General features: G+C 30.8%; 7 protein-coding genes and 1 pseudogene across 25 annotated transcripts in view; 4 read left to right on the forward strand and 4 right to left on the reverse strand.

Annotated features, from left to right (window-relative positions):
- Positions 1-526, reverse strand: part of LOC133781473 (receptor-like protein EIX2) — a 4,434-nt gene extending 3,908 nt beyond the window's left edge. For all 4 annotated transcript variants that reach the window (XM_062220466.1, XM_062220467.1, XM_062220464.1 and 1 more), the window contains exon 1: positions 388-526. In XM_062220466.1, coding sequence (XP_062076450.1) covers positions 388-448 — 61 coding nt within the window. In that variant the 5' untranslated portion in view covers positions 449-526. The remainder of the gene's footprint in view (positions 1-387) is intronic.
- Positions 527-14,985: 14,459 nt separating this feature from the next.
- Positions 14,986-22,522, reverse strand: LOC133781488 (pentatricopeptide repeat-containing protein At1g03100, mitochondrial-like). 13 transcript variants are annotated; one of them, XM_062220495.1, is made up of 6 exons: positions 22,228-22,522; positions 21,184-21,220; positions 20,484-20,713; positions 20,297-20,375; positions 19,199-19,303; positions 14,986-18,021 (listed from the first exon to the last, which is right to left on the reverse strand). In XM_062220495.1, exon 6 carries the CDS (start codon positions 17,977-17,979, stop codon positions 15,652-15,654), a length of 2,328 nt encoding a protein of 775 aa, XP_062076479.1. In that variant the 5' UTR covers positions 17,980-18,021; positions 19,199-19,303; positions 20,297-20,375; positions 20,484-20,713; positions 21,184-21,220; positions 22,228-22,522; the 3' UTR covers positions 14,986-15,651. The 13 variants fall into 13 exon arrangements, with proteins under 13 accessions (XP_062076479.1, XP_062076481.1, XP_062076483.1 ...); XM_062220497.1 differs by having other exon boundaries at positions 22,216-22,522; XM_062220499.1 differs by lacking the exon at positions 21,184-21,220 and having other exon boundaries at positions 19,199-19,299.
- Positions 22,523-24,091: 1,569 nt separating this feature from the next.
- LOC133781491 (uncharacterized) lies at positions 24,092-27,129 on the forward strand. 4 transcript variants are annotated; one of them, XM_062220510.1, is made up of 2 exons: positions 24,092-24,524; positions 26,854-27,129. In XM_062220510.1, the coding sequence occupies exon 1, from the start codon at positions 24,229-24,231 to the stop codon at positions 24,508-24,510; it is 282 nt and encodes a 93-aa protein (XP_062076494.1). In that variant the 5' UTR covers positions 24,092-24,228; the 3' UTR covers positions 24,511-24,524; positions 26,854-27,129. The 4 variants fall into 4 exon arrangements, with proteins under 4 accessions (XP_062076494.1, XP_062076497.1, XP_062076493.1 ...); XM_062220513.1 differs by having other exon boundaries at positions 24,092-24,519; XM_062220509.1 differs by lacking the exon at positions 26,854-27,129 and adding an exon at positions 25,320-25,654.
- Positions 27,130-29,302: 2,173 nt separating this feature from the next.
- On the forward strand, positions 29,303-32,150 carry LOC133781490 (protein MET1, chloroplastic). Its single transcript, XM_062220508.1, has 7 exons — positions 29,303-29,842; positions 30,666-30,772; positions 30,870-30,964; positions 31,045-31,121; positions 31,237-31,357; positions 31,626-31,685; positions 31,790-32,150. The coding sequence occupies exons 1-7, from the start codon at positions 29,424-29,426 to the stop codon at positions 31,931-31,933; spliced, it is 1,023 nt and encodes a 340-aa protein (XP_062076492.1). The 5' UTR covers positions 29,303-29,423; the 3' UTR covers positions 31,934-32,150.
- A 10,822-nt stretch (positions 32,151-42,972) lies between these two features.
- LOC133784562 (uncharacterized) lies at positions 42,973-43,428 on the reverse strand. The gene has a single exon (XM_062223857.1). It carries the CDS (start codon positions 43,426-43,428, stop codon positions 42,973-42,975), a length of 456 nt encoding a protein of 151 aa, XP_062079841.1.
- A 1,023-nt stretch (positions 43,429-44,451) lies between these two features.
- Positions 44,452-45,372, forward strand: LOC133783728 (uncharacterized; annotated as a pseudogene).
- Positions 45,373-46,715: 1,343 nt separating this feature from the next.
- Positions 46,716-47,276, forward strand: LOC133784563 (uncharacterized). Its single transcript, XM_062223858.1, has one exon. The coding sequence runs from the start codon at positions 46,716-46,718 to the stop codon at positions 47,274-47,276; it is 561 nt and encodes a 186-aa protein (XP_062079842.1).
- A 749-nt stretch (positions 47,277-48,025) lies between these two features.
- On the reverse strand, positions 48,026-49,612 carry LOC133781492 (hydroquinone glucosyltransferase-like). The gene has a single exon (XM_062220514.1). The coding sequence runs from the start codon at positions 49,560-49,562 to the stop codon at positions 48,147-48,149; it is 1,416 nt and encodes a 471-aa protein (XP_062076498.1). The 5' UTR covers positions 49,563-49,612; the 3' UTR covers positions 48,026-48,146.
- Between the last annotated feature and the right edge of the window lie 20,057 nt (positions 49,613-69,669).

Genomic DNA, 69,669 nt, shown 5'->3' on the forward strand with positions numbered 1-69,669 from the left:
ACCAAGTTGGTTAAAACTCAAGTCTAATCTCTCCAAAGAATTCTTGGTGGAACCTGCCAAGTTTTCTAGAAGATCATGAAATGTTCCACTAAGATTGTTATGAGACAAATCCAAGGTTTTTAATTTGGTAAGGTTGCCTAAGGATTCTGGCACTTCACTTTCAATTTGGTTCCCTGACAAATCAACATTTTCAAGAGATTTCGTGTGTTGAAAGGAATTTGGAAAAGGACCATTTATGATGTTATCTACCATGGAAAGATCTTTAAGAAGAAAACTGGAGTTTAAGAACCAAGTAATTATTGTAGGATGTATAGAATTCCCAATGAGATGAAGTGATTCAAGAAATTTGAAGGAATAATTTGTATGGGAAAGAGAGGAAGTATCTACCTTGGGAAAATGACAATTTGATAGGCGAAAGGTCCTCAAAGAAGTGAGTTGGGAGAGCCATTCAAGATTATCAACGGTCCTTTCAGAAGTGCTTGAAAGACTAAGAAACTCCAATTTGGTGAGATTTCCAAGGTGTGGTGGAATAAGTCCGCTGATTGGATTCCCGCTAAGATCGAGATATGTAAGCTCTTTTAAAGAGAAAACAAACTTTGGAATCCGAATAATGTTCATGCCAACGAGCTGCAAGTGGTTCAAATGCTTCAGTTCAGCCAAAGACGACCCAAACTCACCATGGCCACCGATTCCGTTTAGACTTTGATAAGAAAGATCAATAGCGACGACATGATTGGTCTGGTTGTCACAAGTGATGTAACTCCAAGCACAACAGTTTTGACTTGTGCTGATATCGGTCCAAGAGGAGAGAACATGGTTAGAGTCATTTAGAGTTTGCTTAAAGCTGAGGAGAGCCTCTTTCTCTTTGTGTATGCACTGAGGTTGATTACTCTCTGAACTCGCCACATTTGCAAGGCCAATCAAGAGCATAAGCCCCACTATTTTCATCATTATGATTTAAAGCGTAAAAAGTTGTAAGGAAATTTGTGGTTTGCATATTCTTATAGGCAACACAGTACTCTATTTATGTATCACTTTCTAGGAAATTGTATGAGATTCATTTAGACAAATCTAGGTGTACAAAATAGACTTTTCAATATCATGGACTGATTGTATCTGCAATAACTTGGAATTGGAAAATTAGGCAAAGTGCTGAATTCTGGACCTGACTTGCAAGACCTGAATTCTAGAGTTAAATTTGAGATTCAATTTTATTAGTTCAACACCCCATTTTGTAAGTCACCCAAGCATGGACTCTAGAGTAGCGTGTAGAATCAATCAAATTCAGAAAATAGACTTTTATATTAATAATTATGGTTGAATTAAAATTTTTTTTTTTAAGTCAACTCATTATTCATAACGTGTTGGCTGATTTTATATCACTTTATAAAGTGACATGTGCTAAAGCACATTCAATCCATTGAAAGTATATTTGTAGGAAATTTCATAATTTTAATGTCCTCTTTATATGAACCACATATATATTCCAACCACATATAATTTTAATGTCCTCATTATGGTCTGAAATTTTTTTGTCAAGTTTTTTTATTTATTTATTTTTTGGAAGATTTTTTGTTAGGTTATTATGATGTTGACACTCCAGAAAAATAGTCTCCAATAGAAGAGAAAATAGTGACCACAAAAATTTTCCCAATTATTACTGATTTGTGGCTATTATTAGAAAATAGCTAGAATTTTGTTTACTAATTTATTAGGGCTTTTTCTTTTATGTTTGAGGTCACTAGCTAGCCATTTCATTTTTTTTTAAAATTTATTATTATACTGTTTATATAATTTTCTAAATTAACTTAATTATGTTAAAAAATATTTATAGGAAATTTCTTAATTGTAAAGTTAAAAAAATTAGTCATAACGTGTTGGTTGGTTGATAATTGAATGGAATGGAATAAATAATTTGTTAACAACAGTAAGTTAAATTACATATATTTGACAAAAATTAACACTTTTTTGAATTGGCATTGAAATGATGATGTTATTCCACCCAAATTAGAAAAGAATATCAATTCCTTAAAACTTGCCAATGAATTTTCCATTGGAAAGATTATTCCATTTGTAATTTTGAACAAAACATATAGGAATGACAGTTTTTTTGCTTAAATCAATTATTCTAATATTATCCATTATACCATGAACCAAACATAATATGATGTGTGTTTTCATTTTTTTGTCTTTTTTCTAAGTTTTATTTACATGACAACGATATGTGAAAATAGAAAAGTCTTGATGAGAGCCAAAACAGCTATTAATTTAAAGACGTTAATTTTATTCTTTCATTATTCATTATTAGCGTAATATTAACGTTGGTGAGTCAACTAAGTCAAGTGTGCAAAAGAGACTTTTCTCGTGACTTTTAAAAGATTCTACAAAGTATATTTTTTTTTTAAACCCATAACGTATTATTTGGTACTTATGTCTTTTTCATATGTTCAAATTATTTATTTGATAATTCATATATATTTTTAAATATACATTAGAAAAATCTAATATTGCACTTATATATTAATTAGATTATCATTTTTTTTGTTTATATACTTTAATTTTTACAAGTAAAAAAAAAACAATATTGTGAATTTACTAATTGTTTTAATTCTAATAAGATACTTTTAATCGAAAAATAAAATAAATTTTCCATTTAGTTGCTGTAAAGTATTTTTTTAATTGGTATATAGTGTCAAAAATACTCTAAGTTATTTGAAAATAATTAATTATAAAGGTGGAAAAAAAGTATTAACTAAATTATTTATTAATGGGGAACTATGTACTAAATTTTATTTTTGAAAGTTGTCAAAAGAAATTGTAAATATTTATGAGGGATTTATTTAATAAAAATAATAATAATATGGAGATAAAAAATAGAGGAGAATACAAAATTACATTTATCTTTATTATATATATTAGATACAAGCAAATGTATCACATTTGCTTATTTTTGTTTATAGAATTTATTAATTTTTTATTAAATTTGTATCATTATTATATAAATTTCAAATAAATAAATAATACTATATATTAAAGAATGATATAAACATATTAAATGAAAAATTAAACCAAAATATTATTGGATAATTATATGGTAGGGCCTTCAAAAAGAGCCCTACCGTAGGGCTCTTTTGTGTTCTCAACCCGTGAATAGTTTTCGGCGCGATTTTTTTTATGACCATGTATATTATAGTTATTTAGAGCATCCTGCAAATTTTCAGAAAATTCCGAATAATTTACAATGCCGAAAACAGATTATTGCACGCATGACTAATTTTTTTATGCGCGTGGAAAATAACATATTTGAACTTAGTTTTCGGTACTGTAAATTATTCAGAATTTTCTAAAAATTTACAGGATGCTCTAAATAACTACATTATACACGATCATAAAAAAAATCGTGCCGAAAACTGTTCAAAGGTTGAAAAACACAAAAAAGCCCTACGGTAAGGCTCTTTTTGAAGGCCCTACCAAAGAAATTTCCAATATAATTTATGTTCTTTTAAAATATATATATAATATAATAACTTTTTTAATTATAAATGATAATTTTTTTAATAAAAATAAAAATTATGTATTATATATTATTATAATAATATTTAAATTTATATTAATATAATTATTAATTATTATTATCATAATAATATTTAAATTTAAATTTATATTAATATAATCTTGTATTATATATTATTATAATGATAATATTTTATATCATTTGAATTTGAATTTATATTATAATAATTAAATTTGTATTAATATAATTAATAAATATTTATTTTTAATCAATTTTAAATGTATATTCCATTAAATATTTAGAATATTCTATTAAAATTAACAAAACAAACCGTTAAAATCAAGAATTTCTATTATCTATACTTTTTATATAGAAGTGATGCAATAATAACCATTAAATTTTTGCTAATTATTAATGGTTTGTCGCTATTATTATAATATAGCTAGAATTTTGTTTATTAGTTTATTAGGACTTTTTTTTTCTTTCTTTTGGTCACTAGCTAACCATTTCAATTTGTGTTAAAGAATATTAATAGGAAATTTCTTAATTGTAAAGTTAAAAAAATTAGTTAGAACGTGTTGATTGGTTCTATATCTAGTTTATGATGTGACAAGATGTAGCTTATCAATTTCATAATTTTTTGGAGTAATGAAAATGAAATAGAATAAAAATAATAAAGTGATTATATATGTTGTTTTATTGGAGTTATGAAATCAATAGCTAAATAAGTATTTCTATGTTTGGTTGATATTTGTTGAAAAAAATACTCTTCAGGTTAAATTATATATATATATATTTGACAAAAATTAATTTTTATTTTCTTAACCATGAACCAAACATTTCCTAATGTATTTTTCTTTTTTTTTCTTAACAATTTTATTTTTTTTATATGAAAATGATGTGTGAAAATAAAAAAGTCACGATGATAGAGAAAACATTTATTAATTTGAAAACATCAATTCTACTTTTTCATTTTTTATTATTAGTATAATTTTAACGCTGAAGAATCAACTAAATTAAATATGCAAAATAGATTGTTCTCATGACTTTTAAAAAATTCTATAAACAAAACGTACATTTTACTTCTTTTTTTTAACCCTATTCGTATAGTGTGTTATTTGGTACTTTGGTTTGGTTTGATGTCTTCTTTATATGTTCAAATTCTTTATTTGATAATTCATAAAATAGCTTTGCATTATATCTAAATTAGAAAGAAAAAAAAAATGCTTATTCTTTGGTCTGATGTATCACTTTCTATTACTTATGAAATTTTAATATCTCATTTGAAAAGTCACGATAACATTGACAAGAGCTCCTTTTTTATTAATTATAATTTGAAGATATATATTTTATTTTTATGGCCTTTCATTTTTAATTATGGTCTGGAATTTTTTTGTCAAGTTTTTTTATTTTTTATATTTTTTGGAAGATTTTTTATTAGGTTATTATGATGTTGACACTTCAGAAAAGACAGTCTTCAATAGAAGAGAAAATAGTGACCACAAAAATTTTGCTAATTATTACTGATTTGTGGCTATTATTAGAAAATAGCTAGAATTTTGTTTACTAATTTATTAGGGCTTTTTCTTTTATGTTTGAGGTCACTAGCTAGCCATTTCAATTTTTTTAATTTATTATTATGCTATTTATATAATTTTCTAAATCAACTTAATTATGTTAAAAAATATTTATAGGAAATTTCTTATTTGTAAAGTTAAAAAAATTAGTCATAATTAATGTGTTGGTTGGTTGATAATTGAATGGAATGGAATAAATAATTTGTTAACAAAAGTAAGTTAAATTACATATATTTGACAAAAATTAACACTTTTTATAATTGGCATTGAAATGGTGATGTTATTCCACCCAAATTAGAAAAGAATATCAATTCCTTGAAACTTGTCAATGAATTTTCCATTGGAAAGATTATTTCCATTTGTAATTTTCAACTAAACATACAAGAATGACAGTTTTTTTTTCTTAAATCAATTATTCTAATATTATCCATTATACCATGAACCAAACATAATATAATGTGTGTTTTCATTTTTTTGTCTTTTTTCTAAGTTTTCTTTACATGACAACGATGTGTGAAAATAGAAAAGTCTTGATGAGAGTCAAAACAGCTATTAATTTAAAGGCGTTAATTTTATTATTTCATTATTCATTATTAGCGTAATATTAACGTTGGTGAGTCAACTAAGTCAAGTGTGCAAAAGAGATTTTTCTCGTGACTTTTAAAAGATTCTACAAACAAAGTATATATATTTTTTTAAACCCATAACGTGTTATTTGGAACTTTAGTTTGATGTCTTTTTCATATGTTCAAATTATTTATTTGATAATTCATATATATTTTTAAATATACATTAGAAAAATCTAATATTGCACTTATCATTTTTTTTGTTTATATACTTTAATTTTTACAAGTAAAAAAAAACAATATTGTGAATTTACTAATTGTTTTAATTCTAATAAGATACTTTTATCGAAAAATAAAATAAATTTTCCATTTAGTTGCTGTAAAGTATTTTTTTGTAATTGGTATATAGTGTCAAAAATACTTTAAGTTATTTGAAAATAATTAATTATGAAGGTGGAACAAAATTAAAAACTAAATTATTTATTAATGGGGAATTATGTACTAAATTTTATTTTTGAAAGTAGTCAAAAGAAATTGTAAATATTTATAAGGAATTTATTTAATAAAAATAATAATAATACGGAGATAAAAAAATAGAGGAGAATATAAAATTACATTTATCTTTATTATATATACTAGATACAAGCAAATGTATCACATTTGCTTATTTTTATTTATAGAATTTATTAATTTTTTATTAAATTTGTATCATTATTATATAAAATTATTATATATAAAATAATGATATAAACATATTAAATGAAAAATTAAACCAAAATATTATTTATGTTCTTTTAAAATATATATATAATATAATAACTTTTTTAATTATAAATGATAATTTTTTTAATAAAAATTAAAATTATGTATTATATATTATTATAATAATATTTAAATTTATATTAATATAAGTATTAATTATTATTATCAGAATAATATTTTATAATATTTGAATTTAAATTTATATTAATATAATTAATAAATATAGTCTTGTATTATATATTATTATAATAATAATATTTTATATCATTTGAATTTGAATTTATATTATAATAATTAAATTTGTATTAATATAATTAATAAATATTTATTTTTAATCAATTTTAAATGTATATTTCATTAAATATTTAGAATATTCTATTAAAATTAACAAAACAAACAGTTAAAACTAAGAATTTCTGTTATCTATACTTTTTATATAGAAGTGATGTAATAATGGCCATTAAATTTTTGCTAATTATTACTTGTTTGTCGCTATTATTATAATATAGCTAGAATTTTGTTTTTTAGTTTATTAGGACTTTTTTTTTCTTTCTTTTGGTCACTAGCTACCCATTTCAATTTGTGTTAAAGAATATTAATAGGAAATTTCTTAATTGTAAAGTTAAAAAAATTAGTCATAACGTGTTGATTGGTTCTATATCTACTTTATGATGTGACAAAATGTAGTTTATCAATTTCATAATTTTTTGGAGTAATGAAAATGAAATAGAATAAAAGTAATAAAGTGATTATATATGTTGTTTTATCGGAGTTATGAAATCAATAGCTAAATATGTATTTCTATGTTTGGTTGATAATTGAATAGAATGAATAAACAATTTGTTGAAAAAAATACTCTTCAGGTTAAATTATATATATATATTTGACAAAAATTAATTTTTATTTTCTTAACCATGAACCAAACATATCCTAATGTATTTTTCTATTTTTTTTCTTAACAATTTTAATATTTTTATATGAAAATAATGTGTGAAAATAAAAAAGTCACGATGATAGAGAAAACATCTATTAATTTGAAAATATCAATTCTACTTTTTCATTTTCCATTATTAGCGTAATTTTAACGTTGAATAATCAACTAAGTTAAGTATGCAAAAGAGACTGTTCTCATGACTTTTAAAAAATTCTCTAAACAAAGCGTATATTTTACTTCTTTTTTTTAACCCTATTCATATAGTGTGTTATTTGGAACTTTGGTTTGGTTTGATATCTTCTTTATATGTTCAAATTCTTTATTTGATAATTCATAAAATAGCTTTGCCTGTATTTGTATTTTGTATTTCAAATAAGTGTATTTCAAACATAAGATCTTATTATAATTAAGTAAAGAATATAATAATGATAGTAAGTGAAACAATTTTTGGAACAATACTTATTTAAAAAATATAATTATATGAGAATCAGTGATTAATTATAATCAAGTAAAGAATAATACGAGATTTAAAATATATGATATAAATGATAATTTTCTGTTTGAGAAAAATATCTCACATAGAAAATGTGTGGGTACATTCAACAATACATAAAAACATGGTTACTCTACTCATCACTAATTAATTTTGAAATAAAACCTCATGCTTCTCACCATCAACCCTATTCTACTATACCACTTTCCACGCACTAACATATTTCAATCAATTATTAATTAGTGCACTAGCTTTTTAAGTCAACCAATCAAGTCTTTGTGCATATAGTTTAAACGTGGAAGACACGTGTGGAGAAAAAGACAAATTAATAACTTGTAAAATAATCTCTCAACACATTTTGTGTTTTTGTTTTATCTTCGTACGATTAAATTACCACATTCCTCGTGTACATTAATCAATATTTAAAGTAGAAAGTCTTGAGAAATTTCTTGATATATTAATAGCTTGTTAATTAAACACAATATATGATGAGGGAGGGATATATCTTAATAAACAAAACATATTCCAGCACAAATCATAGATAATAACAAAATACTAGATAATTAATACTTACTAATTATTGAGCATTGCAAAAAAAAAAAAAAACTAACAGTTTCATTTAAAAGAGGGTTGATACCTTTTTAGACCATGTGTTTTGTCTCATTACTTGTTTGGACTCTGTGTTTTGACAAATTATGTTTTGGACCCTGTGTTTTCTAAAATAGTTCAAATAGATTCCTAAAGCCGATTTTGATCAAAGCTTTTTTTTTAACTAAAATCACAAATAATTCATCTAACTAATAACTCAGAACAAAAATACAGTCATTCTGCCTAAGAACTGTGTTGTTATATTAAATTTTTTGTTAATCAAAATCAAATTTAGAGGTCTATTTGAACCATTTTACAAAACACAGGGTCCAAAAAATAATTTGTCAAAGCACAAAATCGAAACAGAGTAATAAAGTAAAATGCATAGTCTAAAAAAGTATAAAGCCTTTAAAAAAAACTGAGCATTAAACAGGAATCAAATTTAAAATAAAAAGTAGAGAATTCCTTGCACATTAAATAATAATTATAGCTAAGGATACATGTGGTAATTATAGCTATTTGAATGTACAAACATAAAATAACTTGTAAATAATGACACACAAACTCAATAAATAAATAATGCTACCAATATATTTATTTGGAGTAGATATATTAATAAATAATAAATATCTCAAGCTCACTCCATTCACTATATAAATAGAAGACTGGAAAAACTATAATTATGTTAAAATATAATATTATATATTATGAATACAAACCCTTATTATATTGTAATGATAGTCCTTAATAAATAATACTTTTCTCTTTTTGTTACAGTAATTAACTCTGAGATTCAATTATCTTCATATTTAATCCAAAAAAAAAACCTTAAGTCAAGGTCAAGCCATTAACTCTAAATTAGAAGAAAAAAAAGACTTGATCTTTGGTATGATATTTATCACTTTTCATTACTGTACTAAATTTTAATGTCTTATTTGAAAAGTCACGATGACATTGACAAGAGCTCCTTTTTTATTAATTATAATTTGAAGATATATATTTTATTTTTATGTGACCTTTCATTTTTAATTATGGTCTGGAATTTTTTTGTCAAGTTTTTTTATTTATTTATTTTTTGGAAGATTTTTTGTTAGGTTATTATGATGTTGACACTCCAGAAAAATAGTCTCCAATAGAAGAGAAAATAGTGACCACAAAAATTTTGCTAATTTGTGGCTATTATTAGAAAATAGCTAGAATTTTGTTTACTAATTTATTAGGGCTTTTTCTTTTATGTTTGAGGTCACTAGCTAGCCATTTCAATTTTTTTTTAATTTATTATTATACTGTTTATATAATTTTCTAAATTAACTTAATTATGTTAAAAAATATTTATAGGAAATTTCTTAATTGTAAAGTTAAAAAAATTAGTCATACCGTGTTGGTTGGTTGATAATTGAATGGAATGGAATAAATAATTTGTTAACAAAAAGTAAGTTAAATTACATATATTTGACAAAAATTAACACTTTTTTGAATTGGCATTGAAATGGTGATGCTATTCCACCCAAATTAGAAAAGAATATCAATTCCTTAAAACTTGCCAATGAATTTTCCATTGGAAAGATTATTCCATTTGTAATTTTGAACAAAACATATAGGAATGACAGTTTTTTTTCTTAAATCAATTATTCTAATATTATCCATTATACTGTTGACGCCGTTTTTCGTCAACAGTGAAAGAAGAGCACGTAAACAATAACTAGTAATGGCCAATCAAAATATGATAATACAAAACACGATTTTTTACGTGGTTCAGCAGTTAAATCTGCCTAGTCCACGAGTCTTTGTTATTAAACTCAAGATGATCTCTGAAAATTCTTCAAGCATGAATTCTTTAGAGATTTCTCCCAAGATTCAGAAATTCGGTCATTTACAATGGTGCATAATCTCTCTATTTATAGAGAAGGATGCAGAATATTATCCCACATATTTTGGGTAGTTACTCTTTTTGTGCAAATAAATTAAATGGCTTTAAATGCCTGTAATCTGATATCAAAGGAAACGTCCCCTGAAGACCAGGGGGCGTATAACTAATCAAATAATATCCCATGATTTTAGGGGATTTACAGTAATAAATGTAGTCCACGTCTTTTATGGGCAACACTTGTAGATGTTCAAGGTTATTGTCATATATCTCCAAGGCCTTATTCTCCCAGGTCTCTCATCAATGTCCGAGCTAGTGACATCTCCCGAGGTCACATGGCTTTCGAGATCGTATGCGCGTCAGGCTCGGAACCCCTGATCCGAGGTCATCCCTGAGGATAGATGTGTCTCGGGAGCTACCCTTCAAGATCGTGTAGATTTCGAGGCCACCATATTCGAAGTCGTCTCAGCCTTGCAGGCTCGATATCTTGTCTTTGGAACATACTTCAGACTTTACGAGTTCATTTGCTGCGAATCCAGCTTTCGAGATCACATTTAACATGGCTCGAAATCTGGGTATAACATATACAATGAACCAAACATAATATGATGTGTGTTTTCATTTTTTTGTCTTTTTTCTAAGTTTTATTTACACGACAACGATATGTGAAAATAGAAAAGTCTTGATGAGAGCCAAAACAGCTATTAATTTAAAGACGTTAAATTTATTCTTTCATTATTCATTATTAGCGTAATATTAACGTTGGTGAGTCAACTAAGTCAAGTGTGCAAAAGAGACTTTTCTCGTGACTTTTAAAAGATTCTCTCGTGACTTTTAAAAGATTCTACAAAGTATATATTTTTTTTAAACGCATGACGTGTTATTTGGTACTTATGTCTTTTTCATATGTTCAAATTATTTATTTGATAATTCATATATATTTTTAAATATACATTAGAAAAATCTAATATTGCACTTATATATTAATTAGATTATCATTTTTTTTGTTTATATACTTTAATTTTTTACAAGTAAAAAAATAATAATATTGTGAATTTACTAATTGTTTTAATTCTAATAAGATACTTTTTATCGAAAAATAAAATAAATTTTCCATTTAGTTGCTGTAAAGTATTTTTGTAATTGGTATATAGTGTCAAAAATACTCTAAGTTATTTGAAAATAATTAATTATAAAGGTGGAAAAAAATTAAAAACTAAATTATTTATTAATGGGGAATTATGTACTAAATTTTATTTTTGAAAGTTGTCAAAAGAAATTGTAAATATTTTTGAGGGATTTATTTAATAAAAATAATAATAATATGGAGATAAAAAATAGAGGAGAATACAAAATTACATTTATCTTTATTATATATACTAGATACAAGCAAATGTATCATATTTGCTTATTTTTATTTATAGAATTTATTAATTTTTTATTAAATTAGTATCATTATTATATAAATTTCAAATAAATAAATAATACTATATATACAAGAATGATATAAACATATTAAATGAAAAATTAAACCAAAATATTATTTATATTCTTTTAAAATATATATATATATAATAATACCTTTTTTAATTATAAATGATAATTTTTGTAATAAAAATTAAAATTATGTATTATATATTATTATAATAATATTTAAATTTATATTAATATAATTAATAAATATAGTCTTGTATTATATATTATTATTATAATAATATTTTTATCATTTGAATTTGAATTTATATTATAATAATTAAATTTGTATTAATATAATTAATAATATTTATTTTTAATCAATTTTAAATGTATATTCTATTAAATATTTTTAGAATATTCTATTAAAATTAACAAAACAAACCGTTAAAATCAAGAATTTCTATTATCTACACTTTTTATATAGAAGTGATGTAATAATGATTATTAAATTTTTACTAATTATTACTGGTTTGTCGCTATTATTATAATATAGCTAGAATTTTGTTTATTAGTTTATTAGGACTTTTTTTTTCTTTCTTTTGGTCACTAGCTACCCATTTCAATTTGTGTTAAAGAATATTAATAGGAAATTTCTTAATTGTAAAGTTAAAAATATTAGTCATAACGCGTTGATTGGTTCTATATCTACTTTATGATGTGACAAGATGTAGTTTATCAATTTCATAATTTTTTGGAGTAATGAAAATGAAATAGAATAGAAATAATAAAGTGATTATATATGTTGTTTTATTGGAGTTATGAAATCAATAGCTAAATAAGTATTTCTATGTTTGGTTGATAATTGAATAGAATGAATAAACAATTTGTTGAAAAAAATACTCTTCAGGTTAAATTATATATATATATTTGACAAAAATTAATTTTTATTTTCTTAACCATGAACCAAATATATCCTAATGTATTTTTCTTAACAATTTTAATTTTTTTTATATGAAAATGATGTGTGAAAATAAAAAAAGTCACGATGATAGAAAAAACATGTATTAATTTGAAAGCATCAATTCTACTTTTTCATTTTTCATTATTAGTGTAATTTTAACGCTGAAGAATCAACTAAGTTAAATATACAAAAGAAACTGTTCTCATGACTTTTAAAAAATTCTATAAACAAAGCGTACATTTTACTTCTTTTTTTAACCCTATTCATATTGCGTGTTATTTTGATACTTTGGTTTGGTTTGATGTCTTCTTTATATGTTCAAATTCTTTATTTGATAATTCATAAAATAGCTTTGCCTGTATTTGTATTTTGTATTTCAAATAAGTGTATTTCAAACATAAGATCTTATTATAATTAAGTAAAGAATATGATAATGATGGTAAGAGAAACAATTTTTGGAACAATACTTACTTAAAGAATATAATTATATGAGAATCAGTAATTAATTATAATCAAGTAAAGAATAATATGAGATTTAAAATATATGATATAAATGATAATATTATGTTAGAGAAAAATATCTCACATAGAAAATATGTGGATGCATTCAACAATTAATTTTGAGATAAAACCTCATGCTTCTCACCATCAACCCTATTCTACTATACCACTTTCCACGCACTAACATATTTCAATCAATTATTAATTAGTGCACCAGTTTTCTAAGTCAACCAATCAAGTCTTCGTGCATATAGTCTAAACGTGGAAGACACGTGTGGAGAAAAAGTCAAATTAATAACTTTTAAAATAATCTCTCAACACATTTTGTGTTTTTGTTTTATCTTCGTACAATTAAATTACCACATTCTTTGTGTACATTAATCAATATTTAAAGTAGAAAGTCTTGAGAAATTTCTTGATATATTAATAGCTTGTTAATTAAACACCATATATGATGAGGGAGGGATATATCTTAATTAAACAAAACATATTCTAGCACAAATCATAGATAATAACAAAATACTAGATAATTAATACTTACTAATTATTGAGCATTGCAAAAAAAAAAAAAAACTAACAGTTTCATTTAAAAAAGGGTTAATACCTTTTTAGACCATGTGTTTTGTCTCATTACCTGTTTGGATTCTGTGTTTTGACAAATTATGTTTTGGACCCTGTGTTTTCTAAAATATAGTTCAAATAAAACCCTAAAGCCAATTTTGACCAAAGTTTTTTTTAACTAAAATGACAAATAATTCATCAAACTAACAACTCTAAATAAAAATACAATCATTCTACCTAAGAATTGTGTTGTTATATTAAATTTTTTGTTCAACAAAATCAGATTTAGGGGACTATTTGAACAATTTTACAAAACACAAGATTCAAAAAATAATTTGTCAAAAACACAGAGTCCAAACAAATAATAAAGTAAAACACATAATCTAAAAATGTATAAACCCTATAAAAAAAAACAGAGCATTAAACAGGAATCAAATTTAAAATGAAAAGTAGAGAATTCCTTGGCACATTAAATAGTAATTATAGCTAAGGATACATGTGGTTATTATAGCTATTTGGATCTTCAATAGATGTCGAGTTTTCATTGCTGCAAATTGTGAATGTTGGATGTGAGTTTCATTTCAAAACCAAAGATGGTAAAAGTTGTGAATACTGGAGCCTCCTGATGACTCATAAATATTTTGATGATTTGCATAGTATCTGTGATTATTACGATGCAACAGGGGCCTCATTTAAGTTTTTCATGACTGTTATTCTGTCAAGAGAGCTTATTTGTGGCTGATTAAAGCCCCTGTGGATTATTTGAGGAACGACATCTTCTATCCATTGAATGCTAGGAATAAGACTTTTCATGATATGGTGCCAAGTCCTCAGGCCATGGCATTCTATATATGAAATGCTAACAATAATGTTTGGTCAGCTATGTGAAAACCTAACATGGTTGTTTTGGGTTCATTCCTTTTTGTATCAACCAAGCTACTTTATGAGTTTTAAACTAAAAAAACAAGACTACTTGTTGTTGGTTAAGCAGTAAGCATTTCTCAAAATTAAATTTATATAATATATTCATAAGGCAAAATACTAATATTGAGAAGTGTGTGTCAGAATAATATTAACAAAGATGTGGTTGTAGTATAAGGTAAGATACATAATGATCATCTCATCTTGTGACCTTTATTACTCTTAGCCAAATATTCTGTGCAAGAATTGAAGCCTTGTGTGATGGAAAAAGAAAGTTCATTAACCAATTGCCAACATCACATTTAGCTCAATCACATAGACAAGTACCAGAAACAGCAAAATATGTATTGATATACTCAGGAATTCGAGAGCCTGGTCACTGCCTAAAGATTACAACCTTATTCAGTCTGGACAACAAGTTCAAAATCTGGATTCTGTAAAACCAATATGCCAATTTTTCAACTTGAAACCATGAGGATTTCGATACAAATCAACTCAAAACTAGACAGCTGATTCAAAATCCTGCAAAACTATTTTCAATCAAAATAGCTTTTAAAGCCCATGTTTATTGCTTGTATAAATTATTTGAAGGCTTGCTTTACATGATTTTTCTTTGTAACAAAGAAATTAAATTAGAAAACAAGAAATTTGAGGGGAAAAAACCAAAAAACAAAACAATGTTCTAAATTCTTAGGCCACGGAAGGCTCTGGAATTGGCCAAGGTGAGATCCAAAAAGAGGTTCATTTTTCTGAAATTCTGGTGGAGACATGTAACAGTCTTCTAGAGAGCAGCCATTCCTCTTGCTCAACTTCAGCCAAAAGCTTAGTCATAGGGTAAGAGTATAAACGAGTCCAATTTGGTCATTTCATTTAATATCTTCCAAGAAGTAATCAATCTTTACAGCCATTTTCTGGACGGACCAAAACATCTTTCTATTGCATGAAGTCGCATTGGACAAGAGCTTATAAGAATTGGGTGCCAAAATATTATCAATTCAACCCCACCCACCTCTTAAAAATTAATGCTTCCTCCCTCTTTCTGTGTTGGCCTTCAGTTTGGAATTTGGGAGTTTTGCCCCTATAAAGTGTTTTGTGGTACTTCAAGAAGAGAGTTCGGTATTTGTACTTGTCCACAAACATTTTACCTCTCTCCATCATCTCCACCACTTCATTTGCTCGGCTGAAAAACCCACCCCTCACAAATGTGTAAAGCACAGAATCCAAGAGTTCCTGATCAAACTTCATTGGGGTTGCAGAAGCAAGAGATTTCATCTCCCCCCACAGTTCTGTCACTTCTATATAGTTTCCCCCAATAGCTGCATACGCAGTTACCATAGAATGGAATGTCTGAGCATTTGGTGTATGACCAAGACTCCTCATTTTCTTCAGAGCTTTCTCGGCATCTTGCATCAATCTTTTCTTAGAGAAAAAGTGGATTACATTGTTCCAATCATGAACTCCAGAATCTACTCTTTGCCCTTCCTTGATTTCGTGCAAAAGTTTTCCCATTAACTTGGCTTCATTTCCCTCTTCACATCCCTTAACCAACTTCTCGAATTCTTGATGACCAGTTTTCGATATCTTTGCTACTTTCATCTCTTTGAATAGATGGAGGGCTCCTTGTGTATCTTCTTGCATCACCTTGGACTGAAGCAATGCCTGATAAGAGCTAGAATCTAGTTGGATTCCTGCCCTACGAGCATCGCGTAGAAGTGCTGCAACATCTCCTACTCGGTTTGCTTGACAATATGCTTTTAAGAGAGAAGAATATACAGAAGAAGCAATGTTGACACCAGCCAATACCATCTCATCTAAAAGGTCATGGGCTTGGTCTAACCAACCAAGCGATATGCATGAACTTATGACATGAACTATCATTGAATCATCATTGGAAACTGGAGAATCTTCTCTCTCTACCTTGATGAGAAACTCCGCCAAATCTTTAATCTTTCCTGCTTCTAGAAATGCTTTCACTAATTTCACCAAAATTTCCTCAGTTGGTTGGATGATACCTCGTTCAGATGTTAAAAATTCAACTTGAGTTTGCAGCTTATCTAACATGGTATTCAGCACCTCCTTTGCTTCAGTATCGAGAGTCACAAAATTCCGATCTCTTAAATACTCCTCATAAGATACCAGGGAGATTTTAATTGGTCTATCATATTCCAAACCTCTAGATTCTTCATGGCTCGAAGTCAACCTGGAACCAAGAACACAAGAGGATTTGCCTTCATTTCCAACAGCATCAATTACTATCGATGCAGCAGCAAAAGAGGACCTAGCTACTTTTGCTTTCCGAAGCATTTCTAAAACCATGTTTGATGCAGAACCAAGATCACCCAATTTCAAATGGCATGTAAGCAAACAATTATAGAACTGCCGCAATTGAACATCACTTAGGTTGTGTGCATCATTTATGTACCGTTGGAGTTTCCTAAGCTCTTCTCTTCGTCCATTTCTCTCATATATATGTGCCATGACTATCAGTAAGTCAGAGTCAAGTTTCACACCAACTCGAGGCATCATGTCAAGGAGCTGCTCTGCTTTCCTATGTGTTCCAAACAAGAGACACCCGGCCAGAGCAATGTTGAAAGCAGTAGTATTAGGCTTCATAGCCAGCAAAGGGGCGTTACTCTTTTTCCGTGGATCAATCCTACTATCTTGAAATAGATAACCAATCTCAAGAATCAACTCAGCTGCAAGATAAGCCCCGGGACCAGTTTGACACATATATGCCAAGGTTGCAGACCAAGCAGAAACGGGAGGAAATTGCTCCATTTCCACCAACTTTCTCAAAATAGTTGATGCAGGAACCGACAATTGGACTTTCGCTAGAGAAATAGAGAGATAAATTAGTGTCTCTTTCTGTAATAAATTATGTTTTCCTTTCTCGAAAATTCCTTCTACCATCCCAAAGGCCTTCTCTAACCACAGAACATCAAGGCTTTCAGCAAAAGCTGCAAGAAGTTTATTCACAACAGACTTTCTAGGGAACCCATCTATCTGCATATGTTGTTTATAAAATTCCCACGTATCTTCAAGTCTATGCTCATCAAGTGCATTCTCTATTTCCACACTTATCCTAGCTGGGTCTCCAGCCTGTACCAATATTGTTCCTGTCATAGTCGAGAAAGACTTCATCTCAAGCGGGAATTCATTATTCCTTCCCAAAAATATAGCCACCTCATTTGGATTGGCTAAACAAGAGCGAGCAAACCCACAAACAGAAATGGAACTTGAATAAGCTTTAAACTTGTGCGCATATGCAGGGAAGAGTGCAGTGATGCGATAACCCATTTGTCTCCTAATTATCATCATCTCTTATTAAGATAAAATCCCCCTCAAAAAACAAGATGAAATCTGCAAAAAAAAAATGAAAACTCTATTTAGGATTTTGAAAAATTATTATGAGATAACCACTTAAAAATGATATTTCAAACCAAACTAGCAAAGTTGTAATTTTGGCAACTTACACACAAGAAAAAGAAACAACACCAACAAGAGCAGTTGAAGAACTAACAGATAGTTCCCTTATAACAAGTGAAAAGAAAATAAGTGAAACCAGTAATGATATGAAAAGCCCCATTATTGCTATGACTACTGAGCTGATCAAACCAAACCGGTAAAGTTGTAAATTTCTCCCTCCCTTCCTTCCTCGAACTATATATTTTATCTCATACTTTCTTATTCCATTATGGTCAAACCAAACAAACCAGTGAAGTTGTAATTTCAGAAAATTCCTTACAAGAAAAAAGAAAGAACCCCAGCAAGAGCAGCTGAAGAACTAACAGACTCTGTTACCTTATATTAAAGCTGAAATTTGTGTAAAGTGCCGTAGCCAAAGCAGCAATGATATGAAAACCAAAAAAATATAAGAGGCGCTACTGTAATGTGTCAAACCAATCCATTCATGAAATAAAAAAATAAAAAATAAAACTGAATTAAAGTGTTAGAGCCCAGTATCTTACTTAACAGACATTTCAGCATATACTTGGTGGACAGCAATGATATCAAGTGAGAAAAAGAAGCATAGATACATACCAAAAGAAGACAACTTTGTTAGCAGTGTGGGATTTATTTCGTAACTGACAAAAATTATAAACTGTAAATTAAATTATAAATTTTGAATATATAATGTAATTTTCTAAACAAAAAGCACAAACAACAGTGTCATAAAACGACACTAATTGTCGGACAAAAAAACCACACCAAAATTACATAAACGACACATTACCAAAAATAGGAAAAATGAGATGGAAAGTATTGATGAAACATTTTCTTGCAATGTGGCATTCAACATGGTTAATGAAAGTGATGATCATGAACCAAAATCTGTATCTGTATCTGAAAGTGATGATCATTAATTTTTATAGGCCAAGAAATATCAGGCAGTGGATATCCATGAACAAAAATTTGGGACCCAATTCTTCTTATTTCCAAAGGAGGAGGCTAATTAAAATTATACTTAATTTTTTATTAACTAAAAAATGGTAGCAATCTCCCAAGGGAAAAAAGGAAATAAGAAAGAGAAACTTACCCTCTAAGACAGTAAGAGGTGGTTGCAGTAAACCCTTCTGATTGTGATGGCAGTGCTCTATGGATCTCTGTTGGGACATCATTTCCAGCAACCTCTCACGACTGCCTGGGATAAGTTGAACACAACTCACAATGTGTAGCAATCCGACTTGAATAAGTTGCTACTGTGGTTATCCACTATTTTCTTAAATTTTTATTTATAGCATGACACACACAAAAGAAGTATTTCAACTTAATTATTAAAAATTATTTTTAACAAACACTATAGAAGTTTTAAAAAAAATTTAAACTTATTTATTTTAAGTGTGTCCCACAAGTTTTAAGCTATTCTAGACACTTTATTTATCACCGAAAATTAAGAGTATACATTTCTAACAGTTAAACTCAACATACCAACTAATAACACTCTTTAAAATAAATCATAAATCATTCTCCAAAACAGAGCTCCTAAATAATAGCGAAATGGGCTCTTAAATAATCCTAAACAAATAAAAGATTAAGAAGAATAGGTCAGCATACAAAGTCCATATAAATTGATTGCATAAAAAACAACTAATGAGATTTCAAAGATTCACAGAAAAAATAGAGCTTAAGCTGTTCTTTGATTGCAATAAAATAAGTTCAAAAAATAAATACATATATTAGACAAGATCCCTAGAACTAAATGCTACATCAGATCAAACACTTGCACAAAAGAAAAAATGTAATCATACAATAGGATCGAATAACAGATCCGAAAAATAATCAGAAACAAAATAAAATCATTGAACAGATTCAAAATGTACTCAACAACATACTTTAAACACTTCCCATTATTACCATTAGTTTGTGTCTAACATATTTTGAGATATATAATATACAGAAATGTAATAAACGGACTAAGAGACTATCACAGACTTAAAAGTGACAAAAAAAGACAGTGAATCAAAGTAATGAATCACAACTCAAAAACTAAGGACAATGCAATATAACAAACGTATTAGAACAAGGAAAACAACTCAAAGCCTCTGATCAAAAACACAACTCCATAACATCTAAGATACATACAACTCAATAACAACTAAGATATGCATTAGGTGCAATGCAAACAAAAATATACCTCAAACAAAAATCTACCAAGCCATTCCAAGCTGCAACCTAGCCACTGCAATCCAAAGCCATGACCCAGCACACTGCTTCTGAAAAGATACAAAACACAAACTAAGCATATTCAGTACACAAAGACATAATCAGATTTAAAAAAACAATACCCACTACAAACAAAGAAATAAAAACTAAATACAAACCACAAACGTATAGAGTAAAAAATCGTTATCAACAAAGACTGAGACAAAGGCGGTTATGGGTGGCTCCGGAGGCAGCTTTAGGCTAGTAAAATGGAGGCAGTGGCGGCGGCTTACAGAGCTCGTCAATGGAAACGGCAGAAGGGGATTGCAAGTGACAAGTTGAACAAACAGAGAGAGACGAAGAAGAAGGGGACTCCAAGGTCGACTGGTATTACTCACGTAAGGGTCAGCTAAAGCATTGTAGAAAGAAGAAGAAGAAAGAGAGATTGTTAGAGAGAATGAGATGTGGCGGCTGATCATATACAAGATAAGTTAATCTTATATATATATATATATATATATATATATATATCAAACTACAATATCAAACATCCCAAACTTAGTTTCATGTTTTGTTGTTTGCTTTTAATTTTATTCTTCAAACTAATTTATCTATTCTCAATATCAAAGAAATAAAAATTCAAAACATAACCAAAATAACATATATATATTTAATATCAAATGAATATGAAATATGAACCAAACAACAGACACATAAATCTTTCACAGTTAAACTCAAAATAAAAATCAGATTTGCCCCTTCCCCTTTAAGGAAATAAAAATTCAGATTCAAAACATACTTGTATATAGATCAAAAATCAAATTCAAACTCAAAATAATAACTAACTAAAAATCAGATTCAAAATTTTTGCTGACATACCAATATGCTAGTCATCTCTCCAAAAACAAAGTTCAGTCTACAATATCAAACATCCCAAACTTAGTTTCATATATACTAATCAAAATGTATATAGATAAAACTTGTACAAATACTTAAGGCATTATAGAAATATACAAATTATAAAGTTGCACATATTATAAAAACTATTCCATATAAGTTTAATATTATTCTTTAAATTTATTTCTCAATTCTCAATATCAAAACCAAAAGCCCAGAATTTATTCACTAAGTTCACAACCATCCCCAACATAACAAATTGATAAAGAACAAGGCAAACCACAATACTCTGATAAAGAATAAGCAGGGAGGAGCATGAAGATCATTTCTCAAACACTTGTAGAATATATTAATCAAAATGTATCGTAGATAAAGCTTGTACAATTAACTAAGACATAATCATGACTTAAATACAAATATACAAATTATAAAGCTGCATATATTAAAAAACTATTCCAAATAAACCATACTCTTAATCAATCTAGCTATTTGCATAGGGAACAAATCAATATGAATCATATAAAAACTTGTAATATAATGATGGCATCGTGATCATGATTTAAATTATCATATTAAAACAAACTAAAAAGAAAATCATTAGATTAAAACATACTAAAAAATGTCTCTGATTCAAATAACCAAGAGGCTCACACACAAATCATCTAAAACAGAGAGCATTATCATCATATTAGAAGGTTTTATTGTTTAACCCTAAGAGACTAGGAGCCCAAAGCCAAAACAGAGAATTGCCCACAGTGCAAAATCGACAGATTCATCATCAACAAACACTAACAACAATTCAGCAATAAAGTACCAAAATATAAAATCTAAAAACAAAACAACATAGACAAATCAACCCCTCAAAGCCACCAAGACCAATCACAAAACCTCAAAGCCACCAATACCAATCCAAAAATCAAACCTTAACAAACAATCCACATAAAATTTACTAACAATAACTAGGTTCTCGATAAAATAATTAGAAAACCAAGTATTTAAAAGAAAAAAAAGTACGCGAAATGTTACAGGTTACAGAGGCTAAACGATTGTCTGAGCTAGGACCGGCGTTGGCTTAAATGTTTCTTCAGAAGGCAGAGACTCAAAGATTTGAAGTAGGAGGCGGCGGCGGCACACACAGAGAAGAGTTCTAATGGTGGCTCAAGTATTCAAAAATGGGAGAATAGAGGGTCGAATGAAGCATTTGTAGAAAGAAGAGCAGAGATGATCGGTGGCTTAGGTTAGAGGGTCGATAGCACAAGGTTAGGGGAAGGCTTCAACCATGGTAGAGAGGAGAGAGTAATATCAGAGATGAAGAAACAAAAAACATATAAAGCCCGTTAACCAAAGCTTTTCTTTTGAATTATTTAAAAAAATATTTTAATGATTTTTATTTTTAAATTGTTTGAATATCAAAAAAAAATTATAAGTAATTAAAATTATTCTTTCAAAAAAAAAAAGTAATTAAAATTATTCTAACTTAGAAATTAACTTATAAAAAATATCTTTTAAAAAAAACTACAAATCCTACTTTGTCAATAAGACCTTTTAAATTAAAAAAGGCTTATATTTTTTACTCGAATACTTCTAAACAGTGACAGAGCCACTCTTGGCTTAGAGTAGGCTCAAGCCTACACTGATTTTTTTTATTTTTTAAAACAAAGTAAATATAACAGATCTTCTACTAAAACGAGACATAGGAGGTGTGTTGAACATATAACAAGTCTGATTTCTCTACTAAAATAAATACATGTATACAAGAGTATCATGTGAACTAGGCCCAAATACTAAAGTTTTGAAAGGCCAAGGAGAGCACTAATTCTGCAATTTTTCTTTCCTACAAAAGTATTATTATTAATATTAAATTATCATTAGAAGTAGTGGTAGACTTCATAGCAATGAAGCATACAAAAATAATTCCAACTTATTCGTGTCATATATAGCTTATTGAATTAGTGTAGCGATTTGTTGAATTTTTATTAAAGTAAAATTATCAAAAAAATAATAGAAAGAATAGGTTCCAACTTGTGTCTCCCACTCTCTAATGGGAGCTAACATTCTCATATCTTAGCTATTAGTTAAAATATTTATTTATTCCGAATAAAAAATAAAAAATAATTGCTTAAAATTAATCAAATTTTATATTTTAAAAATTATCGTCAACTTCACCTAACCCTTGCCCTCACTGAATAAAATTTCTAGCTCCGTCACTGCCTCTAAAAAAGTAATTTTTTATTTCTGTAAGCTAAAAGTAGTTTAGATTTGATAGGTTGGGTGGATTTTTAAAATGTTTAATTGAGTTGTTACTTTTTCAATTAGTAACTTAACTATTTTTAATTTTTTTCTAAAAAAATTATTTTTACTAATTTTTTTATTATTTTCTTATGTTTAGTGTGTATTTATAATAATTGTTACTTTCAAATATAAAGTTTTATTTTGAATTTAGTTTATATAATGTATAATTAATAATTATGTTAATACAAAATAAAATAAAATAAAGTTATACAAATCATTAATTGAACCGGAAGGTCGAGTTCTTCAAATTGTGTTTTTATCGTTTTATTCAGATTAAGCAAGTTGCAAAAAGTTTTGCACATCACTAACTCATACAAATGGTTTTAAAATAATAAATAAAATAAGGAAGAAAGATTGATATTTAAATTTCCCATGTATGATATAATTTTGTAAACAAAAAAAAAACACAAACGACATACAGTATTTAAAAACGACAGTAGCACCACATAAACGACACATTACCAAAAAAGAAAAATAAAGCACAAACGACACCAACGGAGTGAAAACGACAATAATATTAGATAAACGACAGAGTACTAAAAATAGAAGAAAGTACAGTTAAGAGAGATTAGGTGCCAGTGAGTCTGACAACAATACGAGACGACACAGACAAGGTCAAATAAACTGACTTTCGTCATTTGACAACATTCAATTCACAATTCGATTCGACCAACCAACCAAAAATCGTAGTTTAGGAAAACCCAGTTCCTGTTTCAGAGAGAAAAAGCATTGAAAATGGTGTTCAACAGCTTGCTCGTGGTATCGGTGGCACACGTGTCGGCCGATGCCTGGCAATGCCTGGCTTGCTTCCCTGAGCGGCTCAGTAGTCGCCAGCTATTGAATCTCGTCTTCTGCCTCCCTTTGCAGCAACTGGGTCGCTTTGCTCTTTGCTTATGGACCTTTCTTTGTCTTCCTCCTTCAGATTCGTTCTACTCCTATTCTTACTCTTCTGATTCGGATGATTCATCCACCACCCGTGATTATGATGACTATTATTACCATTCGCATTCTGATTGAGACGCTTTTGTACAGTAAATCTCTCTCTTTCTCTCACTATATTGATTACTTAGCTGGGTTTGTTCTGATCTCGATTGGTATTTTGGTGTTTTGTGATGATTGAGTGATTTGCTGAATTGGGTTGTCTTGGATTTTCATTCATTTTTGTCCCTTCTATGATTGAATTTGTGAAAACTGTTTGCTTGGTTGAAAATTTAATGATTTATGTTATGGCTGTTTTGCTTCATTGGGCAAAATAGCTAAGACGATTTTAGGGATCTCCCTTCTTTTTTTCTTTCTTATTCATTATTAATATGTTGTTGAATTGGGTTGTTTTGGATTTTATATAGGTGATAAGTGTTTGTTTTTTGGAAAATCATTGGTGCATTAGGCAAACAGCTAATCTGGGTTTGTGGATAGCCTACTCTAGTTGGGAGATTTACAAATCATAATTGATGAACTAGGAAATCTCCAATTGTTAGTTTAAACTTTGAGGAGATAACCCATAAGATACCAGAATTTATGGTTTTAAAAAAAATATATATGAGCATGTTTACATTGGCATAATTGAAATTACATGATGACATGTTGAGACATGAAACAAAACCAATTTGGCTCATTTTGAAGGATTACTCCATAGTAAAAATCCTTTGAATACATGTTGTGTTACTCCTGTAAACCTTTTGTGTTCATGTCCGGCATCCATGGAGAAATATAACTCATAATTGAGAAGGAAACTTCAAATTTAAGAAGTTGCATCTTGAGATTAGAATAAACTAGCTACATTAAAATTGCCTTGAAAACATTTGTAATGGTGTTGAATTGTTCAGGCATTCGCATGGAGTCGAAAGTTGCCGGGTTGGAGGTAGATTACTTGGATAAACTTTCTGCCTAGTGATACACTGTTTGGTTTTACTGGAATTGGAGAGGGTATTTTGCTCATCAGTCTTAGGCTTTGTGGTTAATTAGACGATGTGTTAAATTTATTTTGAATAAGATTAGTTATGTCATAGTTCTATGTGTGAAATAGAATGAATGATGTAATGTAGTGATAAAGTCAGCATCCAGATGAAACTCAGTCTTGTGTATTTGGTTTTTTAGTTTTGATAAATAAAGAAAAAAAAAGTTACTTCATAATAACATAGCAAAAAACTATCCAAACTTATGATTTGTTGTTTGATGGGAATGATATTTCTTAGAAGTAATATTACAGAAAATGAAAATGCAGTACCCAAAGTTGTCATGAGAAATAGTTCTGCATGCTGGACTTTTCCCACACATTCTTTGGCCTTGGATTTCTAGCAAGGTGATGTCCCTATGGTTTGAACTCGCCTCCTTTTACTTAAGAGGATTTTGTTTGTAGATCCCGGTACCAGAATTGCGAATAAGACCCTCTTATGTTAGTGAAGATGAGTTCAAAATCTTACAGACCGCACATTGATAGAAACTCGAGACCAAATACCTGTTAGAGAATGTACCACAGCGACAAATTGATGAAATCGTAGACTAACATAATTTTAGGGATGGTTAAACTTTTAGGAACAGGAAGAAGAGTTTGTCATGACATCTCAGACAACTTCAATAGAGAGATATAACAAATATTGTCCTAGTTTCGTTTGACCTTGTTCGAAACTTGGATTTTGGATTTTTGAGGGACAACAGTTTTAGGGAAGAGGCATGTCTGTCCATAAGACAGTGACAACTTCAGGAACAGGATACCTAAAATGTAGTCAAATTTTTATTAAGCCATGCTTTCATGTGCTAATTTCTTTCTTCTGAAGTACAATCCCAAAATTATTGAAAATAATGGTAATTATGATCATAATTAGAATAGGTACTTTTTTTTGTTCAGTAGCATGACTCTTGGTTCAATGAAACAAATAATACACCTGTAAAGGAAAACAAAAAAAATATTTTTTTTTGTTTTCAAATATATTCATGTGCTCTGCATCAACTAGAGAAGAGGGGGGGAACTATTCTAAACTAAACAGAGATACTTTGTCAAGAATAAAGTTATTGGTGCAAATAGAAATTAGCAAGAAAAATAGAAAAAGAATAATAGAGAGAAAAGATAATAGATATTGGAAAGAGAATAAAAACATAAGAAATAAAGAGAGAGAGATATAAATTCAAAAGAGAATAGGTTCAATAAATTTTCATCCATACAATGAAAGTATCTGTGTCTGTGTGCTGTGTATGAATTTCTGTCTCTACTACTTTGAGAAAGTTGACTAAAACTAAACCTCATTGTCAGAAAATTTCTTGGTTTATCTCTTCAATTCAAGATTTATTTTTCTTTATCTAGTGTTGGGGTTACTTAGGATAATTATCTCAACTGTTCATTATGAGTGAATTTTTTTGCAGGACTTGGGCAAAGTAATGAATAGGAAAGACACAAAGCAACAATAATTTTCACTTTCTTGATTTGGAAAGCAAGTTTATTAGGTTGCTTGGTGATGAATCACTCAACTCATCTTAATGAGTCCTTAGGTTTTCTCATTTTGTTATAGTATATATGTATAGATCTATATATACATCAACCCACTGTATCTGTTTATTGCTGTTGATTGTGTGCATGTGCACATGTGTACAGAAGATCTTGCTGCTGCTAGTAAATATACCATTATGCTTGTGACCTCACTCACATGTGTTTTGTCTCCACACTTTTGCATGTTTATGCTATGCTCAACTACAATGATGTTACCTTGTTCAAGATCATTCATTTTCTTCTCTATCCTCTATAATTAGAAGTACTTTGTATGATTAATTAGCATATATTTTTCTTGTAAACATCAATGATAACTCTAGGTAGGTCATCACCTATCAAAAATCATGAAAAAAACAAAAAAGGAAAAATCCCAATTCTTTTTAGCTCCATTCCTACCACACTTTCTTTTTTTTTCTCCTCATATAATGGCTTTAATGATTTAAAGCATCTTTATGTGATATTTCTAGCAAAGTGGGGTAGGGTTATTGTCCAATTGCAATGATGGTTGTGGTGACATGTGAGATAAAGAGATTATGAATTGATCGATCAAAGAGTAAGTACAAAGTGTTTATTTTAGTTTTTTTTTTATTACAAGCAAAATGGGTTATGAAGATTTCTCTAACAATGTTTGCATAAACTTGTTACTACTTTTAAAGACTTAATTGTTGCCAAGCAAGCATTTAAAAAAAAAAGCAAGTAGATTAAAGCAAAATAAAATTACTTCTTTTATGTAAAGGGTCTTTTGTCAAAATGATCTATTTTTTAAAGTCATTTTGTATTTTAGCCTAGTTTTAATAACTTTTTGCAAAATAGCATCTTATAATTTAGACAGCTAGTCAAAAATTTAGACAGGTGGTCGAAAAATTCAAATAGTTAGTCTTAAAAATTTAGACAACTGGTCGAATTTCAGACCGAGGTTATTTTGCAAAAAATTATCAAAAGTAAGCCAGAGTTAAATCAGTTATTTTCACCAATTTCTCTTATATAAAAATATGATATTATACAATTTTATTCCCCACCTATTGGTACACAGATTTTATGTTTTTTGAGTTCATTGTTTGATATTTACGCAAAAGAAGTCGCTCAAATGGTCAGACATGAGTCTAAAGTTGGAGTCCCTCTGTGAGTATTTATATAGTAATTGCTATAGTTTTTTTGTTTTCAAATATTGTAAAATTAGGCTAGGAGCCTTGTTTAAAACAAAAAAGTGTGTTGTTAAATATATTTTTTACCAAGGTAAGATTTTTTTTTCCAAATGGCTAACACAATTGGTGTATATAATAAAATTGAGACATCAATCTTTCATTAGTGACTTAGAAAAAGTAGGGCAAGTGAAATAGATAGAGAATTGCAAAGTGCTCTTGTAATCTTTTTCATCTTAGAGAAAACATGTGTCAATGTAAATCTTGTGTGTGTTTTTTGTGAATTTTAGTGTTTTAATGGTATGACTACTAAATAATTAGTAGTGGTAATTTGTAACATTTTGTATGGTTGATTTAGTGTTTAAGTGTGATTTCAAATTTGTTATTAAATTTTTTTTAGTTTGATTGGAAAATAATTTGTGTTATACATGAAGTAGCAGAAAGTGGGTAACAAATTGAACTTCTTAAAATGTGCTAAGAGTACTGAAAAAAAAATACTATAAGTTTGATGGTAATGTTGAATTTTAATTGTCCAAAAAGAAATGTCACATAAATAAGTATACACACTCGTTTTATAACAGTACTTTTTTTTTTTGGAAAAGGAAAGCATTATATGAGTACTTTTACACCTCAGGTTTCAATAATTTCAGTACCCCAAATAATATGATCTAAAAATAAAAATTTTAATAAAAAAAAGTAACTAATTGGTAACTTATCATAATCAAAATGTTTCTTTTGAAGATCCAAAAAAATGGGAAATTTGAGATTTCGGAAATATTTTTTTTGATGATGTGGCAAGTTATTTTTGTAAATAATTTTTTGTATGTTATTTTTGTAATTATTTTATATTATATGTATATAATTATAAAGATTGGGTACTAATATCCATTTCTAATCTCATTTTCAAAGTTATTCTATGCTTTTGCTATTGGGCCTTCTTACATGGGCTTCAAACAAAATCAAGCCTTGGGCCTACTAAACAAACCAACCAATTCTTTCCCAATCAAGCCTAATAAACTCCAAAAAAAAGTCCAACAATCTCTACTCTTTTTTCTTTCCCAATCACAAAGAAATCAATGCCACGTGGCAGCATACAATTGAACAAAAAAACAGCTTCACACAAGAACCACTAGTGACAACACTAACATGATCCATCCAAACCTCTCCTTCGTTTGAGAGCTTTGGGACTTGTGGTGAGTGAGATTGTGAGACCATTAGCTTACGTATCTTCTTGGTCTTCCACAAATGGCTCTCAACTCCAAGTAACCTCACACACACACACACACACCCCACTCTCAATCACCATGGCTTTAGCTCCAAGCAGCCATGTTTCTCTCTACACTTCACCATTACCAAAAGCCATCCTCACCACCACCACCACTGCTGCTGCTGCTGCTACTTTCTTTCAAACCAACACCAAGCCATGTTTTTCACTCAAGAGCTCTTTGTTTTTGAACAATTCAACCTCTTTTGCCAATACCCTTTTGGCTAAACCATCTAATTTGATTGTAAGAGCTGAGGCTGAGACCGCTGAGAGTGGTTCCAGCCAAGGAGAAGGAGAAGAACAACCTTTTGAAGAGTATGAGGTTGAGATTGTTCAACCTTTTGGATTGAAGTTTGCTAAAGGTAGAGATGGTAGGACTTATATCGACGCCATTGCGCCAGGCGGCGAGGCTGACAAGACTGGGAAGTTTAGTGTTGGTGATAGAGTCATTGCCACCAGGTTTGTGGTTTATTTCAATCCAATATTATGATATGTTTGATGTTTTTGATGTTAGTCAAAGTTTTGGGTTGAATGTTGGGAGTAGTACTTTTACACATGGTTGTGAAATCGGTTTGAATTTTCTGTACAAATGTCTGGAGAAAAGAATGGAAATTTAGTTAAAAAAGAGGGCAAATAAAGCTTTGATCTTTAGAGCAATTCAATCTTGGGATAGTAGTTTTACACATTGGTTTGAATTTTCTGTACTGAAGTCTTCCAAGAAAAAAAAGATTATGATATAGTTTCACAATCTTGTAAGAATATGTCTTAAAAAACAGAATGGCAATTTGGTTTTGGAATCTCTTATAAAAGGGGGCTAATAAAGCTTTAATCTTTAGCTGTAACAATTCAATCTTGGGATAGTAATTTTACACAGTGGTTTGAATTGTGTTTGAATTTTCTGTACAAAAGTTTTCAAAAGAAGAGTATGATTTAGTTTTACAATCTTGTATAAGAGAAGTACTTTTGCAAATTGCTGTGAATTGAACTTGAATTTGCTATTCAAAAGTCTTCAAAAAAGAATGGCTTTTTTCGTTTCACAAGCTCTTAGTCAGAAATTGATTTGAGATGCATTCGAATTTTCTACGCAAAAGTCTTCGAAAAAGAATGGCTATATAGTTTTCGCGCAATATGGTATGAAAAGGATTGAATCAAATAAGGCTTTAAAGAAAACATAGTCGAAATTTTTCAACCAAAAGTTGTTGTTTTATGTTGTGACTGTTAGTTAACATTTGAATTCTGATGAAAATAGTTGACCAAAATTGATGTAAAAAGTTGGGTGCAGTGCAGTTTTTGGGGATGAAATATGGCCTGCAGCTGAATATGGCAGAACAATGTACACAATTCGCCAAAGAATCGGTCCATTGCTCATGAAAATGGAGAAGAGATATGGTTAGTTAGTTAGTCCCATCTCTACCACCACTTGATCATAACAAGAACAATTGAAGAAAAAAACTCATAATTTACTCAAATTTCCATGTCATAACAGGGAAGGTAGACGATGGTGGCGAATTGACCGAAAAGGAGATCATCAGGGCTGAAAGAAATTCTGGTGTGATTAGCAATAGAGTGAGGGAAATTCAAGTAAGTTTGGCACTCAATCTCTTCTCTCTTTTTCTAAACAAGCACAAATGTTTAGTTCTGATTCGAGTAAACGATTTCAGATGCAAAACTACATGAGGAAAAAAGAGCAGAAACAGCAGCGAGAAATCGATCTTAGAGAAGGGCTAAAATTTTACAAGTATGACAGCCAATACAATGTGTTTGATTTTTTTGAGTTTCTTTTTGGAAGTCATTTGATTAACAAAGTTGTCATTTGTTTTTTGGTTTGAAATTACAAACTTTTGTTTGTATAGTAATGGCAAGTATGAGGAAGCTTTGGAGAAGTTTGAGTCTGTTTTGGGATCAAAACCAGAATCAAATGAAGCTTCAGTAGCTAGTTACAATGTTGCTTGCTGCTATTCTAAGCTTAATCAGGTATGGTTGTACTGGTTTTGGCATTTGAAATTTTTTCTTAAATGAAACCTGTTGATGACATATCTTAGTATATGATATTAAAAGTTTTTCTTAGAAAACAGATAACAACATAGCAAAAAACACAGATTTTCTTAGAAGAAGCAGAAATTCGAGTCAAACTCAAAACAATTCGAGTCGCCATACACTAAAAAAAGAAACATATATTGCTTTTATTTGATCTAGGAACTCACTCAAAATATCCATCTGTTGTTTTGGTTATCTAAAACAGATACAAGCTGGATTATCAGCCCTTGAGGATGCCTTGAAATCTGGATTTGAAGATTTCAAGGTAATACAACAAAGTTTCAAGAACATCAAAACTATGTTTAACTCATTGTGTGATGCCATTTTTTGTTTTTTAATGAAGAAATTGTTTGTGTTTTTTCTCAACAGAGAATCCGAACAGATCCTGATCTTGCTAACCTAAGAGCAGCTGAGGAATTTGACCCTTTGCTAAAAAGATTTGATGAGTCATTCATCAATGAGAATGCCATCAATGCAATCAAGTCCATATTTGGCATTTTCAATAAGAAATAAGAAAATTGTGTTCTTCTTTTCTCAATTTTATACATGGATGGACTCGAGTTGTTATTGTGTTATGTAAAGCTAACAAAAGGGTTGGCTGAGGCTTTTGCTTTCAGGGAATCAATTTGTTTTTAGTTTGTTGATATAGTTTTACTTTTTGAACAAATGTTGTGTAGTTCTGAAAAATGTTTTCTTCATTATTTCAAAATTTTCATCATCTTATTACTCATTAGCAAAAGTGTTTTTATGTGATTTTATTTTATGTGTTTTTTCATCATCTTGTTTTCTCTTTTTTGTTTTAAGGATTAAATGGGGATTTTATTAAGAAGATCCAAATGTTACAATATCATAAACATATACATATTAGATTATTTGTTAATATTAATATATTTGGTCTTCATTTAAAAATAAAGACTAGAGTGAGTATATTTTCTGACAACATCAAAGAATCAAGGAAGCAATAGTTGACAACAAACAAACATGTATCTATAATACTAACGTTTGTTTAGTTTTATTTATATAATTTATTAAATTAGTATTATTGTCATATAAATATTTCAAATAAATAAATAATATTGTATATAAAAGAATAACATAAACATATTAAATGAAAAATTAAATCAAACCGTTGTTTACGATTTTTTTTAAAATATATATAATATGATACTATTTTTAAACATAAATGATAATTTTTTAATAAAAATTAAGATTATGTATTATATATAATTATTATTATAATATTTAAATTTATATTGATATAAGTATTAAATATCTGGTCTTGTATTAAATATTATCATAATAATAATATCTAAATTCATATTAATATAATTAGTAAAAGAATAGAATTACATATTATCATCATAATAATATTTTACAACATTTTAATTTATATTAATATAGTTATTAAATATCTACTATTTTATTACATATAATATTTGAATTTGAATTTATATTAATATAATTATTATATATGTAGTCTTATATTAAATATTATTATAATAAGGATATTTTATAATATTTAAATTTATATTAATATAATTGATAAATATCTATTTTTAAGTTAGTTTTAAAGGTATATTTCGTTAAATATTTATAATATTCTGTTAAAGTTAACAATTTAAACCGTTAAAACCAAAAAATTTTGTTATCTACACACTTATTATATAAAAGAGATTTATGTTTATATTCTCTATATAAAAAATAAACATAAAAAAATATTATAGGCATCTCACATAAACTTTTAGGTTTATTATGATATAAAATAATTAAATATATGCTAGTTTAATATCTTTCATCATCAACCTATTGTATGTTGGTGCCATAGAAACTTTTTTGTTTATTTTGTTAAATTACTAAATAAAAAACAGAAACATAATATTTAAAATGTTTATTTTTAATATAAAATAATCAAATACATTTTAGTTTACATTTATTTATTTTATTTTTTAATATTATTATAAATTTTTTTCATACAAGCATAAACAGTTTAGTATATTTTTAATGAAAATAACATCTAAGTATACTTAGTATAACAAAAATGACATAAACATAAACAATTTAGAATATTTTGTTTTAACATAAATATAAACAATTAAGTATATTTTAACAGAAAAGTCTAAGTAATTGGGTATGGCGATTTGATAGACAAGCCAATATTTTAGTGTAAAAATAGTTCATTTGCTTTTGTGATAGGCAAGGTTTTTTTTTTCAAAAGCATAACTTAAAAGGAAAGTTAATGAGTTTTTGGTGTGAATGGTAAGAATACACATTAATTACACAATCCATTAAAATATTCCAATCTGTTCAATTACTAAAAAAATCCATAATTTCCCTAAAATAGAATATTATTTAATTTAAAATAATATTAAACATAATAAATATTAAAAAAGGAATCTTTTTAACTAAAATAAAAAAAAGTAGTATGATATGTATAAATTAGTGTAATTAGTATAAACAGATTATTATAGTAATTCTTATTATTATTGTAATCTATAGTGTAATTCTCCCATAAAACTAAGTATACATCATTATGATCAAAAGTGTTGGGCCCTCCAAGCCCAACAGTGAGGCCCAAGGTGTCAAACCTATGGCCAGCCCAGCCCAACAACCTAGACATATTAATGGCATGTTTGGTAATAGCATTCTATTGAAATTACAATTTCTATTACTAAATAATCCAATAGATAAAAGCAAAATAAATATTTTGTCTATTCTCTTTCTTCCAAAAATTAAGACAAAAAAATTGACTTATTCAACTATAATCACACACTAAATCAAATAAAATATTTATGTTTCCAATATTCATTCCAAAAATAAACTAAATCAAATACCATAATATCTTTCTCGGTATATACTATTTTTATTTCATTTCATTACTATTCTCATAATCATTATAATTTAATTCTATTGAACTAAATAAAACATTTTTGAGTGTTTTGGTAAAAAAATTTAAAAAAAAAACATTTTTTTTTAATTTAAAAGGGTTTTTTTTAGAAATTAGAATTCTTATCTTTTTTCAAAAAAAAAAATTTAATTAGAATAATTTTATTATTTATAATTTACTAATAAAATATAATTTTTAATTAATATTCAAACACTTAAAAAAATTTCATCAATTTTTTATATAATAATTATCCAAATAGTAAAAATAAGTCAAATTTTTTACTTGTACTCATGGTAGGGGCTTCAAAAAGAGGCCCACCGGTGATGCTCTTTTGTATTTCCCTCTTGTAAACAATTTCGGTGTGATTTTTTTATGGTCGTATATATTGTAGTTATTTATAACATCCTGCAAATTTTTAGAAAATTCTGAATAATTTATAGTGCTGAAAACTATGTTCATACATACTATTTTCCACGCACATAAAAAAATTAGTCACGCATACAACAACATGTTCTTAAACTAATTTTTAGCACTATAAATTATTTGGAATTTTTAAAAAATTTACAAAATACTTTAAATAATTACAATATACACAATTATAAAAAAAATCTCATAAAAAACTATTCACAAATTAAAAATACAAAATAATTTCATCGTTAAGGCTGTCTCAGAAGCCCCTACCATATAAATTTTCTATACTCTTAAGACAATCCTTTCTATACAAGTCAAAGTAAGAGATCACATTTTGTCGTATGTAAGAAAAACGACAATAAAGAAGTTGGCTCCAAATAATAGTATGATTAAATATTTTCTTTTAGGGTTTATAGTTTTTTCGACCGTGTGTTTTTTTCCAATATCTATTTGGATCATGTGTTTTGATAAATTAATTTTTGTTTTTGGACCCTATGTTTTGTAAAATAATTAAAATAGAACCCTGAACCCGATTTTGGTCAATGTTTTCTCAACTAAAATCACAAATAATTTACCAAACTAACAATTCAGAACAAAAATAAAATCATTCTGCTTAAAAACTGTATTGTTATATTCAATTTTTTCTTTATCAAAATTGAGTTTAGGGTTCTATTTTAACAATTTTACAAAATATAGGGTCCAAAAAGTAATTTTTCAAAACACAAGGTCCAAACAAGTAATAGGGAAAAACACAGGATCTAAAAAAGTATAAACCCTTTTTTTTATGTAATTTTTTTTACATGACGCTTGTTTTATTATTAAAAATAGGGTTTATATTTTTTTTAGACCTATATTTTACTTTATTATCTGTTTAGACTTTATTTTTTGACAAATTATTTTTTGGATCTTGTGTTTTGTAAAATAGTTCAAATAGGTTCCTAAACCTGATTTTGATGAACAAAAAATTAAGTATAACAACATAGTTCTTAGGCAGAATGACTAGATTTTTGTTATAAGTTGTTAGTTTGATAAATTATTTGTGATTTTAGTTCAAAAAATTTTGATCAAAATTGGATTTTGAGATCTATTTCAACTATTTTAAAAAATATAAGATCTAAAAAATAATTTATCAAAATATATAATCTAAATAAGTAATGAGACAAAATACAAAATCTAAAAATTATACTCTCTTGAATATATATATGTGACCAAAATGAGGGGAACTTGATGATTTAGGAAATTAGCCGTTTTTCTTTTTATAGAATATATTTTATTTTATAAAAGATATGCAAAAAAAGGAATAGAAATATTAGATAGTAGATAATATACAGAGATACCATAATGAGATTTAGACAGTGCTGACGTGAATAGTTGAGACTTAATTGATATGAATACACATAAATGCATTCATTGCGTAACCACTCTTCCATATCTCAATTCTCATCATTACGATTCACTCTTTTCTTTTCTTTTTAAAAAAAAAATAATAAATTCTCTTCTTAAATATATTTTTCTTCATAAAATCAAATTCTCAGATAAATTAGTTTTTATAACAAGAGAAAATCCTATTTAGTCCTTTTGGAATGTGAAATTTATTTTTGTATTTTGTTAAATAATAATTTAGATTTGTAAAATAGATTAAATTACTAATATAGACTTGATTTTAGTCAAAATATTTTTAATTATAAGATAAATTTTTAGGTCGTTAGTAATACAGTGAATTCAGAAAAGCGGATAAAATGATCGAAGAGCTGAGAATAAAATATTATATTTGAATTTTTTTTATCAAAATTTAGCATAATGTATTATTTTGATTAATTTTATAAAAAACAGGATCTAAATTATCATTTAACAAAATACAAAAATAAATAACATATTAAAAATAATGGACAGCCAAAGTAGTATTTTTCCCATATAACAATTTAATTTGATAGTGAAGTGTGAAATATTTAATGTGCTAACTTAATGTTACATGTAAATATTACTAAAATTATTGCAAATAATTAGAAATATTTATGAGTTTTTTTAAATAAAATAATAAGATAAGAGTAAGGAAAAAATTGTATTTAATATTATAAAGCAAAATAATAAATTTCTTCATTTAATTTCATTAATTTTCTTTTAAAGTGAAGACTATCCACCACCAGGCTATATATATGTGCTAAAACCAACGGAAGAAAGGACCAAACTCAAAATTCTCAAAGAGAAAAAGAAACGTTTCTTCTCAAGTTTTGGCTCATCTCATCAATGGCACCACCAAGAAAACCACTCTACATAGGTTACAACTATTACAAAGAAGACCAGTCCTCATCAAAGCAAGCCCTAGCTACAACTCACCACTCTTCTAAGGCTGGTCGAGAGATGAAGGAGTCGACCCAGCTCCACACTGCGACCAAGTCCATTTACAAGAGCGACAAAGGCAACAAGGCCTCGACCACTCTGAAGAACACTTTCTCTTCTGATGAGTTTGTGGACAAGAGCACTGGTCGTTTAGGGTTCAAGGAGGAGATGACCTGTACTCGTAGGGACAAGTACGACAACAAAAATGATGGGTACACTCATGAGTACGAGACCCAAGTCAAGTTCAAGCATGTTGCTTACCCTAATAAACCCTATTATAACACCAACAAGCAGATCAACATCAGCACCAACGCCAGTCAGATCAGCTACGATGGTGATGATGACTACTAGTAGTTCTTCTGGCTATGTATTCTAGGGTTTCTTAATTTATATATATATATGTTCTAGGTAGGTGTGCTTTTATGTTTTTGATGTTGTTGTTGATGTTGGTTTGTGTTGAGAATGAGATCTGTCTGTTGATCTTTCTTTTGTGAAGAAATTAATGTTAATGCTGTGTGTTTTGAGTGCTTAATTTGTGTATGTGGTAACGTTTACTATATTTTCATGTGTTTTGCAAGTAACATTAATGGTGAAACTAATTTATTTGAGAATTGCTAGGGGTATTATTGCAATGGGTATTGGTGGAATTTAATAATGAGTTTTATTTATTTAAATTTAAATTTAATAAGAATTATGTGTATCACTAGCTAGCTAATCACGAGGCTAACACAATTTATTTTAGTGTTTTTAGATGTAATTAACAAAATATTGCGATAAAAATTTAATATTTAGAAATAATATTGGTAAAAAAAAAAAGAGAAATTCTAAGCGGGACAATAACACGAATTGTCTCGTACCGCTATTTCTATTATTGTGTAATTTAATATCGATTTCACTAATTTAATAATAATAAAATATAATAATATTGTTTTGATTAAGGTCTTGAATAGTTCGGGTGATCTCTCATTTAATATCAATCTTGAATAATCTTTTTTTCGAAAGAATAATAATAATAAAAAGTTAGTTCACTATAGTTTTAGAAGGATGTTATACATTTAAATCTATTTAAATGTTATATATTTCAGTGTCTCTAAGTTATATAAGTCTTCGTTAATATAAAAAAAAAATAGTTATATAAGTTTTCGTTAAAAATGTATTTTGTTGAACTGGACAAAATCCTTAATTTTGTTTTGGGATTTTAGCTCTTAATTTGTTACAAATTCAAATTAGCAAGCAAATGAGAAGATCATGAAAAATATTTAATGTATTAACTATTTTTTAATGTGATATTATCATTTGTTTGACGGTTGCACAAGGAAGGAAAACTTCCCAGTGTAATTGTAATTAATTTAATAAAATTAAAGTTTTAGAGTTAAATAATGAATGTCATTCACTTTTAGAATTTTAATAGGTCATTTCTAAATTTTTGAAAACGAGTGTTGTATTTGTTTATAATCGTTTTTTAATACACTATAAAATTAATTAAAAAAAGTGAACAAGTCGTATAATATACAAAAGTTAAGGCAAATAAAATATATCAAATTTTGTCAATATTATATTTTGTGTTAAATTTAGTAATAATTTTTAGAATGAGCTAAATTTAATATATTTTTTTTAGAACACTGCTATTTATTAGAGTGATATTTTTATTAAAATGTGTTAAAAATAACAATACATAAACTTTTTGACACTATTAAAAATACTCTTAATTTTATCTATTAATATAATATCGTTTTAGAAAACAAAATCAACTGCTCAAATTTTATCCACCTCTAAAAAAAAGTTGGGTAATAATTGAAAAAATAATCTGAGCTCTATTCTTTTTATTAAATTTTAAGAGTAATGCTATATAATACTGAAATTGCATACATTTTTTTATATACAACGATGATGTGTGATAAATTTTGATATGTTATGTATTTTTTTTTAAAGAATGTTTAGTTTTCTAATGTTATAAATTACGTACATTAAATAATTTAATCGAGAGTAAATTGAAATTCAGCATGATATTTCTTAAAACAGATCACGATATTTTACATTGAGAGGTATGGAAATCATTGCAAAATTAGAAATAAAATAAAAACAGCAATTGATGTTTTTAGATTTCCAAAGATAAGTATATATATAGCAGTTGAGGTTTGACAAGACAAGAGAGTAAATTTGTTTCTGCAGTGCATCATTATTTCCCCAACGTTTCCCAACGTTTTTTATACACATATAAATATATTATTTCTATATATAGAGCTAATTTTGCCTTTTTATATAAAAAAAAAGACTAAAAATCAATTACATATAATTCGGACAAAATATAAAGACGGAATATTTGTTATATATTATCCTTATTTTATTATACAAGGTGTGAATAAAATGTTTTAGTTCAAGAAGAGGACTAAATAATAATTTAAAAAATGATAAAAGAATATTAGAGTTTTTACGTGATTCAGCAGTTAAATTTTATCCAGTTCATGAGTTAATATTATTAATTTGTGATATTCTCTCAAAGTAATTTAACAAAGTATTCTCAGTATAATATTGTGCGTATCTCCAAATAAAATTTTCAAGCTATTTATAGACACAGAATAATTTCTCTTTATTTCATGAAGTTATAATTTAAATTAAAAATAAATACAAATAAAATACATTAATTACATAATATGTCATAATAATTAGGATTTAATATTAGATTACAACAAATCCCTAAGTAATAGGGATCTCCTAATAATTCTTGAACACAAGGTTTACACGCTTTCAAGATCGACCAACACTTCGAGCTCGTTATTCTAGTCAGTCTCTTCTTTAGTCAGTGATTTCATCGATCTCAATTTTTAGAAACCAACATCTTCGAGCTTGCAACTAAGGCTCGAATAACACTTATATGTCTCGGAGAAGATTCATCCTTTCAAGCTTGATGATTAAGCTCGAGCTTTCTGAACTTGTGCTCGATCGCCAACAAAAACAAATCAAGAATCATGCAAATTTATATAAGTGTCCGGTCACTGTTTGTTATTTTTGAGCTTACACTTTACAAGAATACATGTCGAGATTTACTTATGACTTTATCGAAATTTAGGTGTAACACAAAGTAACACTCAAATATTTTAATTGAGAATATTTCATATATTTTTTATTTGTTTAAAATAAAAATAAACAACAAAATTTTCTACTTTGACTAGTTCAAAAGAAAAGAAAGTGGGACTAGTGTAAATGTGTAGTAGTGGATGACAACATGGACACGTGGCGAGTCTTCCAAAAGGCTTGCCTATCGTGCTGTAAAAGTTGGGTCATATATATCTTAATTTTTTTTTTTCATTAAGAATAATAATGATAATAATAACTGGCTAAAGTAGCTATATATATAGATGAGCCGAGAGAAAAAGATTCCATAATTTCTTCACTAGTTTTTTTTTGTTTGCTCAAAATGGCACCCAAAAAAACACTATACGTTGGTACTAACCACATAGCACCAAAGCCCTCGAACCAAGTCTCAACCACAACTCACTACTCTTCTTCATCGGGCACCAAAGGCCGAGCCACGACGACGGACTCGACGACTCAGCTCCACACAGCCACAAAGTCCATTTTCAAGAGCGACAAGGGCAAGGCCTCGACCAGTTTCAAGAAGAGTGTTTGTGCAGATGAGTTCGTGGACAAGAGCACAGGTCGTTTAGGGTTCAAGGAGGAGGCCACCTATGCTCGTACGGACAAGTACAACAACAAAAATGAAGGGTACACTCATGAGTATGAGACCCAAGTCAAGTTCAAGCACGTTGCTTACCCTAAACCACCAGCTAGTGCTGCCAAGCCCAACAAACAGATCACCTATAATGATTACTACTATTATTAGTGCTACCTCTATCTAGGGTTTCTTCTTTATATATGTTAATATATATGTATATGCATATGTTTATATCCTTTAGGAGTACTTTTTTTTTAATGTTTTTTTTATTCGGTTTATATGTGTGAAAATGTGATCTCTGTTGATCTTTTGTGTAGAAACCTATCTTAATTATATATATATGGTTAATTTGTGTTTGTGGTTGAATTATTTATATATTTATGGAGCATTATAAATTTATAATGTATATATTATTGTGTTTATTTCGTAAACATTCTTAATATATAGAGTTACTATTTGGCTACTGATGGGCCCTACTGATGTTATTAGCAATTCTCTAAAATATATATAACTAATTATTGGAAAGCTAGCCCCTCAATTATTTTTTGGATTATTTTAATTGAGATAAAAAAAAACCGCAATTTAACGTATTTAGTTTTATGTAAATCCAAATATTCACTTGGGGTATGTTACAAATTTTTTAATTAGAGCATGATGTAAAATAATAATTTAAATAATCAATAATGTAAATGGATTATTTCTTTAAAAAAATATAATTATAATGTATAATTTTCATAAGGATTTCTTAATGAAATAACATATTTTTTAAAGTTATGTTACATTTAGTTTAGTTTTAATAATTTTTTATCAAACGATCTCTCATAATTTAAATCATTAATAAAAAAATTTGACAGATAATAAAAATATTTAAATAACGGATCAAAAAATTTACACAATTAATTAAAAGTCGCAAAATCACTAAAAAAAAGTGTCGAGTTTTGTCACATTAGGTGTGATGAAGGTCATTCTTATCATATTATCCTCAAACAAGCATGCGTTTACACACATGGGGCTGATTTAAAGAGGTCTTTGATGTGTCACCTATGTCTCCGTACGTGGCTCAATCAGATTCTTTTAAGGGATTTTTATATTATATATATAATATATATATATTATATTATATATAATCATACTAAAGAAAACTAAATATATTTATTGTAATTTAGACCACCGATTGCTTCACTTTTCTATTTAATATTTTTTTTTTGGTTTAAAAAGCAACATATAATTAAATTCATTTATAGGATACACATCAACAAGAATTTCAATTGTTCTTTTTTTGGCGTAAACAAAATTGATTATAATGTTAGAGCATCTCTAACCCATTACCCTATTATGGTGTTGTACCAATACTAAAATTAAATAATTTTAACACCATATTTTTTTTCTATTCCAATCACAATACAAAAAATTACACCAAAAAATATATTATTTATTATTATATTATTTTTTAATAAAATAGAATATTCTTTTTATTATTAAATTTTACAATTAAGTAAAAATGTCATTATTAATTACATGAAACTTATTTTATAAATATTAAAACTTGAAAATTATAATAACACATTACATTTTCCTATTTAAATATTACACTACTAAAATAAAATATATTCAATTAACCCTAAAACATAACACACTCTTGAAATATTAATTAAATTAAACTAATTTTCCGATACTATATTCGTCCCACAAGTGTTCAATTAATGCATTTCGAAGTGCAATGTGAGCATCCTTATCTTTGATTTTTCTATGTCGAGCTAGAAATTCTTGAAATCGAGCATCGTCATTACCCACCATCTCAACTTCTGGATTTGGCACTTCGAATCGTTCTTCAATGGGTGCATTAAAGTCACGTTCATCTTCTATTTTCATATTATGCATAATAATACATGAAGTCATTATATCATGTAATATCCTCTTATTCCATAGACGCGCTGGTCCTGCCACAATGGCAAATCTTGATTACAATACTCCAAACACACGTTCTACATCTTTTCTACATGCTTCTTGTTTTCGAGCAAAAAATTGTTTCTTCGGGTCACGTGGCTCACGAATGGTTTGAACGATAGTAGACCATTTTGGATATATACCGTCGGCTAAATAATAACCCATCTTATACTCTTTCCCTTTAATGACATAATTAGCGGGTGGAGAAACACCCGCAGCAAGATCAGCAAAAAGATGGGACGCCTCCAACACGTTAATATCATTGTTAGATCTAGGTAGACCAAAATATGCATGTCATATCCAAAGATCATAGTCAGCGACAGCTTCAAGAATAATAGTCGGAGATCCACTACGACCAGCGTATTGTCCTCCCCAAGCCGTAGGACAATTTTTCCATTTCCAATGCATACAATCTAAACTACCCAACATTCCTGGAAAACCTCGACTTTCACCAATGTTTAGTAGCCTTGCAACATCATCAGCGTTAGGTGATCGGAGATAACGGGCTCCAAAGACCTCGACAACAGCACGACAAAATCGTTTCAAACTTTCCAAAGTAGTAGATTCTCCTATTTTGATGTACTCGTCGGTAGCATCTGCCGGTACACCATATGCCAACATTCGAAATACGGCTGTTACTTTTTGTAGACCCGATAACCCAAGCTTACTGAGTCCATCTCTTCGTTGGACGAAGTAATTGTCATGCCTTTGTACAACATCATAAATATGAAGGAATAAAACACGACCCATTCAGAATCTTCGACGGAACATCGAGGCAGAAAATCGAGGGTTCTCTGCAAAATAGTCGTTGAAGAGATTGCGATCAGCATTTTCTCGATCACGGTTGACTACTATATGACCAGGAATTGAGCCCCTGTCTGACCCTTCGTTATTTTGATGTTGAGCGATGCAAAAATTGTTGTTAGCAGTAATTTGACATACCCCTTTTTTTTTTAGATCATCATAATAATCATCATCATCTGAAGAAGAAGAAGACGATGCCAAATAAGATGAACTACCATAATGAGAATTCATCTTTAGTCGTATGTGTTGTTGGTCTACATTAAGCCAATGTTTTATAGTGTAGATATTCACTATCTTCAGATTTCAAATTATTTTTTCTTAAGAAAAGATACCCATAGCATTGTATTGTCACATCGTATTTTGTCTTCAGATTTCAAATTATTTTGTCTTAAGAAAAGATACCCATAGCATTGTATTGTCACATCGTATTTTGTCTTCAGAAATGATACCCGTAGCATTGTATTGTCACATCGTATTTTGTATTCAGATTTCAAATTATTTTGTCTTAAGAAAATATACCCGTAGCATTGTATTGTCACATCGTATTTTGTCTTCAGATTTCAAATTATTTTGTCTTAAGAAAAGATACCCGTAGCATTGTATTGTCACATCATATTTTGTCTTCAGAAAAGATACTCGTAGCATTGTATTGTCACATCGTATTTTGTCTTCAGATTTCAAATTATTTTGTCTTAAGAAATCTAGCTTCAACATCCGTATATAATGGCATATTTTTCACATAAGAAGACCACACCTCTTCAACATAGTTCTAAACCAACTTCTTTCTCTTTCAAAATGACTTCAATTCGAACTTCTTCATACTCAATTGAAGAAGATGTGCACTTGTGTCATGTGTATCTTGACATTTCTCAAAATCCAATAATATGAATTAACAAATCCAGAGATCAGATGTGGGCAAGAGTTGAATTAGCATATCACTCTGGACAGTTTAGTAGTCAACCTCGACCGAGAAGATCTTTGCAAACTCGAATGACGACCATTCTTGCGGCAATTTCAAAATTGAGGAGATGCGTCAACCAAATTGAAAATAAAAATCCAAGTGGTGCTTCTCAATAAGATATTGTGAGTATATATTGTTATAGTTTATTTTTAGTTAGTAACTTATTTTTAATTTTATTGACAATATTTATTTATTATTCAATAGTTAAATCAAGCGAAGATACTATTAGCACAAGATCCAAAGTACCTAAGAGGGTTCAAATTTGCTCATGTGTGGTCCATTCTTAAAGATTGTGAGAAATTTACAAATGACAACACCAATTCACCAACTAGATTCCAACAACAAGGTCGTAGTTTCAATTCCCCCCAATCTTGTTCTTCTGGCTTCGAATCACCGACATCAGCACCCATCGGTATGAGTTCATTTGATCTTAATATGAATGATGAGGAAGTTCCTATTAATTTATCTGAAAGACTTATCGGTGTGAAAAAAGCAAAAGGAAAACAAAAAAGTGATGAACAATTTAAGAAATTAATGGAACAAAGTCAAAAACTTGTTAACGTTATAGAAAAGGGTAACTTTGAAAGAAATGAACTTCTGAGACAAAAGGTTGATGTCGCTAGAATGAGATAAGAGAATAAAATTTTATTTACTGATATGAATTCTATATCCGATCCAGAGTTTCGCCAATTTATTCAAAGCGAAAGGAGAAAAATTTACAGATCAAGAGCACAAACATCCGAACATGGAGAACAAGGAGAATGATCTCAATATCAGGGATCTCAATATCGAGCATCTCAGTTCCAAAGATCTCAATATGAAGAAGAACACAGAGAAGGAGTTGAAGATGAACATCAACGATCTCAAAGTCTTCACAAGATTATAGTCAATATTATGACTATCTTGGTGGAACTGGGAATAATTTTTAAAATTATTAGAAGTATGTCTTAGTTTGTCTTGTGATCTATATATATATTGTTTTCCATTTTATGTTTGGTGTATTTGATTTTAATATTAGAATGTAAGTTTGTAATATTTTAATTATCTTTTGTATATTTAATCAATTTCAATGTTAATTTTATTTTCTTATAGTGTATAGTAAGAATTTTCACACAAATTAAAATAAATTATATAAAAAATTAATTATGAAATATTTGAAATTTTATTTAAAAAATTATATTATATGTGTATTTATAATTTAAAAAACCTAACATAAAATATAAACCCAAATAATACTCATATGTTTATATATATAAATATATATAAGATATAAATATATTTATCTTAATAAAAAAAAAATACCGTGTGAACAGTGCACGACAGATATGCTGTGGCACTGTTCATCAACGAGTAAATGCGAGTATTTTTTGAGTTGGGTTGGAGATGGATTTGTGCTCTCCACGGCGTATATTGCCGTAGTCCCGTCTGATTGCAGTGGGCCTTTGCACATATTTATTTTAAATAAACTAAATTGTTTATTAAGTTACATAAAATATAAAATAAATATATTTCAACCAACAATAATTATTTTGAAAGATATTATAAATATATTAATTTTATTTTATAAAATTTCATACATATTTGTTCATTCTAAAAAAAAAAGTCAATCTTGTGAAGATTTTTGTAGACTAAAAATGATAGCAGGAAGATACAATTTTGTGAATTCCAAAAATGACGTGTCGTCTTAGATTTACTAATAGAATAGTAAATTAAGAGATTTCACCTGAAAAAAATTGAGATTTAAATATATAGGATTGCAAAAATGATGGGATTTTGCCCTTAATTACTCTAAGAATTCTATTTGTGCATATAAATGGTTTTCTCCTTAGTTGAAGTGGCTTAAATGGCAGCGAAAACCAATTTATCTATATAATATTTTAACAGACTTTAAATTTTATAAAAAAAAAAATACAATTTCAAATGTATGTATAAATACAATTTTTTTATAAAAAAATACAAAAATAATCACATATTTAAAAAAAATTAAAAAACTAAAAAAAATTTGAAAAATGAGTGGAGAGGGAGGTTTTCAAGCAAAAAGAAAGTGGGAATAGTGGGTTGCGTAGTGGATGATCACATAGACACGTGGCGAGCATCCGAATATCTGTTCAGTAATAATTGTGAGTTGAATAAAAAAAATATAAAAATGTAATTATACATAAAATTTATGTCGAATATAACCCTAACAAAATAACAATACTAATTTCTGGCTATATATATGGAAAAGAAAGTAAGATTGAATACCTGTTTTTCCAGTAGTTATTGTGTTTTAATGGCTCCTAAAAACCAAATCTCAACCACTAGCTCTTCTTCTTCTTCTTCGACCCAACTCCACTCTTCAACCAAGTCCATTTTCAAAGACAACAATGGCAGATCTTCAACCAGTTTCAAGAAGAGTTTCAGTTCTGATGAGTTCGTTGACAAGAGAACCGGTCGTTTAGGGTTCAAGGATGAGACCACTTATTGTCGTACGGACAAATACGACAACAAGAATGAAGGGTATGCTCATGAGTACGAGACCAAAGTCAGGCTTAAGCATGTTGCTTACCCTAAACCGTGCAGCCCCAACCACCAGATCAAATATGATGATGATGCTGATGACGATGGATGCTATGATGACGGCGACGACGACGATGATGATGGTGGTGACGACGACGATGATGGTTGTGATGGTGGTGACGACGACGATCATGATGATGATGGTTGCGATGATGGATGTGATGATGAAGATGATGGTTGCGATGATGGATGCGATGATGAAGATGATTGTTACGATGATGGATGCGATGATGGTGATTGTGATGACTATGATGATGATGATGACTACTACTAGCGCTTGTATTATTTAGGGTTTCTTCTGGGTATGTATGTATGTATGCATGTAATATTCTTATTATATTTATATCTTATGCTATGCTATTAGGAGTACTTTTTTAAGTTTTTTTTTAAAAAAAAATGACATGATGTTTTGGTAAGAAGTTATGTGCTTATCTGACTCTGATTTGACTTGGTATTAGATCTTAGTAAATATGGATAGGCTGTCTGATGAGTAAGATATATCTTAGTAAAACTTACTTTTCTTTTTCAGTTTGCTAAAAGATATTATTGTAATCTAAAAGTTGTCGATCGTAAAATATCAATGAATGAAGTCAAAATCATTAGAAGAAAAAAAAGGTTGAAAATGACATTACCCAGTAGTTATAAAGCAACAATTTTCTCACTCAAATCCGAAAAGGACTAAGAATTTGGTTGCTAGTGTTTTTGATTAAGTAAATTTTAGCAAGGCCCAACCCAATAACTAAATGAAACCGCAGTCGTTTTGGGTTCAAGGAGGAGACAAGGGTACACTCGTGAATTTGAGACTAAACTAAAGCTCAACCATATTGCTGCCGATGGCCCATTGATGCAATTCAATATAAGGTCGTAATGTAAGATATTGCTAATCAATTATATTGTCCTCTCGTATAGAATTAGACACAATATCTATCGCTAATCAACTATATTTAATCAATTATATTGTTCTCTCGTATAGAGTGTCTTTTCTCATGTAGTATTAAAAACAATTTAATATAACAAATAACATCACTAATTTTATTTTATTATTTAGAAGATTTATTAGAAAGACTTCTTATTCTCTATTGGCTTAAGATATTAAAAGCAAAGGACACTATCTCACCACATAATTGTATTCTAATTGGATAGCTTATTTCTCAAACATAGATGCCAAGTCCGACAGTGCTCGAGTGGAAGAACCATCTTTGCCGAGTGCCATAGCAGCAGCCTCCTTCAGCTCATTCATACGGTTCCCAACTTTCTTACCCTCTTCACAACTCTGCTCCATCAACACCTTCACAGCTCTGGCAACCTCATCCCGTCCAACGACGCCGTTTTCACCAGCTCTCGGCCGCAGCGCCACTTGCAGCCCATCCACAAGCATAACCGCATTCATTTTCTGCTCAGCGTAAAGTGGCCACGCAATGAGCGGTACCCCATTCACAACGCTCTCAAGAACCGAGCTCCAACCGCAGTGGCTCACGAACCCACCCGTCGAGCCATGGCTCAAGACCTGAGCTTGTGGCACCCATGACTGCACAACCAGACCTCTCCCTTTCGTTCTCTCCAAAAACCCATCTGGTAAGTAATCAAAAGACTCGATCTTTTGGCTCGGATCACCACCTTCTTTGAGATATGCACCGCTTGAAGATTCGTTGTTTGGCTTCCTCGCAACCCATAAGAACCGCTGGCCACTCATCTCCAACCCAAATGCCAGCTCGGTCAGCTGATCACTCGATAGGGTCCCACCGCTACCGAACGAAACGTATAGCACACTGCCACATGGCTGCTGGTCCAGCCAAGTCAAACACTCTGACCCGTCACTTGACCCAATTTGAACGATTGGTCCAACCGGAAAGATACGTGGCATTCCTTCATTGGCTTCCAAAGCTTTTATTGCTTCGGATTCCATGTCCAGAAAGCTATTGATGATTATACCCTCCGGCAAATATAGTCCTTTCGAGATTTTCAAAAATGACTCGTAGCTCTGGCTTTCCCGGTCCTGGAGCGGCTCTATCAGATCCTTACCATGAAGAGGTACGCAGCCGGGTAGTCTGACCAGGTCGGGTAGGTCTCTCAGGAACCGAACAGAGGCCGCTTCTTCGTCGAGCTTCGGCAAGTGGACGATCAAGGACACAGCCATGGCGTTTGTAGAGAAGAAAATAAACGACGGAACGTTTAACCCTTTGGCGACTTCCAAGGATTCGAAACCAAAGGGATCGGCAATGAAAGCTGAGAGTGGAGAAAGCTGAGACTCTAACACTGTTTGGAGAGAAGAGAGGGAGCGAGTTACGGTGAGGGTGAGTTTGAGTGCAGGACTGTAATCTTCAGGAAGGTCGTCGAAGCTGACCGGAGGAAGAAAGACAGCGTCGACGGCGGCGGGTAGGGAGTCGAGGATGGCCGTCTTGGCCGGAGATGGGGCGTTGCAATCGTCGGTGGTGGTGAGAAGGAGACATGTAACGTGGAAGTTGTGGAGAGAAACTAGGCGCTTGGCTAACTCTATGAAGGGAATCAGGTGACTGATCCCAGGGCTTGGGAAAATGACTATGTGGGTTTTGTGATCCATTTGTGTGCCTTATCTAAAACTTTGGATGCGTTAATGGTTGCTGTGTCGTTACAGTCACTTGTTGTTGATATATTTATAAACGAAGTTTTTGGACCCTACTTAGTATTCGTCTTTGTTAAAGTTTTTTGTTCTATGCGTTTTGTAATTAATAATAATATTATTTGCGTATTGGAAGCCGTGTAGAGATTCTATTCTTCTGCTTTGTGTTTTTACAATAATCATGGCCAATCGATCAATATTCTTAAGCTTATTTTATGTATTGTGGCATACCCTAATATTGGATGGTGTCGAATTTTTGCTAACTAATCTTGAATCACCTGATTATGCTTATTTTTTTTTATCTTAAGTCATTATAAAAAAAATAGCTTTTAAGGGTCGTTTGGTATGTAGGAATTTGGAGATGGGAATGAGAATCTAAACACTTTCTCACGTTTGGTACTGAGTTTGAGTTTTTCTAACCTGGAAATCTTTCTCGAGGAGTTTTAACTTTCTCTGATTCTAGGTTCAAGTGAAACTCATCTGACATATTATTTTCAGATACCCAGGAATATGAAACACTTAAAAATTATTATTTTTTTTAAAAAAAAAAAATCTTAAACCAATAATTTTTTAGTTAATGACTAATTTTATTTTTTAAGATTATAATATAAAAACAAATATACATATATCAAACTATAAAATAATAAACAATATTTGTTTATTTAAAGAAATTAATTTGTAAAGCCTTTATATCATTACTTTAGTTTAAAATAACAAATGAAATATTATTAAAAATAAAATAAGGGTATTTTTGTAATTTTAAAAATTGTACTTGATTCTAGTATTCAATAGATGTATTTTTTTAATTCTGTTAAAAAATATTTCATAAGTAAAATTGTTTATAAATTATTTTGATGAAATATATTATTATATATATATTTTTGGTAAATAAGAGCTTGTATATTCCAATCTCAACAACTGTACAATGTAAGACTATACAAGGATTCCCTGAAACAAAATCAACTCACAATTCCAACTAAATGTTGAAACCAGACTCTATCTTTCTCACCAATTTTTTTAATGTTCAAAACTTTAATTCTAATACTTACAACCTGCTTTACTCTCCCCACAAAACTCTTTATACACTCACCTTTACTGTGCCAACAAACATTGTTTCTATTCTTTCACACCATATACACACACGCATTAAAAAATAGAATGTATATGTCCTTTCGCAACTTGCTGTGATTGCACCTTCTTATCCAGTTCAAGATCCCGTTGAATCGATATTGATTTGACCCTATACCGATCCAAAGCATCAGCTGCTCCACATATTGTCTACTAAAAGTGCACCGAAAAAACAAATGGTCATGAGTTTCTTGCTCATTTCCACAGAGATATCATGCTACACCTCCCAAACCTAAGACTCTATCCCCTGTTTTAAGTCTATTCCAAGCTGCAATCCAAGCCACCATTCGATGCTTGGGAATGCTATATCTCCCCCATATTTTATTGGCATACCAGACTTGCTTTCCTGTCTTCGAAAACATCCTGTTACAGACATCTCGAATTGAGTATTTCATTGTTTCCAGCTGATCTTGTGTGTAGCAATTCAGCATTTGATTCCTCACCTTCATCACTTTCACCCAATACCAACTCGAATCTTGGTGGATCTTATACTCCCACCAATTCGAACCTTTGAAATAAACTTCATGAATCCATTTCACCCACAAGTTGTCCTGCTTTTGAGCCAAGGCCCAAACATACTTACCAATGGCTGCTATGTTCCATTCCTCTAAACACCGAAAACCCAAACCTCCTAACTTTTTCGGTTGACAGACTTCCTTCCAAGCCACTAAACCAGGTGACTTGTAACCCGCCGATCCATGCCATAAAAAATCTCTACAGATCTTATCTATGGCTTTTAAAATCTTCTTCGACAACACCTTTATTTGAGCCCAATATGAGTGAATAGCTACAAGAACCGAGTTTACTAAAGTAGTCCTCCCCGCATATGAGATATGCCTAGAGCTCCAAACCCGAATTCTTGCAACCATTTTCTCTATTAAGACTTCGCATTCCACACTAGAGATTCGTTTGGTACAAATTGGGATGCCTAAGTAATTAAATGGCAGCTTTGATTGAACAAATCCAGAAGCATCAAGTATCTGCGGTACATCCTGAGTCTCCATCCCTGTACAATATATTTCCGATTTGCTTGCATTTTCTTGAAGACCCGATGTTAAAGAGAATCTCTTAAAGCACCTTAACAGCAACATAATAGATTGAACATCTCCATTGCAAAACAATAATAGGTCATCAGCAAAGCATAAATGTGTGAGCTATAATGGTTGACATCTATGGTGGAATTTAAATGCTTCCATAGCAGCCCCTTTCTTGAGGACTCGAGATAGATATTCCATTCCCAAAACAAACAACAGCGGGGACATAGGATCTCCTTGGCGCAGGCCTCTTTTTGAGGAGAAGTAACCATGTAATGAACCATTAAAAAAGATAGAGAATTTAGGAGTACTGATACATACCATGATCCGTTTTATAAACTGAGGTGGGAACTGAAGTGCCTCCATCATTTCTGCCAAAAAACTCCAGCTAACAGTATCATATGCCTTCTTCAAATCCAGTTTGATCATGCAAGCAGGTTTACAATTACTTCTCCCATAATGGCGGACCAAATCTTGGCACACCATTATATTATGAGCAATATGCCTCCCATGGACAAACCCTCCCTGGTTCTAAGAGATAAGATGAGGAAGAATTGTTCTCAACCTTGCACAAATCACTTTTGTTGCCACTTTATATAGCACGTTGCAGCAGGCAATGGGCCGAAAGTCTGCCACTGATTCTGGGCACTAAACTTTTGGGACTAAAGTCAGTGTGGTGCTATTTATTTCTTTCAGTATTTCACCTGATTGGAGGAATGAGATAATTGCTTCATCGACTTCATTTCCTACAATATGGCATGATTTCTTGAAGAAAACACTGCTAAAGCCATCGGGCCCTGGTGCTTTTGAATCTGGAATGGAAAATACCGCAAGCTTAACTTCCTTGACAGTGTACGGTCTTGAGAGGAACGACTTTTGAATCTCTGAAACAATGGGCCCTTCTTGCACAATCTTGGCATTTACCTTCCTTCTCCCTTTTAATTCGTCTCCTAATAGCTCCGAGTAAAAATCCACAAAAGCTTTCGTTACCTTTTCAGCATCATCTACGCATTCCCCTTGAGCATTCCTTATGGCATACACTCTACATTGATCTCTTTTCCTCTTCAAGCTTCTGTGAAATAAGCTTGTATTGTCATCCCCATCTTTTGCCCAATCCACTTTTGCTTTTTGAGAGAGCAAAGACACATAATTCTGAGCTGCAATCTTGTGTCGCTGTCGCGCATTTGTCTCCTTTGCAATCAGCTCTAGATTAAGTGGATCCGAACTCAATTCTTGCTGGCATCTCTGAAGATCCTGGAGCGTTTTGAAATTTTCAGCTGAAATGTCTCCAAATTCACCTTTATTAAATTCCTTCAACATCTTCTTAACTTTTTTCAGCTTCTGTACCACTGAGAACATTGGAGTCCCCTCAACCTTTTCCTTCCAACAATCCTCAATCCTCTTAAAAAAATCTTCATGATTGCACCACAAATTATAGAACCTAAAAGGTTTCTTCCCACTTTGAGCCATGGGGTAAACAGTAAGCACTCCTGGACAATGGTCATATTCCCCTTCTGGAAAATAGGTGACTTCTGCGCTACAATACTTGTCCACCCAGCTTTGGTTTGCAAGTACTCTATCCAACTTTGCATATACTTTATCTACTCCTTCTTGTTTATTGTTCCACGTATGGAACTTACCATTGTATTTTACATCTTCAAGCTCACACTCTTCAATAAGATTATTCAAAATTTTGAAATCTTTGGTAGCTCCTTTGAAACTTATTCTCTCTTTTGGACTACTAACATCATTAAAATCCCCTGAAATAATCCAAGGGTCTCTTGTTGTTGAAGCTATCTGCCTTAACTCTTGCCACAGGTCTTCTCAGCCCAACGCATCATTAAAAGCATAAAGAAACGTTGCCCAAAAGCTTTCTCCACCCACTGTAGTAACACCACAATGGATCATTTGACTTGTTACTTTAACTATATTCACTTTAAAACAATTAGCTTTCCAAGCTAAAATTATTCTACCATTTGGATGATAGAATAAGCACTACTACAAAAAAGGCTTTTCTCTGCGGTTTTTTACTCAATACACTGCGGTTTTCGAGAGTATTGAAAAGCGCAATGTATTCGACCGCAGAGAAAAGTGGTATGCCAACCGCGGAGAAATATGTACTTTTCTCCGCGGAATTTTTAAAACAACCGATGTAAAAGAAAGACTTTTCTCCGTGGTTTTATTGAAAAAACCGCAAAGAAAAGTAGTGTAATTTTTCAAAACTTTGACGAAGCATAACTTTGTGCTCAGTTCTCCGTTTTAGGTGTTTTTTTTTTAACTTTGATATTTTTTCGAGATCTATCTAGCTCCATACAAAAGAAACCTGAAAGAAAAAAACAAAATTTTCAGGTTTTGTCACCGAAAAATCTGAAGAAAAAAAATTCAGCAACCAAATGAATGATTTATGAAAAACCTCTCAAAATTTTGATTTCTATTTGTCTATTTCACACAAAATAAACTCTAAAAATAATGATAAAAAAAAACTATACAAACAAAGATATATAGATCATTACCTATTTTGAAGCTCAAGAACACAATGTATGCCTAAAAATACAGTGAAAATGAACAATTTTTCGACCAAATCCTAACCATTTTCACTACCAAAAACCTGAAAATAGACAAATATTAAGCATCTGTTGGGTTTTATGCCCTTATAAAACCATGTCGGACATGTAGCACGATTTCATATTATCAATAAAAGTAGTAGAAATCATTTAGTTTGACAACTGTGTTGCTTGCTTGTTTTATTACATGATTATTGAAATAATACAAACATTTATAAAATCCTGAACATATGGATAGTTACAATTATAGTGACTAGGTCACAGTGGATTATAGTTGTAATTATATGTTCAAAAGAACGAGTCCTAAGATTAGATCAGTGCATTGGATTTTCACTGATTAGGCAATCTATGATATGATCTACTTACACATTCAGGGTGTGATGTATTGTCCAAGGCATCGACCAAGTAGATAAGATCGGATGTATTTAGTTACATCGGACTAGGACCGATATTGATTATTGATTGATAAATAAGTATCGTTGTTATCAAATCTAATCAATGTCACAACGTTGACCATATATTAAGTCGATCTTAATTCTGAGTGATAATATTCTACTAATTATATTATTTAAATCTTTTGACTTGTTCGTTACCAGCTTACCCTACGGTCTAGCCCATACTTACATCTTGGAGATTTATTAGTGTAATTGAGTGGGAGTATTATTCATAGATTTGAAATCTATAAACTTCTGTATGAGAAGTGAAAAGATGATTTCCTTAATTGCTTTGTTCAAAAGGTTAAATGATTGAGATCTCATTTCTGTGATTAAGTTCACGGAAATATCATTTATAAGAAAATGGTAGAAATCTAGAACAATGAGCTGAGGGTTTGCTTGTTTGATGGCTATTCTAAAGGTACTCAGGGTGGTCTGTTTCATAGTCCAGTAGACAAGAAAGTGTTTGGCTCTACAAATGCTACTTTTCTGGATAACGACTACATAATGAATTTCTAGTCTCATAGAAAAATAGTATTAGATGGAAAAACGATAAACTATTGTTCCATCCTTACTGACGCAAGTCGATGAAAACAAGGTACATTTAGAAACCACTAATCCAAGTCAAATAGTTACGATGCCTCGTCATAGTGGGAGGATTTCTCGGAACCCGGCACCTATGATATGGATAGTGAAACCCACAAGTTGGTTGGGGACACAAGTAACAATGATTCGTTGGCCTTTAAATAGGCAATGGGTAAGTCTGAAAGGGATTTTTGACTCAAAGCCAAGTACCAGGTAATAAAGTCTAAGTACTCTTAATTTGTCTGAGATCTTGTAGATGTGCCATTGGACTTTAGGCCCATGGGGTGCAAGAGGATCTATAAGAAGAAGAGAGCAGCTGATAGAAAGGTCGAGACATTAAAGGCTTGACTCATGGCAGAGAGAGAAATTTGACTTAGAGAAAACTTTTTCTCCGGTAGCCATGTTAAAATTCATTTAGTATACTCTTATCCATAGCCACAACTCTTGATTAAGAAGATAAGGCAAATGGACATCAAAGAAGCATTTTTTAATGGCTATCTTAATGAGACAATTAACATGTATCAATCAGAAGGATTTAAAGTAGTTGGACAAGAAATTCGGAAAGCTGAGTAAGTCAATCTATGGACTTAAACAAGCTTCACACTCCTGGAACTTAAGGTTAAATGGAAACATTAAGACCTGAGTTTTTGAACAAAATGTAGTTGACCCTTGTGTTTGACAACTTAAGGAAAAAGACATTGTGGTGTTTTGAATCCTTTATGTAGATGATATCTTATTCATTGGAAACAATGTCAAGAAATTATCAAACATAAAGAACTGGCTAGAAACGAAATTCCATATTTCGTTGTAGCAAGTCATGTTCTTGGTATCCAAAACATCAGGGAAATAAATAAATGAACTTTAGCTCTAACTCAAGCGACCTACTTTAGTGAGGTGCTTGTTCATTACTCTATAACAAATTCTGAGAAAGGATGTTTAGTGTCTTGACATGGAATTTATTTTTCTAAGAAGCAGTCTCCACAGACTCCTCAAGAGAAAGAAAAGATGTAATGAATTCCTTATGCATTTGAAATCAGAAGTCTAATGCATGCTATGTTGTGTGCTGTGATCGAAGATCTTCTATGCAGTGGGAGTGGTGAGCAAGTGTCAGTAAAACCTTGGAAATAAACAATAGATGGAAGTCGGTATCTTTGATGGACTAGAAACTATATGTTAGTCTTTTCAGGTGGATCTTTGTACCTGTTAGGCTACACATATTCAGATTTTAGACTGATGTTGATGACAAGAAGTCTACTTCTGAAAAATGTGTTTACTCTTAGGGGTGGAGCTATGATTTGGAGAAGCGTTAAGCTATTTGCCATTTTAGAATCCACTTTGGAGGCTGAGTACATAGCTGCGTCTATGGCGGCTAAGGAAATAGTCTGGCTAAGATAGTTCTATACGGATCTTGGTGTTGTTCCAGAAATGGATAAACCACTCATTTTGTCTAGTGATAGTAATGAGGCAATAGCGAATTCGAAAGAACCTCGAAGCTACAAAAGAGCAAAGCATATAGAGAGAAAGTACCACATTATCGAGGATGTGTGGCAAAGGTGTGAAGTGAAGGTGATGAAGATAGCATTGTAAGGCAATCTTTCATATCCCTTTACAAAGATATAAGCAGAAAACATAATTGTGAAGCATGTAGAATGCATGGTTTTGAGAAACATGTCCCATTTGTTTTAAAAGGGAAAGTGGGAGTTTGTTGGGTTTTATGCCCTTATAAAACCATGTCGGACATGTAGCACGATTTCATATTATCAATAAAAGTAGTAGAAATCATTTAGTTTGACAACTGTGTTGCTTGCTTGTTTTATTACATGATTGTTGAAATAATACAAACATTTATAAAATCCTGAACATATGGATAGTTACAATTATAGTGACTAGGTCACAGTGGATTATAGTTGTAATTATATGTTCAAAAGAACGAGTCCTAAGATTAGATCAGTGCATTGGATTTTCACTGATTAGGCAATCTATGATATGATCTACTTACACATTCAGGGTGTGATGTCTTGTCCAAGGCATCGACCAAGTAGATAAGATCGGATGTATTTAGTTACATTGGACTAAGACCGATATTGATTATTGATTGATAAATAAGTATCATTGTTATCAAATCTAATCAATGTCACAACGTTGACCATATATTAAGTCGATCTTAATTCTGAGTGATAATATTCTACTAATTATATTATTTAAATCTTTTGACTTGTTCGTTACCAGCTTACCCTACGGTCTAGCCCATACTTACATCTTGGAGATTTATTAGTGTAATTGAGTGGGAGTATTATTCATAGATACGAAATCTATAAATTCTGTATGAGAAGTGAAAAGATGATTTCCTTAATTGCTTTGTTCAAAATGTTAAATGATTGAGATCTCATTTCTGTGATTAAGTTCACGGAAATATCATTTATAAGGAACTTAGTGGGAGTTAAGGATAAAATACTGATGAGGGGTAAAACGGTAATTCGCACCCAGCTCGTTAGTAAGTCATCGATAGAGGATTGACTGATTGTAATGGTTATAACAATGGATAACATATTTATGGTTTTGAAAATATGTTCTATGAATTCAAGAGTTCAATTCCGAGTCTATAGTGGAGTCACGAGGAATTAATGAGGTAGTGAAATTATTCGTAAATAAATTCACGGTAACTTGTTGGAGCTTGATTTCATGGATCCATGGTCCCCGCATCACCTTTGAGTAAATCATCTAGAATGTCTCAATTAATTGATTTAATTATCAATTAGGATTTTTAAAAGTTGACTAGGTCAATTTTGAAAAATTTACAGAGATATGAGATTTAGAAAATAAAAGAGAATTTTTGGGTAAATTTATTAATATTGATAAATTGGTATCAATATAAATAAATAATATTAAATCGAGTTTCAAATTATAATTAGTTAATTTGAATAAGGATTTAATTAATTAATTAAAAATAAATAAATAAAAGGTTTTGAATTTAGGCCCAGTTGGGATTTAAATTCAAAACAAAGAGATTGGGCCCAAGTCCATTTATGGCAGCCCAAGGTTTTTATTTTTGTTTATTATTTTTAATTAATTTAAATTTAAATAAATCCCATTAAGTTGCCTATATAAGGAATATGATATCTAGGGTTTATAAGGAAGCAAGTCAGTCTCAGTTGATTTGGGTAAGTGAAAACCTAGACACTCTAATCCTTTCTTAGCCACAATCTCTTCTTCTTTTCTAGATCTCTATCTCATGTGTTGAGAACTAGCCCACACTAGTTCTAGGTTGATCAAAGGCTTGGTGAGGAAGACTGTGTTGCTGATCTTGTTCAATCTCTTGATAATACTCTGCTACAGAAAGGAATCAAGGGTTAGAGAGATTGAAGGATGGAGTTGTTCCAGTTCCGCTGCGTAATGTAAGTTTTTACTTTACTTTGTATTTGTATCAATTTCATAGGAGCATGTTCTAGAAATTTGCATGTTTGTTTGATAATATGTAAATTGCATGAAAATAAATAAAGATCCTGCAATGAGTTTTTCCTACAGCATCAACTTCAGTTTTTAACTAAGATTTAGCTAAAAAATATGAAAAAAAAATAGTAAGATTAAGGTTGAAAGACTTACCGCCGCTGTTGAAGAAGTTTTTTCGCGAAATGAAGTAGGTTTATGAACCTTGTGGGGAAGAATGAATTTATATAAAGGTCTGGAACCTTTTCTCCGCGGTTTTCTTAAGAAAACCGCAAAGAAATAAAGACTTTTCTCCGCGGTTTTATTGAAAAAACCGCAAAGAAAAGTGGTGTAATTTTTCAAAACTTTTACCAAGCATAACTTTGTGCTCGGTTGTCCGTTTTGATTGTTTTTTTTTTAACTTTGATATTTTTTCGAGATCTATCCAAAGAAAATAGTCTTGGATAGATCTCGAACCTGTCCTGTCCTGAACATGCTTATGAAAGAGATCACCTATCAGTTAAGCCCTGGTGACCCTATCGTCACATGGCTAGAGGGAGCGATGCTCATTGTTGTGACTTTTGGTTAATGTCACCTATTTGTTGGACTGATAGTCTTGAACGGTTATTATGATCATTGTTGATATTATATCATGTTTTATTATGTTTTATTAGGGTGCTATGTGGTGCAGGTAAAGGAAAGGAAAAGCTTGGCCAGCCTTGAGCGGAGAGCTTGGGCGATGTGATGTACATACAGGGCCGCTTGACCGCCACGGTCAAGGAGTTCTCAGAGGGACTAGGGGTTTACCCTATTTTTGCCGCTTAGGCCGGCGGGGATTGTAAATTTGGAACTGTAGCGACTCTTTTGTATTACGAACTACTTGTAAACATTTTGAAAGGCTCATGAGCAGTTTATTTACTTAATGAAATGTACCCTTTCCTTTTTACTGGTTTTACACCTTAACCTGATAATAACACTTAGATCACGTTTTTAACCAAAGGACTCGGGTAACGGGTCAAATTTCCGGTTCATCGTTCACCGTAACTGTTCTGGGGTAACCAGGGCGTTACACCTTCAATCATTTTCTCTCTGCGTTTTTTTTAAGAAAACCGCAGAGAAAAAGTTTTCACTTCCCACTTTTCCTACTTTACATTGTGTTTTATAAAAAAACCGCAGTAACAAAGTTCCTAAGTGTCTTTCAATCCTTTTCCCTGCGCTTTTTATTTTAGATTGAAAAAAAAGCGCAGAGAAACCCTATATTTGTAGTAGTGAAGTTTGTTGTAATACACCAACCCGAAAATACATTTAGGTATAAGTCCCCTAAGCTAGGAGACTTAACCTTTGTCTCAAGGAGACCAACCAAACCCGCATTTTTACTTTGAATGAATCTTCTAACATCTTGTTGCTTCAAGCGGTTGTTGATCCCCCTGACATTCCATGTTATTACTCTATCCATTAGGGGCTGGAGGAACTCCCCCTCCACTCGTATTAACACCTAAATCACACAACACTTGTCCCACCTGTATTTCTCCTTCTGTTAACCCCCTAGCACCTGAAAAGAATTCTTCACAGGTGTAAAAGCGACCGAATCTGCCTGCTTAGCACCAGGAACTCCTTGTCGGGTTTGAGTTGTCTCCTTGCTTTGAACTATTTCATTATGAACTGGCTTCTCTGTATGCTTCTTCGCAGCTGGAGGACCTTTAGCTTTAGGCATCCACTTTGGTTTTTGTTTATCTTCTTTTTTGCAATCCTCTTGGAGATGACCAAAGCCTTTACACTTCATGCACTGACTTGGTTTCCACTCATAATAGAGGTTGATCTTTGTGACTTCATCATTCTCATTCAGGAACTCAATTTGATCAGGGAAGTCCTGATCTATTTTAACTTCCAGTAACACTCTAGCATAGAGAAGCTTTGCTTTATTCCTTGTTGCCAAATCTTGCTGTAATAAGTCCCCAGGCGTACTTAAGATCATAGCCATTGAGTTTATACCCCAGTATTTTAGGTGTAGATCATAGACTTGCACCCATATAGGAATAGTCTTCAATTCCTCACGATGATAGTTCTCCTGTGCTGACCAAGGTCTCATTATTACAGGTTTCTTATAAAAAAATAAGTACCCCCCATGTAATACGCCATCTCTCTGTTCTTCCGTATTGAATCTAATAAGAAACACACAATGTTGTATCATTCCAATCTTATCTATTCCCCTGTTCTTCCAAACTCTCCTGCAAAATCCTTCCATTACAGATAATGGAGGATTGGCCCCAAGCACATAACAAACTAATGAGGAAACCCAATAATTAACTTCATCTTCTATGTCCTCCTTTTCAATTTTACTTGCATCCCACTAGCACTTCCTAATTCCCCCATAACAGGCCCAGTAAATTTCACAGGAATTGGAGAGCAATTCTTACCAGTCATCGCATCTTTCCCCTTTTGCACCAGCGACATACAATCTGAGAACTCTTTGCGAATCTCTTGCTTCTTCTTTTGAAATTCTAGATCCTCCACGTTTTTCTCTCCTCTGCTAGCAAGAGGTGCTTCACAAGGACCATCAGCTATTCCTTCCTCATCTTCTTTATCTTCATCCGAAAATTCCATTTCATCATAACCCAGTATTTCCGCCACTGCCTTCGTCTTCTTCACTGGATCAGAAGAATGAGGCCCTTTTCCCTTCTTGCTAGTGTTCTTCACTCCCTTCCGAGGTCTCCCTCTCCCTGCCATGGCGCCAACTAATGCTGGAGAGAAGAATCCCCAAATCGCAAATCTATTTCTTTCTTATTATATTATTATATATAATATAATTTTATGAAAATATAAAAAAAAAATATATACATATGTCAAACTATAAAATGATAAATAATATTTTTTTATTTAAAGAAATTGATTTGTAAAGTCTTTATATCATTACTTTAGTTTAACATAACAATTGAAATATTATGAAAAATAAAATAAGAGTATTTTTGTAATTTTAAAAATTATACTTGATTCTAATATTCAATAGATGTATTTTTTTAATTTTGTTAAAAAATATTTCATGAGTAAAATTGTTTATAAATTATTTTGATGAAATATATTATTATATTAATTTTATGAAAATATGAAGAAAAAAAAACAAATATACATATATCAAACTATAAAATGATAAATAATATTTGTTTATTTAAAGAAATTGATTTGTAAAGTCTTTATATCATTACTATAGTTTAAAATAACAATTGAAATATTATTAAAAATAAAATAAAAGTATTTTTGTAATTTTAAAAATTATACTTGATTCTAGTATTCAATAGATGCATTTTTTTAATTCTGTTAAGAAATATTTCATGAGTAAAATTGTTTGTAAATTATTTTGATGAAATATATTATTATATTAATTTTATGAAAACTTAACAGATTCCTATGCACAACCAAACACAGAAAGTGATATTCCCAGGAATCATAAATAAGATTACAGAGTGCACAACCAAACACAGTGATGCAAGTTTCCAGACTATCAGATTACTCTTTTCAACTTTCTCAGTAATATGAAAATTGTGAACTCCTCGTACCAAACGGCCTTAATGACAACATTTTAGTCACAATATATATTTTGTTTGACTAAATATCACTTTTAGTAACAACAAAAAATTACTTGTGACTAAAAAGTCATACTTAATCACAAGTTGTCACTAATATAAATTTAGTCACAACCTATTATTTTTAGTGATAAAGTTTGTTGTGACTAAAAATACATTTAGTGACAACAAATTTATTTTATCTACACACACTTTTTATACAGAAGAGATATGACTATATCGATCAAAAGTTAATTGAAGACGCAATTAATCTATGCAGAAATTTTATTGGATTGGATGTTAGATGGTAGATGGTAAATTACACAAGAACTTAATAATAGGATAAAGAGTATTCTTCACTCATTATTATTAAATTAATTTTGATAAAAAAAAATAGCTTAAAAAAGTTTTTTTTTAACGATTAGTAGTATATTTTAATTTTTTCTTTTGACACACTATATTTTGATATTATTTATACATAAATATAATTAAATAGGTATTGTTTTTTTTTTTCAAAATTCGAAATTAAACATATACAAACAAGACCTTACAGTTAAGAAATTTCTTAGAAATATACTTTTAATTGATGGACAGCACAACTCACTATAATTATTTGTAAACTTGATTCTAGACTTACGCAAGTCTTTGCAATAATTTTGAAATAATAATAATATAATAACTTTATTTTGAAATTGAATATTTTTGAAAAAATTAATAATTTATTTAAACACTATTGTACTACAATTTCAAATTAAAAAGTAAATATATATTTACAATATTTTTGGTGCTATTCCTTCTCATCTTGGGAATCTTAGTAGATTGCATTCTCTCTTTCTTGGTAGTAAGGGTCAATTGAAAGCTGACAATCTCAAATGGCTTTCTCGTCTCACATCCCTCAAAGATTATATAGTCTATCGAGAATTGATTTATCCAAAGTCATAGACTGGTTTCAATCAATTAAAGCAGCCCCCTCCTTGTTAAATTTGACATTATATTATAGTCAACTTCCGCAAGTAGATCTCTTGTTTCCTTCCAATAAAAATTCTTCTGATTCTCTCACAAATCTTTCTGTCTACAGAAGTTCCATACATCCTACAACAGTTCCTTGGTTGTTCAATGTCAGTATCAATTTTGTTCACCTCACCCTATATTATAGTAACGTCAGAGGTCCTATTCCAAATTCGTTTGAAAATAAGAGAAATCTTGAAAATTTTTACTTACGTGGAAATGGATTTGAAGGAGAAATACCAAATTCATTGAGAAATCTTTGCACCCTTAAACAGTTGTCTTTGATTGGGAACATGATTTTTTAGAATTGCTCCTAGACTTATCTTCTAACTCCTTAGCAATAAAATTTAATGGCTCCTAAAAACCAAATCTCAACCACTCACTCTTCTTCTTCTTCGACCCAACTGCACTCTTCAACCAAGTCCATTTTCAAAGACAACAATGGCAAATCTTCAACCAGTTTCAAGAAGAGTTTCAGTTCTGATGAGTTCGTTGACAAGAGAACCGGTCGTTTAGGGTTCAAGGATGAGACCACTTATTGTCGTACGGACAAATACGACAACAAGAATGAAGGGTTTGCTCATGAGTACGAGACCAAAGCCAGGCTTAAGCATGTTGCTTACCCTAAACCATGCAGCAGCCCCAACCACCAGATCAAATATGATGATGATGATGACGACGACGACGACGATGATGGTGATGACGATGACGACTGTTGTGAGTAACCCCAATAGACTTGCATTACAGAAAAACAAAGTGATAAAGAATCAAAGCAACATTAATTCAAAGAAACCAAAGAAACTGAAACAAGAACACTAATTGAAACAAACTCAGCTGAGAGATTGGGCAAAGTTGCTGCTTTATTGATCTTCTTGTTAAACTATACAATACATATAGTTCTCAATACATATGTGAATTGCTCATTACATCAAATCTCACACTGAGGGTACTATGATCAGAAACACATAGACCCTGTACACCCCTCCTCACTCAAAACATAAAAACAACAACTATAATCTTTGTTGTGTTAGAGACTCCTTTTGATCAATCGTCTATCCGAGCATGCATAGGAGTCTTCCTTTTATAGTCGAGTAGGCTTGAGAAGACAATAACAGATTTAACTGTTATTCAAATGGTTGACCAATAGGAACATGCCATGTCAATTAATGAGCTTATTCCTCAACATATCCACCTGGATTAGCTCATTAAGTGATTTGCTAACAGAAAGTCAGCATTCTTGAATGTTGAGAAGCCTTAGGCAATGACAAAATTTATCCCTGCACACAGCTTTGGTGAACATATCAGCAGGATTATCATGTGTGCATATTTTCTGAACTTTGACCACCTTGGATAGAACAATGTCTCGGATAAAATGTAGTTTAATGTCAATGTGCTTAGACCTCTCATGAAACATGGGATTTTTCATGAGATGCAGGGCACTTTGATTGTCACAGTGCACTGTGATATCACTTGAATCAAATCCTAGCTCCTTAGTAAGTCCTTTCAGCCATATGGCCTCCTTGATGGCTTCTGTTGCAGCCATGTATTCAGCTTCGGTAGAGGATAGTGCCACAACCTTTTGCAAGTTAGATTTCCAACTTACACAGCCTCCTAATACAGTGAAAACATACCTAGTACAACTTCTTCTAGTATCCAAGTTTGCAGCAAAATCAGAGTCCACATACCCGGTTACTTTTTCTCTAAATTCACCATCTTTTCTGAAAATTAGCCCTGTGTTTAATGAGCCCTTCAAGTACCTCATTATCCATTTTGCTGCCTCCCAGTGTTCAGAGCCAGGGTCAGATATATACCTACTAATTACACTCATTGCATGAGCCAAGTCAGGTCTGGTGCAAACCATTGAATACATCAGACTTCCTACACAGCTTGCATAGGGAATTTTGCTCATTTTGTGTCTTTCAGCATCTGTAGTTGGTGATTGAGAGTATGAAAGCTTGAAGTGTTATGACAAAGGTGTGGAAACTCCCTTGCAATTACTCAATCCATACTTGGACAGTAGCTTTTGTAAATAGTCACTTTGTGATAAATTAATTGTATTTGGATCAGGTCTTCCAATATCTATGCCTAGGATTCTCTTAGCTGTTCCTAGGTCCTTCATCTCGAACTCATTGCTGAGTTTGGGTTTCAGTTCATGAATCTTGTGTTCATCTCTTCCAACAATCAAAATGTCATCTACATACAGCAACAGATATGTGTAATCATCAAAGTAAACACAAGAATCATACTCACTCTTAGTGAACCCGATCCTGCTCATTAGTGAGTCAAACTTCAAATTCCACTGTCTTGGTGCTTGTTTAAGCCCATACAGTGACTTCTTAAGAAGACAAACTTGATTTGCATCTTCATTATCAAATCCCTCTGGAATCTCCATATAAATCTTTTCATCTAAATCTCCATATAAGAATGCAGTTCTTACATCCATCTGCTCAACTCTTAACCCAAATCTGGCAGCCTTTACCATCATCACCCTTATGGAGGTCTGCTTGACAACAGGAGAAAAAATTTCATTGAAATCGACTCCTTCCTTTTGAGTAAAGCCTTTGGCCACTAACCTGGCCTTGTATCTTCCTTTGTCAGAACCAATGTTGCCTTCTTTTCTTCTAAAAATCCACTTACTTGAAACCAGTTTCTGTCCAGGAGGCCTCTTGACTAATTCCCAGGTGTTGTTCTTCAAGAGTGACATCTTCTCTTCTTCAATGGCCTGAATCCATGAGTTTGCATCTTTGCAACTAATAGCATCTTGATAGCATACTGGTTCTGAGCTATCAACTTCTTCAGCAGCTGTTAGAGCATATGCAATAAAATCTGCATAGCCAAATCTGGCAGGAGGCTTACTTTCTCTTCTTTGCCTATCTCTGGCAAGTTGGTAGTCACTGAGATTGTCTTCTAATTCAGTTGACTCTTCATGATCATCTCTTCTTTCTGAATTGCTCGAGCTATTGTCCACCTCAATCTGCATATTGCTTGTAACCTCACTTTGTTCCTGAACAGGTGAGCCTTTGTTCTTCATGGCCATCTCATTTTCTTTAAAGATTACATCTCGGCTAATTAGGCATCTCTTATGTCCAGCTTCAAGGCACCACAGCTTGTATCCCTTTACTCCTTCTGGATATCCCAGGAACATGCATCTAAGAGCTCTAGCCTTCAATTTATCTTGTTTGATGTGCACAAAAGCTGTGCATCCGAACACCTTCAAATGACTGAAATCAGGTGGCTTTCCTGTCCATCTTTCTTGTGGATTCTGAAAGTTGTTAGCTGCTGATGGACACCTGTTAACAAGATAGCAAGCAGTCATTAAAGCTTCTCCCCAAAAAGGCCTTTCTAATCCAGCTCCTAGTAGCATGCATCGAACCCTCTCCATAAGAGTTGTGTTCATTCTTTCTGCAATCCCATTTTGTTGTGGATTCCTGGTCACTGTTCTGTGTCTTAAAATCCCTTCTCCTGTGCAAAAAGAATTAAACTCATTAGAACAGTACTCTAAGCCATTATCAGTTCTTAATACCTTTACCTTGACACCTATTTGATTCTCAAGCAATTTCTTCCAATTTATGAAAGTCTCCAGGGATTGATCTTTGCTCTTCAACAGATATATCCACACTTTTCTGCTGAAGTCATCTATGAGACTCATAAAATAGTATGCACCCCCCATGGTTGATACTCTTGATGGCCCCCAAAGATCAGAATGTATATATGCCAGCTTCTCGGATGTCAAGTGTTCTCCTTTTCCAAATTTAGCCTTGCATGCCTTTCCTAGCACACATTCATCACAGAATTCCAAACTTTCATCTAGCCTTTCTTTGAATAATCCCTGCTTGTCAAGTTATACCAATCCTCTTTGACTTATATGTCCAAGTCTGAGATGCCACAACCTTGTCTTGCTCATGCCCGAGTCATTAATAGCTGGGGTGGCATTGCCAGTAACAGACTTCCCATCTAAAATGTATAAACCATTGCTGAGTTGTCCTCTAATCAACACCTGTGATCCTTTGCAGATTCTCATGGCACCATCATCTATCTTGACTGAGTAACCAGCTTTATCAAACATGCCTATTGAAAGCAGGTTTCTTTTCAGATCTGGAACAAATCTGACTTCTTGTAGACACTTTAAATCTTCATCATGGTTCTTAATGACTATTGACCCGATCCCTCTAATATCACATGTCTTGTTGTTGCCTAACAAGACTGAACCTTTGTGATCTTCTGAAAATGAATTAAATAGATTCTTGTTGGGTGTCATATGGAATGAGCATCCAGAATCTAATATCCATTCTTCTCCTGAATCTGAACTAGAGGCAACAAGAACATCAACATATTCTTGGCAGTTAGCAACATCAGCTTCTCCAGAATTCTTGTTTCTCATAGATTGCCCTTCTCTCTTGAGTTTAGCCTTTAAGGCCAAACATTCATCTCTGAAGTGTCCCTCCTTTTTGCAATAGTAACATTGCTTCCCTGTACTTCCTCTGGTAGTCGAACCATTTGACTGACTCTTCTGAAATTGTCTTGCCTGATTCCCTTTATAGTTACTCATCTTGTTCTGATTTCCCTTGTATTCTCTCTTCTGAGATCTCTTGTTCATCATGAGCAGGCCTTCTCCATTGCTGTCATCTTTTTCATCTCCCTTCTTCTGAATCTCCTTAGAGTTGAGAGCAGCTTTTACTTCTGACATAGTGAGAGTGTCCTTCCCATAAAGAATTGTGTCCACAAAATGTTCATACAGCTTCGGTAATGAACTCAACAATATGATAGCTTGATCTTCTTCTTCAATCTTCACTCCAAGATTATTAAGATCAAGAATTATCTTATTGAAATCATCTAAATGCCTTCTAAACTCTCTGGTTTCATCCATACACAGGGTGTACAACCTCTTCTTTAGATATAGTATGTTTGCCAGTGACTTCTCCATGTAAATGGATGCCAACTTGTTCCACAATCCAATAGCTTTATCTTCATCAGCCACTTCCCTTAGCACCTCATCGCCTAAACTGAGCAGTATAGCACTATGAGCCTTTGCCTCAGTCTCATTCTTCTTTTTCTTGTCATCCATCTTATCCATAGCTTCAACATCTAAAGCTTCTAAAATCCCTTGATGCACAAGAAATGCCTTCATCTTGATCCTCCACAGACTGAAATCGTTTGTTCCATTAAACTTGTCCACCTCAAAACGTGTTGAAGTCATCTCTGATTTGGTTTCTTGAAACTCAGATGGGGTTCTTGAAGATTGTTGTGCGGAATCTTGGAATCTTCACTTCGGAACCTGGCGCTCTGGTACCACTTGTTGTGAGTAACCCCAATAGACTTGCAATACAGAAAAACAAAGTGATAAAGAATCAAAGCAACATTAATTCAAAGAAACCAAAGAAACTAAAACAAGAACACTAATTGAAACAAACTCAGCTGAGAGATTGGGCAAAGTTGCTGCTTTATTGATCTTCTTGTTAAACTATACAATACATATAGTTCTCAATACAGATGTGAATTGCTCATTACATCAAATCTCACACTGAGGGTACTATGATCAGAAACACATAGACCCTGTACACCCCTCCTCACTCAAAACATAAAAACAACAACTATAATCTTTGTTGTGTTAGAGACTCCTTTTGATCAATCGTCTATCCGAGCATGCATAGGAGTCTTCCTTTTATAGTTGAGTAGGCTTGAGAAGACAATAACAGATTTAACTGTTATTCAAATGGTTGACCAATAGGAACATGCCATGTCAATTAATGAGCTTATTCCTCAACAACGACGATGATGGTTGTGATGATGGTGAAGACGACGATGATGGATGTGATGATGAAGATGATGGTTGCGATGATGGATTTGATGATGGTGATTGTGATGACTATGATGACGATGATGACTACTACTAGCGCTTGTATTATCTAGGGTTTCTTCTGGGTATGTATGTATGTATGCATGCATGCATGTAATATTTTTATTATATTTATATCTTATGCTATGCTGTTAGGAGTACTTTTTTTATTTTTTTTTTTAAAAGAAAAAATGACATGATGTTTTGGTAAGAAGTTATGTGCTTATCTGATTCTGATTTGACTTGGTATTAGATCTTAGTAAAAATCTTAGTAAAACTTACTTTTCTTTTTCAGTTTGCTAAAAGATATTATTGTAATCTAAAATTTGTCGATCGTAAAATATCAATGGATGAAGTAAAAATCATCAGAAGAAAAAAAAGGTTGAAAATGACATTACCCAATAGTAATAAAGCAACAATTTTCTCACTCAAATCCGAAAAGGACTAAGAATTTGGTTGCTAGTGTTTTTGATTAAGTAAATTTTAGCAAGGC

The sequence above is a fragment of the Humulus lupulus genome, chromosome 6 (genome assembly GCF_963169125.1).
Source record: "Humulus lupulus chromosome 6, drHumLupu1.1, whole genome shotgun sequence".
Lineage (NCBI taxonomy): Eukaryota > Viridiplantae > Streptophyta > Magnoliopsida > Rosales > Cannabaceae > Humulus > Humulus lupulus.

Bases quoted from the DNA above. Each gene is read 5' to 3' on its own strand.
- LOC133781488 (XM_062220507.1), bottom strand. From the start codon at position 17,979: ATGATGATAATTAGGAGACAAATGGGTTATCGCATCACTGCACTCTTC.
- LOC133781491 (XM_062220510.1), top strand. From the start codon at position 24,229: ATGGTGTTCAACAGCTTGCTCGTGGTATCGGTGGCACACGTGTCGGCC.
- LOC133781490 (XM_062220508.1), top strand. From the start codon at position 29,424: ATGGCTTTAGCTCCAAGCAGCCATGTTTCTCTCTACACTTCACCATTA. The intron at 31,122-31,236 runs GTATGACAGCCA...TTGTTTGTATAG, and splicing joins GAAGGGCTAAAATTTTACAA to TAATGGCAAGTATGAGGAAG. The intron at 31,358-31,625 runs GTATGGTTGTAC...TATCTAAAACAG, and splicing joins GCTATTCTAAGCTTAATCAG to ATACAAGCTGGATTATCAGC.
- LOC133784562 (XM_062223857.1), bottom strand. From the start codon at position 43,428: ATGGGTCGTGTTTTATTCCTTCATATTTATGATGTTGTACAAAGGCAT.
- LOC133784563 (XM_062223858.1), top strand. From the start codon at position 46,716: ATGGCTCCTAAAAACCAAATCTCAACCACTAGCTCTTCTTCTTCTTCT.
- LOC133781492 (XM_062220514.1), bottom strand. From the start codon at position 49,562: ATGGATCACAAAACCCACATAGTCATTTTCCCAAGCCCTGGGATCAGT.